We start from the raw sequence: 69,322 nt of genomic DNA on the forward strand, positions 1-69,322 counted from the left end.
TAGCCAACACAGCATGGCGCTGGCACCAAAGCAGACACGCAGGTCAGTGGAACAGAAGGGAGAGCCCAGAGGTAAGGCACACCTTTATAGTCAATTAACATTCGGCAGGGGAAGCAACGACACACGATGGGCTAAGGACGGTTTATTCAAGAAACGGTGCTGGGAAGGTTGGACAGATACCTGCAGAAAATGAACCCAGGCCGCCTTCTCACGCCGCACAAAGAATACACTCAACACGGGCCGGAGCCAAATGTTAGACCCGAGACCGTAAAAACTCTCACAGGAAGAACACACAGGCAGCACAATCTCAGATGCTGCTCATGGCAGTTTTTTATCCGATGTGTGTATCACCTCAGGCAAGGGAAACAGAAGAGAAACACATGAGACTTCGTTTTCTAAGACTAAAAAGTTTTGCACAGCAAAGGAAACCCTCAACAAAATCAGAAGACAACCCACAGAAGGGGAGAACATGTTGGCCAATACATCTGACAAGGGGTTAACAACCACAACTTATAAAGAACTTACAAAACTCAACACCAAGAGAACAACCCGATTAAAAAGTGGGCAAAGGGTAGGAGCAGACCCTTCTCCCAAGGGGACGCTCGGAGGGCCCAGAGACACGTGGAAAGATGCCCAGCGTCACTCATCATCAGAGAGATGCGGACAAACCCACAGTGAGACGCCCCCTCACACCCGTCAGGAGGCCGTAATCAATACATCAGCAAACAACAGGCGCTGGCGAGGCCGTGGGGAAGGGGACCCCCGTGCACCTGCAGGTGGGGATGCAGGCGGGCGTGGCCGTGTGGGGAGCCGCGGGGAGCTCCCTGGAAACACGGACAACGCCCCTGTGGGCGGCTGCACACAGCCAGAGCACACGCAGGAACACGCCGAGGCACGCCCGGCCGGGGTTCCAGCCCGCATGGCTCGGTCTGCCGGGAGGGACCCTCCAGCCTCAGCACGGGCCCCAGGGAGGTCCCCCGGGGCCGGGGGAGGGGCTGCATGCTGGGCGCAGAGGTGCCCGGGGGTCTGGGAGGGCAGCAGGCTTGAAGTGAGAGGGGCACCCCAGGGGGCGGAGGAGCGGGGACTGGGTGCCGGGTGGGGAACGGGGTGGGGGCCACAGGGGCCTGGAGCCGCCCTCCACTGTGCCTCAGGCGGGGCTGGGCAGGGCTCTGGAGGAAAGGGTCAACCCCCAGGGCATCTCCGGTGCCCCCCCCACCCCGCCTCCCCCACAGGCTCCCAGTCTGCTCCTGGCGCACGGAGGCCAAGCCCCGGTGGCTCCTGCTCTCCCCTGACACCCCCACCCCCACCCACCCGTGGCCCCCCCAGGCCCCTCCCTCCCTCTGTGCCTCCACAGGGCCCTGCCCCCACCCCGGGAGGGGCTCTGTCATGGCTTCAGCTGCAGCCAGCACGGAGTGGAGCGGGGCTGCCTGCCTGCTCTCCAGAGAAAGAGCTCCGTTGCCACCCACAGCAAACTGCACTTGGGTGCAAAGCCACCTCCGGGCCAGCGCAGCACGGAGCGTGCCCGCTCTCCCTCCGCCGCTCTCGGCTGCGCGCAGGCTGCCTGGGCCGCCGTGTTCCTCCTGCTCGTGGGCTGCTCCCGGGGGTGAGCCCGGGGGCCCGGGTGTCTGTTCCCCAGGGCCTCGTAACACAGTGCGGGGTGCGGGCCCAGCTGGGAGCCGAGGCAGACATCTCGGGGAAGATACCCCGGGAGTGAGGAACGCGCCCCTCGTTCTCGGCCTGGGCGCCGGGTGGCGGTCAGCGCGGTGCCGGCGGCCCAGCCGCGGTGCCCAGTGAAGGTGCAGATTCGGACTCCGCGGCCGCAGGGCCGGGCCCGAGACTCCGTGCTGCTCCCTGCCTCCCGGACAGACGCCCCTCGCACCCGGGACAGACCCGGGCCCGGCCGGGAGTCCACGGGCCGCTGAGGGCGGCGCCCACGCGTGTCCAGAGACGAACCCACGGCACGCGTGTCCAGAGACGAACCCACGGCGGGGACCGTGTGTGGCCACGAAGCCTGACCCGCTGGCCCTCTTCCCGACCCGTCACGGGTGATGCTGAGCTTCGCCCGTGGGACCACGTTTAGAACGGCAGACTCTGGGGATCGGCCCCAAGCCTCCTCCTCCTCCCCCTCCTCCACCCCCCCCAGACCCAGGAAGCAGCGGCTGGGGAGGGAGACCGAGTGTCGGGAGAGACCGGAGGGTCACGGAGTGCCACGCCGCCCGTCCCTGGGCCTGCTTCTGCGTCACACGTGTTCACAACGCACGCCCACGTCATGGTGCGCTCAGGGTGCACGTGTGGTGTGTCCCCGCACAATCACCAGGGGGGCCGGCAGTGAGGGGCCCCGAGGCAGCCCAGGGCCCGAGGGGCCGAGAGGAGAGGGACGGTTGGGGAGTTCGTGGGGACGTGCACGGAGCGCCCCAGCGGGTGCCCCAGCGTTCCGGACGCAGCTGCTGCCCGCGGCCAGGTTAAGCCCGTCTTCGCCCTGTGAGGTCGGGTGGCTGTGCAGCGCGGCAGTGCCCCCTGGGTCTGTCCCCGCCCCTCGGTCCCTGCGGCCTCCCCGACGGCCCAGCCAGCGGTGGAGGCGGGGGTGGGGGTGGGGAGGACACGGATGCGTGACAGGCAGGACGTCAGCGGCATCACCGCAGGACCGGAAGGAAGCGGTCACTGCCGACACCGTCACTCGGCCCGCCCGGCCTTCCCCTGGTCTGAGACGGCGGCATCAGCAGGAAAGTCGGGGTGCAGTGACCGAGCTCCCCGGGAAGCAGCCGGCGGGAGGAGGGCGCGGCCCCGTGAGGAGCCAAGGACACGTGCCGGGACCAGGCCCTGCAGGCCGGGCCGGGCCGGAGGCCGTCACTGTGCAGAGGACTGAGTGGCAGTCACACCATCACGAAGGGTCATAGGGACCGGGGGGGGGGGGGGGGGGCCAGAGAAGCGACGGCAGTGCCAGGAATTTCACAGGAACCAGCGTCGGAACTGGACGTGGTCTCAAGCCTGCGCCGCGCGCTGTGGCAGGAGCCAGGACGAGCCCGAGGGTGCTGGTGTGAGCGAGGAGGCTGGGCCGTCGTGCACGCTGAGACTCTGACCACAGGGTCCGGGGCTGGGGGGTGGGGAGGGTCCAAGGACCTGCACAGCCTGGTGACGGTCAGAAGGCCCGGCAGGGGGCCACGGCCCGCAGGTGCTCCATTCAGGAAATAGGGGGCCAGCCTCGAGGGAGCCCAGCACCACCCAGGTCGGGGGACGAGGGAGGGGCTCCAGGTGCGGAAGCTCCCACCCCACCCCAAGGTGCTGCTGCTAGAGTTCACGTCGGAATCGGCAGAAAAGGAGGAAGCGGAGGGGGAAGCAGGGACTCGGGGCGGGGGCGTGGGCACCCTCGGGAGCCGCAGGTGAGCGAGCGGGTGTGCCTGTGCCCTGGCCCGGAGTGCCACCTGAGCATCCCCACCTCTCCTCACACGGGACGCGGTGCGGGCCCCCACCCACCGCCCACGCAGGTCCCCACACACAGACGCCCGCGTTTCCTCCCGGCCCGCCCGGCCCTCCCCGGGACGGCAGGCAGACTCGGTGAGAGCTTCCAGGACAGTTCTGCCCATCCGTGGTTTCTCCACGTGATTATTAAAAAGGGAACAGAACATGCACACGTGTGTGTACACACATGTACATACACATGTGCGTGTGAACATATATGCACACACAGGACATTTGGTCTGGGTCAGCCCACTGCTGGGCGGCCCGCACTCCCATGTCCCCTCCCGCCGCTGTCACACGCGTCACGGTTTCCTCTGCCGTCACACTCGGCTGCAGCCGATCCATCCTGCCAGCCAGAGGGACCGTCCTGAAATTAGAATCCACGCGTGCCTTACACAAAAACACGACGGCCACTGAACCACGGAGCCAAACATAAAACCAGGCAACTCTGGTAAGAAAACAGGAGGAAATCTTCGTGGCCAAGGCTTAGTTCCCACGCACGGCACCCCGCGCACAAGCCACAGGGGAGAAACTTCATTAAAGTGTAGAGTGAAAATCAAAACTATTTTCCCTGCAAAGGACGCCCGTTGGCAGATGAAGACACGCTGCAGACCTGAAGGGAACACTGGCGACCCACGAATTCAACACAGGACCTTCCCCCCCCTCCCCCCCCGGCGTGGACAGAGAGCTCCCAGACGCGGTGGGAACAGCCCCGTGAGAGCGACTACCACACAGCCGGCCCAGCGGACGCAACACCTGAGCAGACGCCTCTCCGAGGGGCGGCGGCAGGAGCAGAGGGCCGGCGCCCCCGGCCGCTCCGGCCACGGGAATTAACGCCGCGATGGGCAGCACCTGCCGGAGAGGCGAACACGAGAAGCACCGGAATGACCGAGTCAGAGGGGGGGGGGTGCAGGTGTGCCGGCCCCTCACCCGTCACCGGCGGGCGTGCACGGTGACACGGCCACAGCAGGCACAGCTGGCGATTGCCTTTAACGTCAAATGTGCACGTGCCGTGTGGCCCAGAAAGCCGGCCCCGGGAAGGCAACCCCGAGAAACACACACACACACACACACACACACACACACGGGGGGGGGGGGGGTCGGCGCAGACGTCCGAGACGGGTGCCGTCTCCGCTGCGGCCACAGCGGGTCGCCCAAACCGGGGCTGGAGGCCGCGGCCCTTCCCTCTGCCGGGACAGCCGGGTGGGTCTCGGGTGCCCTTCCGGTGTGGAGCCGACCCCCAGCGCCACGTGGCTCCACGGGTCCCTCGTCCCCACTGCGCCACGTCTGCCGGCCCGCTGGAGGGGGGCGGGGGCGAGGCTGTGAGGGCGAGGCGCGGTGCCTGCCACTCGAACGTGCGCCTGGGGTCAGCCGTCGGCAGGTGGTGGACGTGCACAGAGAGCGGGGGGGCCCCTGACCCCCCACAGCCGTGAGGCGGCCCGTGGCCGGAGCTCGGCGAGGAGCCCACGGCTCTGACAACTTCCAGCGACCCTGGCACCGTGGACACCAAAACGTTTTCCATAAACCCTCACGCGAGCGGCGCTCTGATTCAGCCACTTGGAGAACAGCTCGTCGGCCCCCGCCGGGCGCGGGGACGCCAAGGGCTGACAGCTGGCCCCCAACCTCAGGCCTCTGCACCACTTGGGCCTCCACAGCATCACGGTTCCATCCCGCGGATGGTTCCAGACCCTTCTCTGAAGAAGGGTCTCGGGACTGACCCCCACCCCCGGCTGAATCAGGTGTCCTCTCTGCACTGGCCCGCCCCCCCCCCCCCCCCCCCCGCCGTGTGAGCTGGGCCCCGGCCCCCGGCCGTGCGCTGCGACAGGGGCCGGTGTGCCCTCCGCGTCCAGGCACAGGCAGAGGGACTGTGACTTTCACCTCGCGTTTCCCCGGCACGAAGCGGGTCCCCAGCGAGTGTGCCGGGGACGTGCGTGGCAGGAAGTGCGCTAAGAATGCGCGTTGAACAAATCAGAAAAAAAAAAAAAAAAAAGCTGTGAAACAGACGCACCAGCCAGGGAGGCCGACCCCCCCGGGGGCACAGGCGTGGGCTGGCGAGTCCTAACACGGTCCCTGGGGGCCCTGACCTCCTTCTGTCTCTCCTCCCCTTCAGCCTTTCCCCCAAAATATGCCTTGAATGTCTGAATGTCTGCTCCCTGCCAAGGCCCGCTCCCCCCACGGAGACACCAGCATGACCGGCCACAGACGCTGTGAGGGCCCCCACACAGCCCAGTGGGAGGGGCTCTCAGAGACGGTGGCCACGTCAACACCTACACTGTGACCTGAGACAGACACGCGCCACCGAGGCGGCCCAGGTCCCCCCGGGCCTGGGGCGGCGGGCTGGGCGGGACACGGTCCGAAGGCCCCAGAAGCTGGGAGAGGCCCCCCATGCACCGCCGGCAGCGAACACTCGGGGAGCGCGGCCGTCCGTCCCGCCTGCTCCTCCGGGGGCTGCGCGCCCCCCTCCGCCCGGGGCCCCCGAGGTCCCTCGAGTCCGCGTTTCACGCTGCGGGTTCAGCGGAGTGAATCCCCGGTGCCTCGGACTGAGCACCGGCTGGAAGTCAGCCTCTGGGATCCCTAAGTCCACACACGTGTGTGCGTACATGCATGCTCGTGTACTCACGCGTGTGGCTGTGACTGTCGCTGCCTGTGTCAGTGACGGCTGGTCGGCCGACTTGACCGCTGGAAACACCCAGCGCCCGGTCGCGGGGCCCAGGCCCAGGATTGCAGGTGCATCAGGTCGGCGGGACGGCGGGCAGGTAGGTCCCCCGTCCTGCCGTCCATGCGATGACCACAGGTGAATAACCGCAGCCCGTGTTTACCCCACCCCAGCACGCAGGCGCTCACGCCCGGCCTCGTGGTCTGGAAACGTGGTCGCACGTGTGCCAATCAGGTTTCCAGGCGGTAGCAGAGGCTCCACACAGGAGCGCTGCTCACTGGAAGCCGAGGGGGGCACGTGCCTGGGGGTGGCCAGACCCGCGGTTTCCCTGGGAGGGGACAGGAGGGGGTGGCACTGCCCCTCCCTCCCCCGCCCAGCCCCCCACGCAGCTGTGCAGGCTGCAACCAGAGCACCAGGGGGCAAAGTGTCCCCACGTCCCACACGTGTCCTCCTCTTCCACTCGTCCTTCCACGGGGAGACCCAGAGGGACACGGAGGAGCTGGGGGACACATCCCGCCCCGTGCCACACCCTTCTCGGCTGCACCCTGTAGGAGCCCGTTCTGCGTGGCATGGGCCCAGCTCCCACCGGGAGATAGAGGCACAGGACCCACGCCCACGGATAGGTTCTCCCGGGGGGAATCAGGCCTGCAATGTACCTAGGCCTCTATGAGTCTTGCTTTTTGCTAAAAACTCCCTCACCCTGAACTGAGGACATTTACTGCAAAGCAACTTCCTGAAATCCAGGCTAAACCTTCCAAGGACGAGTGTAACCGGTTCAACCACTTTCGCCTTTTCCTTTGCAAATACCCCTCTTCTGTGATGTGATGAGCAGCATTGGCTCCCTTGTTTTCTGTGAAAGGTGACCCCCTAAAGCGAGCCTGTGCCTAGTAAATGAGGACCATCAGGTAATGGGGGAGGAACCCCATAAAGGCCTGTCATGGCGGGGGCCGCGGCTTCTGCTCCCCTTGGGAGAAAAGCCACGTTGTCCCTTTTCCCCCACCGGACCCGGTCCTCCCTGTGACTGTCTCGTTTCATCCATGATGACACGGACACTGCGGGCCGGTGTTCGCCTCAGCACCCAACATTTTGCCGTCAGGGCCGCTGACGCTAAGCTTCCAGAAGCCTCCGTCTAGGTGCTCGCTGGCCTGCAGGGCGAAGGCCACCCACACCCTTGGCCACGCCCCAGCGGCAGCGGCCCCTTCACCCTCGTGCGTCGCCGGCTGGAACGGGGCGCCCAGCCCGCCTGGCCCACATCCGAGGGCCGGGAACGAGGCCAGGCCCCGGCTGGCACCCTGGACCGCCGCTGCTGCTCCGTGCCGGCTCCTCGGCGCTGGGGGCAGGCGCTGCCTGCGCAGCTGCGGGACCGACCTGGGCGCCGTGCCTCTGCAGAGGGCGCGGCCAGGGGCTCAGAGGGCGGCCCTCCCCTCGGCCCCACCCTCAGCGCAGAGCCACCCCAGCAGCCCCGCTGGGTCCCGGGCCGAGGGCGACAGACAGAGGCTTACAGGAACCGGTCCCAGTCCAGCGGGGGGCGCAGGCGAGCACGGCTGAGAGGGAGCGGTGCCGGACCGGTCTCTTACGGAGAGAAGGACCGGCGTGCATGTGTGTGCATGTGTGTGCTCGCATGTATGCATGTGTGCAAGTGCATTCACACGCACAAAGCAGGAGCTTCCGTGTCACAGAGCGTGAACGGGACCCGGCCCCACCCCTCGCAGCGGCGGGAACGTGAGGGGAGCGGGCGGGTGGCCGCCCCAGCGGTGGGCGTCAGCCAGGACGACAAGGGGGCAGCGCCGGTCACGGGCGAGGCAGCACACAGTTGACACATTTTATTTTTCTGTCTCTTCTTCACTTAAAAAGTCAGCCCACGAAGGGGCCTTTGTATCCTGGCATCGTCCTTGTGCTCCTGACTTAATTTTCAAAGACGCCGAGAGGAGACTTTGTGCCCAAGCACCGGGGGATGGTGCCGTGGGGTCTGCTGCTGGAGGAGGGCGCGGGCCCACCTGCTGGGCCCAGGGCGGGAGGCAGCTGAGCCCCCAATGGCCAGGGCAGGCGCAGGCACTGCTCGAAGCCCCTCTGACCCCGCCAAGCGCTTCCCCCCACCTTCGAGACGGGTCTCTACGCCGGGGGAGTGTTTCCAGCCCCCCCAGGGTCCCGAGGCCGCCTGAGGGGGGCACCTGCGGCGTCTTGGTGCTGGGCCCCCTCTGCCCACAGGCGGGCCTCCTAGAGACACCCACCGGCACCCCCACATCAGCACCCGGTCGCCCCGAGCTGTGGCCACACTCCTTTCGACTGCCACGAACTCTCGCAGTCGGGGAGCCCAGCTCAGCAACGGCCACCGCGGCTCCCCCAGCCGGGGCAGACCCCGGAGAGAGGACCCAGCCAGCCGGGGCACAGCCGGCCACTCCCTTCGAAGCCCCTCCCTCCCGCCAGGACAGGGTGCGAGAGACCACCCTGCGCCTCTTCCCTGCCCAGCATTTCCTGTTCCGAGCGGGGGAGAGGATGCTCGGGAGTGGGGGGCTTGTTTCCGACGGTTTCCTCTGTGGAGGGTCCCGACGGCCTGCCGTCCTGGACGCATCCCCGTGTGGCCAGGGAGTGGGGGCAGGGGGTGGGTTGCCCTGTCAGCGCCCGCTTCCTGTGCAGGCTGCACCCCCATGGGGTGTCCTGACCCCCGTGGGGCGTGGGTAGCAGCTTCCGGCCGAGCTCTCCAGCCGCCCAGGGGACGGGTGGCACCGAGACGCAGCCCTGACGGGGCCTGGCTCCCTGGTGTCCGAAGTGTCCAAGCACAGCTGCCACCCGAGGGTTGGGAGGACACTGGTGGCCGGGCCCTGCTTCTCCTCAGCAGGTGGGGGGCTGGGAGTCCCCATTTCTGGCAAGTTCCCCCGTGCTGGGCGTGTGAGAAGCACCACCTAGGTTCACCCGCCTTCCCCCGAGGACCCTCTTCCCCCCGGGAGGGACTCAGAGCCCCCTGCCCCTCACCGGGGACTGGCACTCTCGTCTCTGACACCGCCCCCTGGGCAGGGCCTCCGGCAGGGCCGCGCCGCCATCACAGAGGGTCCCAGCTGCTCCCGGGGGCTCAGCTGACGGAGGGCGGCTAATTGCCCTCCGTGAGGTCGAGAGGCTCGTTAGGGTTTCTCAAGAGGGGAGCAGAGCTGGGGCCGTGGAGAAAAGGGGACGAGCCACCTGCTCATCCAAACAAGGGCTCACCTGCGCGAGACACACCGGGGGCCGGCGTCCCCCAGGTCTGCCGTGTGTGGGTGACAATGTCACACAGGCTCGTTAACTGTAACACTGCCCCCAGCAGGCCCGAGACCACACGCCCTGGCTTTCTGCGTTTGCCAGGCACCTGCTGCGTTTGGGGCCACATAAATAGGTTGGGGGAGAAAAAATTAAATAAATGAAAAAACAAGGTAATTGGACAGTAAAAGCTGTGTGTGTTCATTTGGGATAAACCAATTTATAAAGCTGGAAGTGACAAGATAAATTAAATGCACTTCCCTTTATTACTGTTTTTCTACGCCCTCATCAGCCAATTGCACTCAAGTCACTTAGCAGAGGGTCCTCTTCACTCCCTTTTAAAGCACATTAGTTCTTCTTAAAACCCCATTTTAACGTCTGATTGACGGCTACGCTGCAGTTGTGTCTATCGTATTTCCTAGGTTTTTGATCTCGAGTCTGCCGTGTGGACGCGCGGTTTAGTGCCGTGGCGCAGACACGCCGGGAAACCACGGAGCATCGAGAGACGCCACTGCCCTGCTTCTGCAGACGCCCCGCCCGTGGGCCGCACCGCCAGTGACGCCGCCGCGCCCACAGACACCGAGAGCAGGCGCCGGCCTTGCGGCGTGTGCGAGCCGGCCGGTCGGGGTCAAGCTGAAGGCGCAGGCCGGCTGCACGTCTGCCCCCCGGCCTGGGCGCTGGCCATGCGGGCAGCTTCGGGTCATGTTGTGGCTCCAACAGTGTTCAAAGACAGCCAGCCACAGGCCTCGTCTGGGCACTGTGACACTGTTCCCGGTGTCCACGTGCCCGAGCAGGTCTCTCTCCACCTCTGGACTGGCTGACACGCTGCCTTCAGTGTTGGGAGACTCCCTCGTGGGGGAGCTACAGTCTCCCAGAGCCCCTGAGCCCTGGAGGCCGAGGGTTGGGGTGCAGGGTGGGCAGCTCTCCGGGTCGTCGGATCTGCCTGACTAGGTCGTGCTCAGAGACTGGGCTGCCGCTCTGCGGGCCGACCAGCAGGCACCCCCCGCCGCACCCACCTAGCACGCTTTCCAGCACCCTCCTCATCCTCAGCCACGAGGGGCCCTGCCTCTGCCCTGATGCGATGGGTGAGCACGTCGATTCATTAAAGCCCCCTCAGCCGCTGTCTCCTCTTGGCTAACATGGGGACCAGGCAACCTATCATGTACATGCAATTACTTAAAATACTAAAAACTACGGAGGGCAAGGGGCATCCGCCCACAGCTGCAGTGACTGAGTCCTTACCAACTCGATTCCTGCTGTCCGCCCTTTCATCCCCTCTGCCGCCGCCCCTGAAACAGGCCCTGCCTGTCCCTCTCCACCTTGCTGTCCCCCGGCCCCTGCTGCTGCCGAGCTCCCGGCCCCCTGATCGAGGAACACGCAGGCATCTGCCCAAGGGCATCGTCTCCGCCCGCCCGTACAGTGCTTCCTGGTGCGGTCTCGGCCACGGCGGGCAGCCCACTCAGGCTGAGTCCGAAGAATTCCAAACCCTTGCCCGGCGCCTGGACGAGTCTGATGGCGAAACACAAGACACAAAAAGTCAAATAAAGGCCCAGGAGTCCCCTAACCCGTTAATGTCACAGAAAGTGTAGGAAAAGCTTTCGTCTTAGGGATCACACAGAACGGGCTGGCGTGGCCGTGCGAGTCCTCCACGGGGGAGGAGCTAAGGCTGCCCGCCGTGATGGGGGAAGGGCAGGGGGGACGTCGCCGCTGCAGGTGAGTGCACCTGTTCGCAGTTAAGAGCAAGAACTCAGGTGTGAGCGATGCTGCAGTTATTGAGACGGCACTGCGGTGCTTAAATGTGCTCCTGCTTGCAGGGTGGACAGAATGCAGGTGAGGAAAATAAAACACTCACGGGCGGTCTCCAGTGGAGGGGGCAAGTAGGGCACCGTATTCGGGGACAGTGAGGAGAACCCTTTGAGGGAATTTGGGACAAGCAAGCTGCCGGGCGCCCCCAGGACAGCAGACACCCTTAAAATGACCCGACCTCAGTCGAGGCTTCCTCCACCTGTGCCTCCGCCTGGCAGTGAAACGGCCGTCTTGTTCCCATGGCGTCTCCAAAGCGACAGAGCTCCACAACAGCGGGGGCGCCCTGGCCCCCAGGCTCGTCTCTGAGGCTGCGGTCCAACAGGACAGGCCTCCCTTCCTTGGAGACCCAGCAGGGAACAGTGCAAGGAACGCCCCGGGGAAGGAGCTCCGGGAAGCAGAATTTCTGGCATTGAACAGCCCCCTGCACTGCACTTCCCTGGGGGTGGAGGGCGTGGCCCGGGGCCGAGGTGGGCGCCGGGGTTTACGGGGTACTCTGGGGATCTGCGAACAGCTGCACCCCACCTCTGAGCCGGCCAGGGCATATCTGCAGCCCAAGGGCATCTGGCGGAGTCCGAGGGGGCCGGCTCCACCGGCGGAGGAACCGCACTCAGCCGCTGACAAGGACGGGAAGGACAAAGCGGCGCAGAGGCCGGGCCCCTGCTGGGCTGGAGGCAGCGGATGGACAGAGGCTGGCGCCAGGCACTGCCCCTCCGCTGTTCAAGGGCGTCCCTTCGCTTTTAAAGAAACACACACCTCATCGGGCGCTGGAAACGCGGGGACGTAAGAATGCATTATCCACCACCTCATCCCAGAGAGAGGACGAATGTGAAAGTCTGGCTGCTGTCCGTCCAGGAAACTTTCCAAGCACAGATAATTTTAATTTTAATAATACTTAACTGGACTTCTGAAATGGGGGGCAAATTCTATTTCTGGGAAAGGCTCTTGCAGAAAGATTCCGCACGTCCACTTAAAGGAATTTGTCCTCATGCTGTTATGGAATGACGATTCCTCCTCCTCCTCCTCCTCGCTCCCGCGGCTCCAGGCTAGGCCGGGTTCTCGGGCGCCGCCTGCGCAGCCTGCTGCCGGGCGCGCGGGCCCAGGAAGGGCCTGGGGTCACACCCGTGCCTCTCGTCGGCCTCTCTGCCCTGTTCCGTGGTCGCTGCACCGCCGGGCGAAGGGGCACCCGCCCGCAGGGTGGCGGGCGGCCCACTGAGCCCGCGCCGTGCAGTGTGCAGTGCACTCCGGGCATCGCCCCCAGGAAACGCGTCACGACCGCCAACGCGGAGAGAAGGCCGTTCGGCTCCGGCTTCTCACAGGCGCTTGCTGGAGGCCGAGGAGCAGCTTTCTGACCGTCCCCGGGCTCAGAAGCCAGCGTCCCCCACCTCCAGCCTCTCTGGGTTCAGCACCATCTGCCTGGGCCCTGGGCTGCCCCCCTGATGCCTATTTCCCTTCTGCTTCTCGCCTCCTTCTTCCCGTGGAAAACCCGGCCGTCCAGGGTGGGTGCACGGTTGCGTGGGTGACCCTCGGCCCCACCCTGGGCGCCAAAGCGCCTGCCCAGGTCTGCATCCTGAGAGCAGGGTGTGCCACCCCCGCTCCGCCTCCCGCTGCGGCGCCCACGCCACTGCGCTCCTGCAAAGACGGCGCCCATGGAAACTACAGGCCCCAGCATGCCCTGCTCCAGGGCCGCCCCTGCCCGCTAGAGGGCCCCGGAACTACACTTCCCGGCATGCAGCGCGCCGCCGGCTGCCCCGGCCGGTGTTTCCCGGATGAGCTCCGGGCTGGGCGGAGGGCGCCGGCGGTGCGGTGGGGCCCCGGGCGGGGAACCGTGTGCCGGCTTCCGAAGGCCCTGTGGGGGCCGCCGACCGACGCGGCCCGCTTCGCTCGCGGTGGGTTCCCCACGTCCGTGTTCTGGAGCTGGAAGCAGGCGGGGCCGCGGGAGGCACGGCCCTCGCGAGCCGCGCTCCATAAAATACGGCTCGGTCACGTGGAGGGCGGCCCACGCGCGGCGGCGGCGGGGGCGGCCGTCTGACCCGACCCGGGCCGGTGGGTACCGGTGCACCGCACAGACCTAGCGCCAGGACTGTACCCTGGACACCCACACGACCCTGTTAGCCAGAGGCAGCCCAGTACCTTTAATAAAAACGATCTTTAAAAAGCAAAACAAAATTTTTTCTTCCCGTAAAAAAAAAAAAAAAGCTACGGCTGCATGCAGCCTGCGGCCGAGCGGAAGCTCTCCTGTGATGTGGCCGTGTGCACAGGGCCACCAGCCCTGGTGAGGGTCGCGGGCTGTGCTCCTCTGGCGTCGGGACAGCGAGCTCGCCCTGGAGCCCTGGAATCGGGAGCGCGCAGGCATTGAAATTCTGTGCATCTGCGTGCAAGCTGGCGAGCCAGGGCTGTGTGTGCCGGTGTGTGCGCTCTCCGCAGACAGCCCTGCAGGCCGCCGACATTATTTACAAGAGAAGATTCTTAGGCTCAGGGCCGCAGAGGCTCCGGCTGCTTCTCCCGGAGGCCTGGCTGTCAAAGGGGCCGCTGAGCCGCAGGCCCTGCCCGCCCCCCCCTGCCGAGGACTCCCTCCCCCACCCACAGCCGCTGGGCGGGGGCTCCGCCTCGCTGTCTCAGCTCCCAGCGCAGCAGCGTAAGAACCCCAAGGCCACGAGCACTCGGAGCCTGTCCTAGATGAGGCACGTGCCTTCAGGGACCCGCTGCCACCCAGAGGCAGCCTTCAGCGCCTTCTGCAGCCCCCGCCTGCGCACAGCCGGGAGTTACCTGGGGCGCCCGCACCGCAGGGGCGAGTTCCACACACAAGGTCGGCCTGCTCTCTCTGGCTGCTGCCTCACCCCCTCCGGCAGGGGCACGTGCTGTGCTTGCTAAGCGGTGTCCCCTGGGCTGCTCCCTGAGGGTTGTGTGCGTGTCCTTGACTCTGTGTGCAAGGACAGGAGGCTGAGAACTGAAAAACTAGAACTAAAAAACAAAGCATGACAGTCGACTCCCTTATTCGGTCAAGAGGCAGGGAGCAAACAATCACAATTCAGTGGCCAGCGGTCCCCGATCCCCGTGGTCAGACCCAGGCTGGTGGTGGCCACACCCAGGCTGGCGGCCAGAGCTGGGCCCCCCAGGCAGCCACCCGGGGCCTTGCACCCAGAAGGGCCTCGAGTCGGGCTCCACGCCCCGCTCTCACCGTCTGGACATTTTTAATGACCTCTGACGAGGGGCCATGCATTCTTATCCTTCACTGGCCGCCGGGGCCCTGAGAGGCACTGGCTCGGCTGCCGCAGCAGGTGTCGCACACGGGCGCCCTGCACAGCAGACACCCGTCTGCTCACAGTCCGCAGGCTGGAAGCCCAAGGTCAAGGTGCCCGTGTGGCTGCGTCCCCTTGCTGGTTTGCAGACAGATGCCCCCCCCACCCCACCGCTGCCTCCTCACTGGGCAGCAGTGGAGAAGGGGGGGCTCTGCAGTCTCTTTTATAGGAACATAAACCTCATTCGTGAGGGCCCCCCTCGAGGGACCTAATGCCCTTCCAGCAGCCCCACCTCCAGGACCATCACGCTGGGTTAGCACCTTAACACATGAATTGGGGGTGGGGGCCCAGACAGTCAGCCCGTAGCAAACACCAGAAACACCACATCTTCCCTCCAGTTTGGCAAAAACAGAGCAAGGACGGCTCTGTGGCCGCCTCAGTGGAACTTCCACACGAGCCCCGAGAGGGCGAACCCGGCCCAAGAGGCGCCCGGGCCGCACGCCGCCACGTTCCTCAGAGGAAGGAGAGCGAGGGCGGCCTCGGAGGTGTGCCGCCCCGGGGTCTGGCCGCCCTCCCCGGCGGGGGGAGGCCACGCATCGTTACGCATATCCAGGAGGAAAATAAGTCAATAAAAACAGACCGAGAAATAACAGATCTGATGAAATGAGCAGACGCAGGCATTAAGCCGGCTATTATAAACATTATAAATATGCTCCAGTATTTAAACGAAAGCATGAACGTAATGAGGGAAGAAATATAAGGCATAACGCATAACCATTGTGCGTCGAAAGACTATCGACGGGGCAGAGAGGCAGCTCACGGGGTGGGAAGGGGTGTGCACAGCTCACACCGGACACAGGACCCACATCGAGAACTCAGCAACGGCGTGACTAAACAACGGGCAAGGGCCCCAGGGAGACCCTTCTCCGAAGAATCAGAGTCCCCCGCCCCAGAACTGCAGGGTGTGCGTTCCAGGACCCCAGCGGATGCCTGAAACCGCAGTATTATCAAACCCTCTCAGCCCCGCCACCCACCTGGGCTGGAAGCGTGGCGGGGGCTCCCTGGTCGGCAGACGCAGCGGCTCCTGCAGTTTCTGCATTTCCCTGTGCACCTGTTCCCGAGCCCGCAAGGCCGCCCCGCACCGGCAGCCCCCGGCCTGGCCTTCGTCGCTGCTCTCACGGGGTCCCTGCGGAGTCCTCTGCACGGGCCCCTGCCTCCTGGCCCGGCACGGTGTCGCCCGCCCAGCACGTTTCCTGTTCTGTCTTCCTCCACGAACTTCGCACGTTTTCCATCGTCACTGAGCACTCGCCACACACGGCGCCCGAAACTGCTGCGCTTGAGCGTGACAGCGAAGCCAGCACGGGTGTCTCTTCGTCCTTCACGGTTTCCCGGCCGGAAGGTCCCCTCTCGCCGGGGGTCTCGGCAGCCTCGGCTCTCGGTGTCCTTCCTCGTCGAGACTCTCCCCTTCCTCGGAAAGGAGGCGCTTTCCGGGTTCTCGTGGGCACGTCCGAACCGCCAGCCTCGCTCCCCTGGGGGCTGGGGCCGTGAGAGACACGAGGGGACATGAACACAGGCCCTGCCCCACGGTGACGGCCGATCTGACAACAGAGGCAGCGGCTGAGTGACCCACAGGGGGAGCCTCCGCAGCCTGGAGACGGCGGACGGGGGGTGGGGGTGGGGGGGCGACTCCTGTCCCAGGCGGGACGGAGCAGGGACGGAGCGAGATTTCATCCCGGGGACGCCAGCCTCGGGCAGGGAGAGCAGGCGGGCACTGGGCACGCCCCGATCTCCAGACCGCAGGCTCCGGGAGAAGGGTCTGCCCAGGACGCCGCCCGTCTTGGGTCAGGCTGCTGCTGCGTCCTAGAGCTCCTTGCACGTTCTGGGTGTTGCGCCTGAGTCGGACGGGGCAGCGGCAGACACTGCGCCCGGGCCGGAGCTGCCTTCCCGCCCCGTCGGCAGGGCCTCTGGGTGCTCAGTGCTCAGTCTCCATGGCCTGAGTTTCCCTCGTTCCATTCAGTCCACGCACGTGGAACTGTGTCGCGGGCCAGTGGCCGACCACAGTTTGCTGATGGCTCAACAGTTTTGAAAAAACGAACAAAAGTACTTTGTGGACACAAAGGTGTGGCCTCTGTTGCGTCGGTACTTTCTGAGTCCATGGCTTGGGTCTGCCTCTCTGCTTTGGCGAATTCTGGGCATCGTCCCTCTAAACCCTCCTCCTTCTCGGCCCTCCCCCCTCCCCGCCACCGACACCGAGATCACTCCCGCCCGGTCTGGTCTGCGTTCTCCTCTCGCCCGAGCCAGATCTCCCCCCCACCCCCGCAGCCGTGGTCCCGCCACCGAGTCCTCCCTTCCGGGCCGCGGGCTCAACGACGGCTTAACCAAGGCTTTGTCTCAGCTGCAGAAATCGTCAGCTGACGCTTCTTTGGGGGTTTGGATTCTGTTTAATCCTCATCTTCGCGTCTGCATAGTAATCAGAGCTGGTTTAAAGTCCGTGTTTTGATATTATGACTCCAATAAGTGGGCTCTTTCCTGGTTTCTTTCTTCCTTTCTTCCTTTCTTCTCCTCCTTCTCCTTCTCCTCCCCCTCCACCCCCACCTCCTTCTCCTTCTTCTCCTCCTCCGCCTCCTCCGCTTCCCCCTCCTCCTCCTCCTCCTCGGCTTTGCCCTTCCTGGTTACCTCTGGGGAACTCTGGTGACCTGTTGTCAAACGCTGGACACTGTGTGTGGAAATGGCAGGGGCTCCGGCTGGCCCCGTCCTCTTTCCCTCCGACGCCCAAACCTCAGCTTCACCGCGGGCTGAGTTCACCCGGTCTGGGACGCAGGCTCACTTGTTTGCTGCTTTGTCGATGTAGTTTTTTTAAAAGATTTTATTTATTCTTAGAGGGGAAGGCAGGCAGAAAGAAAGGGCGAGAAACATCCGTCGGCTGCCTCTCATACGCGCCTTCTCTGGAGACTGGCCCTGCAGCCCGGGCGTGTGCCCCGACAGGGAGTCGAACTGGAGACCTTTCACGTTGCAGGATGACGCCCAACCCGCTGAGCCACGGCGGCCAGGGCCGTTGACAGAGCTCTGAGCTGCTTCATATTCCCCTCCTCTTCCTTTCTTCTGGGATAGCCCCCAAGGTTCAGCTGAAACACTAGGGTATTTCCAAGTGCCCACCCACATCTTCAGCTCCAGTTCAGCCACAATACACCCAACATTTCACTCTTTCAAACCCCAAACTCCTTGGCTTTGTACTTAGCTTCTTCGCCCCTTTCCCTGTTGGCCCTACGAATGCAGCGACCCCCTCGGGGGGGGCCGCCGTTGGTGGCAGAGCGCCCTGCGCTGCCAGTTCCCGGGACCCCACTCCCTCACGCCGCCTGCATCCCAGCAGCCCTGCTGACCTCCGACCCCCCTCCGGGCCTGGGGCCTCCCTCTGGCCGTCCCCCTCGGTCACTCCCTGCGCTGGGGCCTGCACGTCTCGGCCTCGGCTGTGTGCGCAGGCAACACTGCGGCCCGTGACCGGCCTCTGCGCTCGGACCTCCCTGCTCGTTCTCGCAGGAACACGGTCAGGGGCCGGCGTAACCGTCTTCACTGTGACGGGGGTCCTGAGCTTGGGTCTGCGAAGGTGGGGTCCAGGGAGGGCCCGCGGTGGCCACGCTGGGAAGTCTGGGCCCCTCTCCTCCAGCTCCGAGTCCCTTCACGGGGAAGCCCCGAGGCCCCCTCATCCAGCTGCCCCTTCTGGATCGGGGCGGAGCTCCTGGCGACTCTCCCTCCAGTCCTTGAACCCACAACGGGCCTCAGGGCTTCTGAGCCCAGAGCCCAAGGCCCCGGGTGGAATCAGACCCACCTCTGGGTTCCTGGGGGCGACGCAGCCCCGTTGGCCAGGCCCCGCCGACGTCAGCGGCGGCCTGGGCTCCCCGGCGTTTCTCCCCGAGATCCTGGTGTTCCGGGCTGAAGTCGGGCCGACCTTCCGGGCTGCAGCGCTGGCGTCTCCTCCCCCAGCCCTCGGGCACGAGCGAAGAGAGCAACACCCGCGCCTGAGAGAGAGGGTCGGGGAGACGCGGCGCACGTTTGGAAAGCAGCCAAGTCGGAACGCCGGGAAGGAACGCGCGATGTGAGTGATTATCCTTCAGAGTGCCACGTGGAGGAAATGCAATCCAGCTTCTCCTAAGGAAGAAGTGTTTTGACGTCTCATCCCAATTTCCTGATGAATGGCGACTAATGAAATGTTTGTCTGGGACACGGAGGCGACTCGGGGGCCTCGAGCAGGCGGGTGACGTCGCTGGCTCCGGTCCTGCAGCGGGGGCGTCTCACAGGACGGCGGCGAGCGCGCTGGGGTTCGGGTCCCCACACGGTGTCACCCGCAGCGTGGCCTCGGCCCCTGCCTCCCATACCCTGTTTGCGTGTCTCTCCGTGAAAGAAAGAGCCGTTTGGAAAGGCCCGTAAACTCCAGCCCCTGTCTGTTAAAACGGCTGTTCTCCCCCCACCATCTAAACGTGCAAACAGACCCCCTTCCTTAAGCCGTTGTTGGGGACCCAGAAGACAAGCGCACAGCATGGGTGGGGGTGGGGATGAGCCACCCCGGGGAGCCGAGGACGAGCCAAGATGGGGGGACGGGGGGGGGGGGGACTTCTCCACCCTGCGGCCATGAGCAGGCCCTCGGGACCAGGAGGCTGAGCTCCGTGTTGCGAGAGAGGCTCAGAAGTGAACACACCGAAGTCTGGAGAGGAGTCTGGAACCAGCTGCTCACAACAGAGACCCGCCCGGCTGTCTTGGGCGCTGTTGACCGTTGACCCGGTGGGGCTGTAGGAAGACTGGGGGGCACCTGCTTCCCATGAGGTCACCTCCAGGGTCGCTTTGACCTTGCGCTTTTCGGTGGGTGGGGTCCTGACTTGGCCACGGCTTTGCTGCCTGACCTTGGGGAGGACCCCCCGGAGGGTCAGCCTCCTCCCCGGGAGACGGCAGAGGGCAGCTGACTCAGTCGGTCGGGGCTGCCAGCCGCCGGGTCCACTCAGGGAGGTGGTCCGGGGGTGCCCGCTGCCCCTCGCACGGATCCCAGAGTTTTAAAGTTAAGCCCTGGCTGGTGTAGCTCAGTGGATTGAGCGCAGGCTGGGAACCAAAGTGTCCCAGGTTCGATTCCCAGCCAGGGCACATGCCTGGGTTGCAGGCCACAGCACCCAGCAACCGCACATTGATGTTTCTCTCTCTCGCTCTCTATCTCTCTCCCCCTCCCTCCCTTCCCTCTCTAAAAATAAATAAATAAATAATAAAGTCTTTAAAGTTGTGTTTGCTGGCGGGTTTGTTTTTTATCGACTGACCAGGAAGCCCCAAACTTTTGCTTTTAGAGAAGACTTCACTATTCCAAGAAAATGTAAAAACATAAGACTTAAGCAATAAAAATCAATGCTCAAAACCTCAAAGAGATGGTGAGGTGTCAGCCTATCCAAGTACGGTGTTTAAATTCCTCTTTAAGTTTTTTTAATGTATTGGTTTGAAAGAGAGAGACGGAGAAACTCAGTTTGTCGTTCCCCTTATTTAAGCGTCCACGGGCTGATTCTCGGATGGGCCCCGACCGGGCATCAAACCTGCGACCCTGGCACATGGGGACGATGCTCTGACCACCTGACCGCCGCCCTTGAGACTTGGACAGGGTTCAGTGACCTCCGGTGAGTGCCCTGGGTGTGCGGTCTTTGGCCTATTTCTAGAGGGGGGCTAAGAAAGAGCAGGTACTGGTCTATTTCTAACCACGTTTACCCATGAAGTCCAAGTTGCTCAGACTCGGGAGGCTGGGATGATGGAGAATGAATGAAAACCAAAACCTTGTTTAAAAAGCGCACCGGTCACCTAGTGCGAAGTACCCAATCGCCGCACACTGAGCCGCGTGCACATGCGCGGTGGTCCCCGGGCGGAGGGGGTCCTCCGCGTGGCCCCCAGGCGGCTGCGTGGTCCTGACGCTTGCCTTTCTGGTTCTCTCTCGGGGCTGCAGTGCCCCACGGGAGCTTTTGGGGGGGGCACTCTCCCCCCACTGCCCATGGGGACACTGAGCAAACCAGGCTGGGAAGGGGCTCCCCCTGAGGGGGGGCAGGACCGCGGGCGTCCGCCCCTCGGCCTGCGGGTGCAGGGGCCACGAGAGGCGGCCCAGGCCGAGGCTGGTCGGTCATAGAACCATCGATGGGGAGGGGACCTCGGAGATGGCCGCTTCTGTGACAGGGGGCTCTGCCCTGACCGCGGCTGCCCTGTGACAGAGGTTCATGTCCCCTGGCCACCAGCCAGGCCGCCAGCCTGGACAGTAAACCAGCAACAACAGCTCAAAGCCCCTCCCCTGCCTGGCAGCCCGGCCCCTCCGGCCTTGGAGTGTCAGCCACCGGAGCAGCAGGAGGTGGGAGGGATTCCACCGGGTTAGGTGCCCCCCACACACTGTGATCTTGGGGGGGGGGGGCATGGTTTCTCCTGTAAATGAGGGTCCTGCGAGGGGCACGGGTTGAAATTCGGGGAGACAGACCCGTGGCTATTCCTGGAGTTCCAAGGGTCACCCCGGAGGGGCGGGAGTGGACCTGCAGCCCAGTGGGGCTCCCTGGGGGTCCTTCCCCTGCCCTGCCCTCCGCCCCCGCCCCGGCCGCCCCTCCAGCTGCCCGAATTCTCCTGCATGACCTCCAGCCTCAGCCGGGGAGGCTCATTTCCCGGGAGCACGTGGCTGGTGGTTTACGGCTGCTGCTCGGGAGGAACTAAATCAGCGCGCTCTCTGGAGCGCGCGCATGAATAATGGATCGGCAGATGCGGGGAGCCTGCGTGCGGGGTCTCCGGGCGCCTCGAGAGCCTCTCAAGGGTGCTTGCCGAGGTCACAGGCTGCTTGAGCTGTTCCGGGCCAGGAAGCAGAGAGCTCTGCAGGTGGGGACGGGACGCCAGGGGGAACGCTGTGTCTCCCCCGTGCCAGGGCCCCCCTCAACCCCGTACCCCCCCCCCCCCCGAACAGGAACCACCCGAGAGGCCAGGCCCGGATGGAGGGGCTGGGGCAGTATCGGCTGGGCCCCGGGGGGGGTGCCCTCGATCCCCCGGTTCAGCTCAGCACCAGGGCGGTGCCCCCCTTCAGACGTGGGACTGAAACCGGCACAGCCCCCCCCCCGCCCCCCCGCCCCGGCCTCGCACTCCCTCCTTTTTCTCCATCATCACCAGTCGGGGGGGGGGGGGGGCGGGAATACACACCCAGAGGTGAGAGACCTTCGCGCCGCCTCCCTCGGGGGAAGCTGGATCCCCACGCGTTAGGCCCCATGAGCTCCGCATTCCCGGGACACAGAGACCCCCACGTGGCTCTGTGGTCCCGGACGCGATGCCATTCCGAGCCCGACACACACTGAACAGCAAATGGACCGGGGTGTGCGGGGGAGTGCGGGGCTCCAGCTCCCCGTGGGCAAGGGCGGCCCTTCCCACGCGCGTCCCCGCAGAGCAGGGGGGCAGGTGCCGCTGCGGGCCCACGGCCGGCGCGGCTCTCGGCTGGCAGCGCGTGTTCACGGCTGCGTGGGGGGACGCGGGGGCAGGCGCGCGTCCCAGCATGCTCTCCGGGGTCAGCGAGAGTCCACGCGCCTCCAGCCCCGGAGCCGGCACAGGTGAGTCTGCGCACAAGGGCCCTCGGCAGCTGCGGTGACATCACGGATCTCAGGACGAGCGAAGGTCCCGGATGACTGGGCGGCCTGTGCAGCCACAGGGCCCTCAGGGGGGCGGGGGGGGGGGGGGGAAGCAGGAGGGTGGGGTCAGAGGACGTGATGGGACCGGGAGACAGGCTGGAGGAGAGCGGCGCCCCCCACCCCGCCCCGGGGTCTGGCTTTTCCTGACCAGCCCCGCCCGTGCCCCCAGGAGCGCGACTCGCCCCAGCGCTCCCACTCTCTGTTCCCGAGCACACCGCGCGCCACCGCGCGGCATCTGCCCGGCCGGCTCTCCGCCCGCACAGCTGGTCCTTGGGGCCCCAGCTCCAGCGGTTCCTCCCTGGCGGACCTTCCCTTCCGCCCGCAGAGCCGAGGGGGCGGCGCAGGGCAGGGTCACAGCGCCCCGGAGGCCTGCCTGGGGGCGTGGGGGGGGGGGCTCTGCCCAGCCCTGGACAAACGGCCACGTCGCTGGGGGTCCCCAGGGACCGGCGCTGCGTGCCAGACAGACAGGCAGACGGTTCTTCACTGCTCAAGGTGGCCGTGCCCTTGGCTCTTCCTGGCCTAACAGAAAGCTGCCCCCAGTTACTGTGGCACCCAAAGGTGCCCCTACACCTCCGCCTGCCTCCCAAGGGTGGCGCTGCCCCAATCAGAATGGACCCCACCAACAGGCCTCACCGCTCTGATGCAGCGGATGGGTCGCTGGCTGGCTGCGTGGGGGGGGGGGGGGGGCGTGCCCGCCTGGGGAAGGGGCGGCACCCCAGGACGGGGGAGGGAGGGGCCCTCTGGGGAGGGAGGAGCGAGGGGCTCGCGCAGGAAGCGGGGTGGCCCCCTGTCCTGGCACTTTGATGAACCTCCGCCAGGGGGCAGGAGGGAGGAGCCTCGGGGTTTGGAGGGAGCCCTGCCGCATCGCCCCTCCCCCACGGGCGCGTGGCTCAGAGTCGAAGAGCCGCGTCCAGAGACCGGCCACCGTCCAGAAACGCAGCAAGACGGGTCCGGTGAGTTGTTTCAGTGGGGGGGGGGGGGCGGGGAGACTGCCTGTCCATTCCTGATGCGACGTCTGAACAGCGAGGTATGGCTGAGGAGAACCCTAAACCGCAGCGTCCTGCGCAGTGACAGGGGTGAGTGTGAGCGCCGCGTGCGTCCTGCTCACCCTCGTGCTGCTCAGTTTCCGTGCGGTTTCGGCCCGGCCAGCAGCACCGGTCGGTCGGGAGCAGCTTCCTCTGAAGACGCCCTTAACCGCAGATGGTCTCACCCGAGCCTCGGGAAGAAGCAACTTTTGTAACAGTTTTTCATTTGCTCAGATAGAGCGTGATGCACGGTTTTAGGAAAAAACATGAAATAAAAGTACCAGGACTCCGCCCAGACCAGTGCCCAGTCCCCCTCGAGCGGGGCTGACGTGGACGACCGGCCACGGCAGTGCCCACGGCCACAGCACCGTGCAGCTCGCCCCACGTGGCCACCTCGGGGTGGGGAGTCCTGGGAAGGCCATCTCGGTGCCACGTGGCAGGTAGCTCAGGACTCGGCTCCTGCTCCCCCGCCCCGTCCAGCACCTTCACAGACCTCGTGGCCCGACGCCCGCGTGTGTGCACCCCGGTCCCAGCAGGACGCCCCAAGAGCCACCCCCACTGCCATCTCCTCTTCTCCCCTGCACGCTGGCAGCTGCCCGGTGCTCTGAGGGCCGCAGGTGGTGAGAGCCACAGGCAGAAGGGGCCTGGGCCCTGAATGACACAGTCCAGACGCCTGCTGGCCTGCGTTCCCCTGGGACTCGAGGAGCAGGGCTGGGCCCCGGAGACGAGGGCGCAGCGAGAGGGAAGGGCAGGCTGAGCCTTGAGCTCGCAGGCTGGGGGCGGGGTGGGGGGTGGGAAAGTCTGGGAGCTCCATTCTGGGCCCCAGGTTGGAGGTGGCTCCTGGCCGATCAGGCAGGGACATCCAGTAGCTGGCACGGGGTGCCCAGGAGCAGGTCTGAGCTGGAGATGGGTGTGCCCCAGTCCCTGCCCAGAGACGGCACATAAAACCCAGGCAGGGGGCAGGAGGACCAGAGCCACTGGCCACTCCTTGCCCTACAGGTGAGGAAGGGCCCGTGAGGAGGTTGGGAACGGGCAGTGAAGGGGCGGGAAACCGAGGTGGCCTGGTGTCCCACGAGCAGTGACACTGTGTGACGGGGACCCGTGGGCAGGCATTCCAGGGGGACCCGCCCCCCAGTCCTGGTCACATGACCAGTTCCGGGCTGAGGGATCCCAGGAGCTCAGCCTTGAGTCACTGCTGAGCCGGCGGTCAGATGCCTGTGCAGGAGCCGTAGTGGTGGGAGTGCCTTCCTGGGAGCGCCCCGATTCCTGGGAGCGCCCCGATTCCCACCCGCCCCGAGCCTCTCTCTCTGACCCATGAGAGGCGCTGAGTCTTCAGGGGGCCGAGGGGCTCCGTCGAGTCCCAGGGCGGAGCGGGAGCTCTGACGGTGTCTGTGTCCAGACCGCTCAGAGGTGTGGGCCCTCGGCGTCCACTCTGACGCCCGCTGGCCCGCGTGCTGGCTGCCGGGAGGGGCACGGGTCGCCGTGCTGGACCCCGAGGGGCCGGGCACCACCCTGGACTCCGACTGAGACATTCTTTTCTCAAGGCTCTGGGTCGGCCCAAGCCTCCCGTCGCCCAGCAGGTTTCCCTCCTCGCCGCCCAGGGCGACCGAGCTGGCCTGGCCCCTCCCACTGCAGCCTCCGGCCAAGAGGCCCGGAGGAGGCCCGGCGTCCCCCTCCCACGGAAAACGCGAGGACGCCTCGAGCCGCCTTCCCTCTGTCCCCCCTCCCGTGTCTGACTCCCGCAGCTCCCCGCCCCCGCCCCCGGGGGCTTCTGCGGACCGCTCATCCTCTGCAGAATCGATGCCTGGCGACAGCCCAGGTGCGCGGCGGCGGGCCCGAGAAGCATTTCTCAGCGAGAGCCCGGACGCGACCTTAAATAAGCGCGCAGCTTTAGGAAAGGACAAATATCAAGTAAATCTCGTCTCTAATGGCCGTCAAGCAACGCCCGGGAAGATTAGCTGCGGAGCCCGTGAATCTCAGGGCGCATGCATCACCCCGCCGCTGACAGGCAGCTCATGTACGCTTTGTCGAAGGGCCGGGTGTCGGAATTCATCTCTGGAGACCTGCGTGGGGGGGTGCACGCCGCGCACCGCTACCCGGGCGGTCAACTCGGGGGTGTGACTTGCAGACCGAGTCTGAGTTTGCACGTCCTCGGCCTAGAATCCGAGACGGGGACTCGAACCCGGTGCCACGGCCCCTTTCCCGGGAGGAATCCCGTGGCCACGCCCACTCTCCTGGAGCCGGGCTGTGGAACGGGGAGGGGGGCCACCAGGGAGTCAGGCCCGATTCCCGCGGACGGAGGCGTGGACAGCGGAGGGGACGCAGCTTGACCCCGACGGGGACGGCAGCACCAAGGGGCGTCCTGAGCGGTGCCCGCCGGGAGAGGCAGCCACGCCCCATGAGCACGGTCCTGCGAGCGAGGGTCCCGCAACCCTCCGCGCCAGCCAGCAGCAGGCTCGGGCCCTGAGCCGTGCGCATGTGCGTCGCTCCGGCCGACTCCGTTGGCGTTGGCGAGTCCCGGCTTGAATCTAAACCCACAAGAACCAAAATCACTCTCCACCTAAAATTCGGGGTGACTTTTCATTCTCCTTTGTTTTAAGGCTCTGGAGTCTCTAACATCTGCCCCCAAACCTTGACTGCCCCCCTTTCTCGGGGGCGGAAAGATGGAGGGGTCTGCAGAAGGCTTTGGGGGCTCCCCGCCCCCACCCCGCAACAGGCACGCCCGCTTTGCACACAGGCGTGTTTACGTGCGGCCAACACGTGGCTTAAATCACGTGCAAACGTTACAGTACTTGCTGGCTGGCTGGCTACGTGTTCGACTTTCTTGACTTGCTTCCTTTTGTTCACCTTTTTCGGTCTCGAGGAATCTTCGCACACGCGTAACCCTCGCCCACCCAATATTTATTATTCAGCCCGTCTCCCTGCTGCTGCTGCTGCTGATGCCGGCGCAGGTCCTGTCCACAGACGCCCGTGCCCGGCCGGACACCGCCCGGCCCTGCCAGCTCCGCGGGCAAGGAGCTCCAGCCGGCGCCGGGGTCCCGAACGTGGGCCTCACGCTCCCGTTTTCCAGACGAGAAAACCGAGGGTCGGGCCTGCGGGGTGCTGGCCTGTCCCTCCCAGCAACCAGGACACGCGCGCGTGGAGGGGCGAGGAAGGCAGGGGCGTGGCGGGGCGTGGGGATCAGAAGCCCTCAGTTTCCAAAAGGCTGTTCAGGTGGGAGAGACGCGAGCACACTGTGGCCTGCGGGGAGGGGGGGGCGGGAGTGACACCTGGGACGTGCAGAGGTGGCGTCAGACACGGGGAGCGCAGCCGGGGGGCACAGCAGACCGGCCTGAGCCAGCAGGTTCCCGCCGCGTGCGGAGGGGAGGCCCGCCCACTGTCCTGTCACCCGCGTTCCTGATGACTGCTGGAGCATAGCAGTCTGACTGCTCACACCCTGGCCCCGGCCCCCTGCCAGGCCCCGCCCCCCACGCCCACCCCCCCGGCCCCGCCCCGCCCCGCCCCACGGTACCGCAGGGGAGGAGCCCGCGCAGCCCCGCTCCTCCCACGCGGACCTGGGCCCAGCACGCAGGCGCGGGGTCTCTCGCCCGGTTGACCGGGAGGGTCTCGGTGAAAATGTCCTCCCTGCGGGGGAGAGGCCTCTCGGAAGAACTTAGGGAACAGCGGCAACAGCACGAGCAAGGATCGGCTGTTGAGATTAACTAGAAGTTAATCTTCAAAATACACTGCTGCAGCCCAGAACGGCGAGGGACGGGGCAGTGCAGGCTGGGCCCCAGAGCTGCACTTGGTGGGGACGGACGTTGCGTGTGGGGCTGCTGGGCAGCGGGGGGGGAAGCAGCCCCCAGGAACCCGCCCGGGGTTCACGCCCTGCGAAGCCCCGCCCCTCGGGGTGTGGGCGGGGCCACTGTGACCAGTCACCCCGCACAGGTGGGGGCACCGCTCCGACGCGGAGGTCGTACTTGGGAGACTCCTGGCCAGCAGGTGCTCGGGAGGCAGGTGGCGCCAGCGGGGTGGAGGGTGGGGAGCAGCTGAGGACGACCTCCAGGAGCAGCTGGTGACCTCTGGGAGCTGTTAGTGACCTCCCGCTGACAGCCAGGAAGAGTTTTAGCCACCGGTCCTACCACCACAAGGAAGGGAATTCTCCGGACGTGGAGGGAACTGGGGACTGGGAGGTGGGCTCTTCCGCACGCAGCCTGGCCGGATGGACACGGGCACCCCCGGGACCCCAGGCAGCAGGCCCAGTGGACCCCTGCGGCCCAGACTCCTGGGCTGTGGCCCGCGCAAGGCGCTGGGTGTGTGCCGTTTGAAGCTCACCCTGCGGCGACTTGGGACGCAGCCGCAGAGAAACGGGCCGACAGGATGGATCCAGAGGGAGAAGCAGGCCCATTCCAAGGGCCTGACCGCTGAGGCTGCGGAGCCTGGGAGTCCAAGGCCGGCCTGCCGTCCGCGTGCGGGAGAGGCGGGAGAGGCGGGAGAGCCCACTGGGAGGCCGAGCCCAGGTCGGTCTGGAGGCAGGGAAGGCCGGCATCGGCCGCACACCGGACGCAGGGCGGTGAGCTTCTCCCTCCCCCACAGACCTGAGTTTCCGCCCCTGTCACCCCTGCGCGGGCGGGACGAGGCCCCCCATACTGCGGGGGGGGGGGGGGCAGGGGACCAGGAAAGCCCGGAGGGGCCCAGCCTGCGGCCCGGGGTACGTGACACAGCGGGACCCGCTGCCCGGGGCCCCCGGCACCTGCACTCACTGGCGGCACCGCAGCCAGGTGATGGGCACTGGAGTCGGGGGGCCAGAGACACCGCTCCCCGAAACGCCCTGGGCCTGGAGCCCCGAGGCGCTGCCCTCCCACTCTGGGCCCCACCGGTGTTTCTGGGTGACCTTTTGCAGAGCCGCTTCGCACCTGCTGGAGGGCGGTGCTCGGCCAACGTCTGGGGAGAGCGTTGTCACGACAACAGCAGAGCACGCTGCTCCTGGCGACCTTGGAGACCTCCCGGTCTGACCCGGGACCGGAGGGTGCAGGGAGGGGGCGGTGGCTGGGGCCCCGCCTGACACAGCTTCTGCCGCCCGCCCGGGTGCCGGGAGCCCGTCACCTCTGATCCTCCTCCGAGGCTCCAGGCACCTGCTGCCCCATTTCAGCCACGTCGCTGAACTAGCAGTGGGCCCCGAAGCCCGGCTGACCGACTGCTGGAGGCCTGGGGGTCGGAACCCCGCTCGCTCGGACCTTCCTTCCCAAGCGCTGCCCTTCCTTCTAACGAACCGAAGCAGCGACCTTCGCGTCCCAGGCAGGGCCAAGGTGACGAGCAGAGCGGTGTGGACCGGGCTTCTCTGTGTCCCTGGCCCACGGCTGCTGGTGGGGAGGGACGGATGGCTCAGCCAGCCTGGGCTGGACGCACGGCACAGATGCCTCGGTGTCCAGAGCGTCCTCTGATCTGGCACCACGCACGCACGGAGCGGCTGCTGGGCGCAGGCCGCGGCTCTTTGGAGAACGTGCTGCCCTTGGCGCTCCCTCCGCCTTGGCCCTGGTTCCGAAGCAGCAGGGCCCCCCACAAAGCAGCGGGGCTCCCTGCTTGCCTCCCACATGTCTGCCAGGAGGGGGAGGTCGAGCGGGAGGAGAGAGGGGGAGGAGGCAGGGAGCGGGGAGCAGCGGGGGCCGAGGACACGGGGAGGCGTGCCAGAACGTGCCGGTGGAGGTCGGCAGCCGAGTTCCTCTGCGGGGCTGCTCAGGCAAGGTGTCTCCATGGCAACGGGACCCTCGTGTGTCCCCCACCTGGCAGGTCCAGGGAGAGCCCTGATGGCGGCTGCTGTCCAAGTCCTTCCCCCCTCCTCCCCCCGCCGCTCCCCCTCGGACGCCTTCCAAACGCCCGCTGCTCCCGGGCTGCCAGGGCTGGGACCCAGGCGCGATTCCCTCCGAACCCGGCTCCGTCAGCCTGTGCCATGAAGCATGGGGACGGTGACAGCCCCCACGCCGCGCCCATGTGCACACGCGTCCACGCGCACACAGCTGCCTGGCTGAGACAGGGGGCGTGGCGGCGGCGGCGGCTCCGCCGGTTCTCTCCTCCCAGGAACGCAGCGAGCAGGCTCCGCCTGCCCGGGTTCCGGTCGCCCCACACACGGGAGAGCCCCACCGTGGCGGGGAGTCCCCCCGGAGAGAGTCTGCCGAGTTTCCCGCTTCGGAGAAACTGTGCGAAACCGCCGGCTCCCACGCCCTCCCTGCAGGCCCGCGTCGGAGTCTGCGTGCGTCGGGTGCGCTGGGGGAGGCACGGCGCTGCACGTGACGTCCGGCCCGCGCCGGCCCCGGCCCCACCAGCTGCCCCTCCCCCCCCCCACCGTGCTGCCGGCCAGTGCACTGACCTGGTCTCTCTGGGCGTCCTCGGGGACGGCGGGACAGCAGCGCCCCGGCGCCACGCTCTCCCTCGCCGGCAGGTGCGTCGTCACGTGAGGGGAGAACCGCGTTCCCGAGGAAATGCGCCCGCACGTGCGCCTGTCGGCCGGCGGTCAGAGCCTTGCGCAGGCCGGCGGCATGACCACGTGCCCCGCGCGGACGGTGTGCTCGGCTGGGCCCTGGGGGGGCGCTGCTGGGCGAGTGGGGAAGGGACACACGGGGACTTGGCTACACGTGGCCCCTGGACACAGTGTTTCCCTCTGCTGTCCCCTCACAAGCTGTCGACAAGGAAGGACAGAGAAAACTGGGCGAGATGAGGAGGTGAAGGGGCTGGAGGGACTCAACGCGCATCTGAGGGTGGGGAAGGCCCAGGAGAGGAGGGCTCCCCAGACGCCCAGGACGGGACCAGGAACGGCGGCCATCGGGGCACCCTGGGCCGAGAAGCGGAGGGGGAGCGGCTGGGGGGGACCCAGGTTGGCAGCACTGGGTGAGTGAGGACCGGCCCCGGGGGCCCAGCAACCGACCCAGCGGTCAGGGCTGAGGGGCTCTGACCCGAGGATGGGGTCGAGTCTCAGATGGACAGAGGAAGAGCAGGCTGTGCATGGAAACGTGACCAGTTCCGCGTGGACAGAGAAGGACTGGGGAGGCCATGGGCAGGGGTGACTGAACTGCCACACCTGTGGTCACTCCTCGCTCACAGGCTGGGGACAGGCAGGCTGTGGGCAGCGTGATGGGCTGGCGGGTGGCAGCGCCCCCCGGGCCCAGGGTGTGGAAGAAGACGACGGGAGTGTGAGGGGCCGGTGGGCGCTCCGGGAACGAAAGGAGAGACAAGTGTGTCCCCCCCACTGTGGTGGCTGCCGACTCAGGAACCCTCCCCAAGGACAAGCATGAAGGGCCCAGGTCGTCCCCTCCCCACCGTACAAATGGGGGCGGTTACGGAGGGACGGCGCGGCCCAGCTCCGGCTCTGGGGGTGTCACCTGGCTCGGCACCAGCGTGGAGCCTGCTGGCTCCGCCCTAACGCGGGGTCTCCGGGGACAGCGTGGCCTCTCCGTGGGTCCCCTGAGCCTCTGACCCCGGCCCGTGCTTCCAGGCTCCGGGCTGCTCAGGGGCCGCGGGGACAAGACAGAACAGCCGCAGCCACCCGGCCGGGGGTCCAGGCCGTCCCGGCGCCAGTCCCCGGTGACCAGCACACGACGGCCGTCGAGACAGGATTTCCGACGCCGAAGTCCGCGCTCTCTTCCCGCTCGGAACCGACGGACGACAGTTTCCTCCCGTGGACTCTGAGGCCCCGGCACGGAGGGCCGTCTGCGGGGGAGGGGGGGGCAGGGGGAGGGGGGACACTCTGGGAACCAGGGGGCCCGGGTGTCTCCGCGTTGTTTTCCTGGGCCAGCCCCGCCCCCCCGCCCTCCTGCTCTCCCTCTCGTGTCCCGCCTCCGCTGCAGCCGAGAGGACGCTGTCCTCCCGTGTCACCCCCTGCCCTCTAACGACGGCCTGGGTCCACCGGGGCCGCTGTCCGGCCTCCTCTGCCCACCGGGGTCTTGACGAGGCCCTGGGGCTCAGACCCACTTGTCCTGAGGCTGAGCAGCTCCCTGGACAAGAGGTGGGTGCAACAGGGCAGGGCCGGCCGAGCCGGGAGGAGGTGTCCAGCTGGAAGGGGGCCCAGGAGCCCGTGGTGGGGAGGGGGGGACGTGACGAAGCCACAGGAGTCGGGACACTGTCCTGACCAGGGGCAGTGGAGGAGCCGCGGCTGGAGCTCTCGGCCCGGACACCAGGCCCAGAGCGGCCCCGCCCCACAGGCAGCAGGCACTGGGACCCCACAGCCACCCCGCCTGGAGCAGGGGGTCCCCCAGGGGGAGGCACAGGTGGTGGCTCGGGGAACCAGGAGTCCGCCCCAGCACCCGCGCCTCCAGGTGACCGGGGCTGGAAAGGGGGGCTTTGCCTTTACTGGCCGACCAGGTTACAGAGACGCGAGTCCGCAGGCGAGGTGTTCGTCACTGAGGAGAGTGCAGAGACGGAGGCGCGCTCTGGCGTGGCGGCCGGAGCACCTGTCTGACATCACACAGCATCCCCCCCGGGGAACAGTCGGTGTCACGGAGCTTGGGGTCACTCCCCCGGACCTGCGGCTGCCCGCCCCTCCTCACTCAACGTCTGCTCAGCAGTGGGGGTGTGTGGGCCAGCGTGTCAGCCAGCGCGTCGTGTCAGAGGGGGCGGGACACGAGAGTCCCCGTCGGGAAACGGTTGTCAGGGCGGTGCTGCCCCACAGCAGGGCCAGGGGGCTGTGGCCGGGTCCTCCCAGGCAGGCGGACCGTTCCGGGGCCTGAGCCAGCGGCCACGACCCGTGTGCCGCGGACCACACGCGCCCAGAGGAAGTGGAAAACCAGAGGTCGACGCTGTGTGTGCATTTCCATCTCGCCGTCCGCCTGTGTCCTTGGCTGCGCCTGGTGGGCAGAGGGCCCGGGGCTCTGAGCCGCGGGTCTCCTGGGCTTCCCGTGGGCCGCGGCACGCCCACGGCTGCAGGCGGGCGGAGACAGCGGGAGGGACCTAAGTGCTTCCTGCAAACAGGCCTGGGCCCCTCCTGCGTGCCCGGGGACAGGCCTGTGGGGACAAGGACGTCTTTTCGGACCTCGGGGGAGAGCACAGGGCTGGAGGCCCGAGCCCCCTGCAGGGCTCCCTCCAGAGGGCCGAGGGAGGTGACACCCAGGCCTGGTGTGCTCCAGTCCCCAGGTCCTGTCCCTGGGTACACCTGGCGGCAGAACGGGACCCGTTGCAGCAGGGGTCCCCGGGAGCCGTGCTTGCTTCCCACAGACGGCCGGGTCACGCCCGCGGGCGCTGAGGGACGAGCAGGAGACCCCGCACAGGGACCCCAGGGGATTGGGACCCCTGGGCCTGGCAGCTCCAGGGGTCGGGGGAAGGTCCTGAGCAGAAAGTGCTTGTGGGCACGTAGGGGCCAGTCCAGGGTCCCAAGGTGGGGACAGGGCTGGCCCGGATTCCGCAGGGTTGGTGCGGGTGGTGCTCCAGGGGGACAGTTTGTCCTCGGGTGCCACCGCCACCGTCCCCGAGAGGACAGGGACTGAGTCTCCGGAAGCTTCTCCAGGAAAACATGCACACCCTGCGGTGGTGCCGGGGACCCCAGGGCTGTGGCAGCCGACAGGGGCCTGGGGGTGCGTTGCCGGAGCAGGGGCCGGAGACTCCGGACCTGCCCACTCCTCCAGTGGCCCCTCCCTCCTGGACTCGTCCCACCGCCTGCCAGAGCCTCTGGAGAGGAAGGAGGGGGGACCGCCCAGGCAGGCCCTGCTCCTTCAGCCCCCACTGTGGGCTGGCCTGTTCGCAGGCAGGCCAGCAGCTCCCACTCGTGGGGACACCTGGGAGCCTGCCCCACACAGGCCGTGCCCCCCCGTTAGCTCCCCTCCCCAGGGAAGCCTCCGACGAGACCCGAGAGGACACCCCCAGCCCTGGGGGAAGAAAGGACACGGTCGATACTCTTGAGGTAGAAGCACAACCGTCCGTCCTCGTTTCTTTTTCTGTTGTTATTATTATTATTATTATTCGTAACTCCTTCCTGAAGCCGAGGACTCCCTGAGTAAGAGGAGAGCACACAGGCGGAGAGGGCGCTGACTGTCAGGGAGAGGGAGGCCGCCCGCCACCATTAGCCACGGGCCTCCAGGGTCTGCAGGACGCGCTCCGGGCAGTGAGGCCGGGCCCGGGCATCCTTGCCCGGGGAGTGGCCGGCAGGAGGGCGCCTCTGGGAAAGGACGGCAGGGAGGCCGCAGCCCCGAGAACACACGGCCGTCGGCAGGGAGCGTGACCCCCGTGCCGCAGGGGTGTGCTGGGTCTGGGCCCGCCTGGGGCTGAGCTGCACCTCCTCCGGCGAGCAGCCGCGCCAGGTCGGCCCGGACGCAGGGGTCCTTCCGAGGACCCGAGCACCCGCGTCCCCTGCCGGAGCTCCGGGGGCCCTTGGAGACTCCCCTGGCCCTGCGCCCTCAGGGTGGGGGCGCACTCAGGGTAGAAGTCTGCCCCCGCCCCCAGGACAGGCCAGAAGGAGCCCCGGGCCTCTCCTCGCAGGGGGCAGAGGGCGGCAGGGCGGCGTGGCGGCGTCCCCTCCCCTTCCGCTGCCTCGAAGCTATTTCCTCGCCGCCCTCAGAAGTGCGGCGAGGGCCATGAATAATTGATCGGACGACAGCCTCCCGTCTGCATTATTAAATGCCCGAGTGCCGGGTCAGAGCAGCCCGAGCGCAGCCGCACGCGGGGCTCTGGGCGTCTCTGCTCCTTGTCCCCGGACGCCAGGCGGGCCCAGGCGTGGGCCGTGACCCCCGAGAACCTTCGCCCCCACCGCAGGGCGGGCCTCCCCCAGTCGAGGGAGCTGGAGGGTCATGAACACCCCGTCTTCGGGCCTCTGGAGGCCACACCCCGACTCGGGGGCACAGCATGGCACCGGCACCCTCCCCATTCACCAGAGCTCGCCTGGAAGGGCACTGTGCACCCCACTGCGCGCTGCTCACAAGGTGTCTCCTCGGTCCGGCTGCAAGACTTCCTCCCCACAAGCGGCATCGGGCGCGAGCAGGACCGAGAAACAGGCCCCTGAGGGCTCACGGCAGTCTGGGACCCTTCCCTTCCCTTCCTGCTCTGGGCCACACTTACAGGGGAGCAGTCAGCAGGGGGCTCTGCCCTCTGTCCCTCCCCCCAGGCACCGCCTTCGTGCAGCCGCAGCCGCAGCCGCAGCCGCAGCCGCAGCGCCACCGGTCGGGGCCAGGTGGAGCCTGTGGGACGGCAGGGTGGAGAGCCCGGGAGTCACAACACCACCCCCCCCCACCCCCGGCAGGGACGGAAGTGCAGGTCCCTGATGGCCCTGCCCCACCCCCCCGTCACCCCTACCCACATCACCCCCACCCACGAGGGCTGCAGGTGCTGCTGGGTAGAGCTGCTCCCTGAAGGCAGGGACTTGCCTCACCCCCGCCCCCCGCCGTGCCCCTCCCCGGGCCCGAGAGGCTGCCCACAGGCCTGGCCTTACACTTAGGAAAAGAATGCCCTGCGGACAGCTGTCCCCTCCGTCCCCCGCCTCCCCTGTGGCCTCAGCACCCACAGCGTCGTCCTCCGGACACCGCGGCACAAAGGCAGGAGCTCACCGGACGACCCCGCGGCGGCCCTGGCTGGTGTGTGTGGGCTCTGCCGCACCGCCCTGCGGCCCTTCGGCTCGGGAGCAGCCCCATCTGGGTCCTCACGCGCCCCGCCCGCCAGGGCGCAGCGGGCTTGGAGGACACGGCCCACGGCTGCCTGAGGCCGCGCAGAACCGCCTGTTTTCTGCTCGAAGAGGAAGCAGCGGGCACTGGCGGCCGAGCCCACAACCCGAGGGAGGGAGGGAGGGGGAGGCCTCCAGGGGACCGGAGCGGACTGGGCACACGTGGCCATCTAGGCCGGGGCTGCAGCCGGCCTCTGCTGGAGGTGGACACTGCTGGCCCGAGCCGGGGGGACACAGTTCTCCCTGCACAGCGGCCTCTCCGGGGACTCCTGCACAGGTGCCCGCAGAAACCTCTCGGCCCGCAGGCAGGGCCCCTGGGACCAGGGCACACCGCCCACTCCCTGGGGCAGAGCGACAGTGACAACGCCCCCGGCCCTGCCGACTGCAGGAGGCGGCAGTGAGGACAGACCCGGCGGGCGGAGCCCGGGCCTGCGGTGCCCCCCTTGGCGCCCACCGGGGGCCCGGTGAGGAGAGAAGGCAGAGCAAAGGACGGTGCCAGCAGGCTCGGGGACAGGCCCATTGCCCTCCCAGCGGGGCCTCTGCCCAGACTCAGGCTCCGATCGGGGGGAGGGGCAGGGCAGGGGCAGGGGCCAGCAGCACCCGAAGAATGCTCGGGGTGAGGCGGCGTCGGCCTGAGCCCCAGCCTGGGCCCCAGAGGCTGTGTCACGGCACAGCACGGAGCCCTCCTCCCTCAGCCCGGGGCCGGCCGGGCATCGTCCCCGTGCGTGGGAAGTGACTCGCTCTCCTGGGGTGCTGGGCGGAGACCCGAGCGTTCCAGGAACCCCAGCGTGCCTGCCTCTGGCCTCCCGGGCCCGCTGGCGGCCCTCCCACCGAGGGAACAGCGGGGCAGGCCTCTCTGCCCTCCCACAGCACCCAGATGTCTCGGGCAGTTCCGGGAATTGATGGCGGCTTCTTGCAAAGCCATTAGCTCTCAGGGTTGAGAGCCAGGGCCGGCAGAGGCGGGCTGCAGACGGCAAAGACAGCCGCAGGGTCTGCTCCCCCCGGGAGAGAACGCCGGCGCCTCGGCCGCCCCCGGACCCCCAGGGGGGCATCGCCCACCGCCCTGGGAGGGGCGGCTCCCGGGGCGGGGGGCAGAGGAAGGCTCTCTCGGGCACAGTTCCCCATGGGACCCGCACCCTGAGCCCCTCCCTGCCCGCGGTGGGGCCCTGGCCGTCCTCCGCACATCTCTTGCCGCGCCGGGCTTGGCACACCGTCCCCACGGGAGAGCGGGGCCCGCGGTGGGAGCAGACGGGGCTGCCAGCCTGTGGAGCTGGAAAGACAGGCGAGGGTGGGAAGGACAGACAGGCAGCCTCACGCCTGTGCACGCACGCACACCCGCAACGCCCCCGGACCCCGTGCTCTCTCCACCCCTCCTGCCTTCCCTGCCTCGGGCGTGGGCAGCAGTCACTCCCGTTCCCCGACTCGGCCCCCCGAGCTCACCCTCTGTCCCTCTCACAGAGGAAGCAGCTAAGTGACCCAGGCAGCTCGGGAAGACAGGGGGAGGGGCTTTTCAGAGCAAGCTCGTTTGCACGGAGCAGAGCTGGTCCGGGTGTCGTCACACCAGCTACAAGCTGCCCCCACCCACCCATGCACACGTCCCAGCGGGCACCCACTCCGGTCAGGGAGGAGGACAGCCACCCCGGCTCACGCTCGCTCTGTCTCTCTCTGTCTCCCCCCCATCTCTGTCTCTCTCCTTGTGTCTCCATCTCTCCCCCTCCCCCTCCGCCTCTCCCCCCCGTCTCTGTGTCCCCCTCCATCTCTGTCTCTCCCTGTGTCTCTGTCTCTCCCCCCATCTCTCTCTCTCCCCCCAGTCTCTCTCTACCCCTCCATCTCTGTCTCTCCCCTCCCCCTCCATCTCTGTCTCTCTCTCTCCCCCTCCATCTCTGTCTCTCTCTCCCCCTCCATCTCTGTCTCACCCCTCCCCCTCCATCTCTCCACCCCTCCGTCTCTGTCTCTCCCCCCCCCCCCCGTCCCCGTGTCTCCCTCCCTCGGGCCCCGCGACCCTCCAACAACACGACTGAAGCCGGGGGGGGGGGGGCGGGGGAGGGAAGCATGCGGAAGCCCGGCACAGATGTTCCCGTCACAGGCGCCTCAAATAGCTCCGGAGGGCCCCCCGGGAGGCGCCTGTGCCGGATCTCCTGCCTGGCTCGCCGCGCACCAGCGCTGGCAGCCGTCGCCGCGAGCACGGGAGCTGGACGCCTTTCAGTCCCGGGGCAACCAGCCACGGCCGTCGCCGGCTGTCAGCCGCAGGCACGTCACGGCCGACGTCTCCTGCAGGACCGCGGCAGCCAGCCTGTCACTGCCGACAGAGCTGCGGCCCCCTCGCCGCTCAGCTGCCAGCAGGCCCAGCGCCCTCCCTGCGCTGCAAGGGGCCGGCCCAGGCGCCCGGGGGCTCCGGGCTCCTGGCGGGGGGGGGCCCTCGGGAGACCCCAGCTGGCCACGCTGGGCGTCCTCGAGGGGTCGCCGGGCCCTCCGTGGACAGCCCGGGAGGAGAGGTGGCCGTGTGGGAGGCCCGGCCTCGCCAGCTCCGAGACGGTGGCCTCTGGGACGCCCGTGCCCCTCTTGGTCCTGGGGCAGTGGGCGCCCGGGACAGGGAACTCAGGTGCTGGGGCGGGAGAGGGCGCCTCTCCCGGGGCTGGCTCTCACCCTGCGGCAGACACTCAGATGCCGGTTCCTGCACCGGCTTTAGTCACACGGAGAGAACACGGGCGTGGAGACCAGGGAACACTCCGGCGGGGAGCCTGGTGGCCTCCTCCCTCTGACCATCGGAGGAAACGCCCCCGTCTCCCTGCAGAGGGCACCAAAGTCCCGAGCCCCCCCGCCGAGACCCAGCACCCGCTGCCCGGCACTCCTGCTGCGGGAGACGGAGGTGGGGGGGGGGAGTGAGGCCGGACGCCCGCCGGGGCGTGACCAGGGTGAGGAGAGGGCGTCTGTCCCCGGTGTCACCGCTGCCAGGCCTCGCTGGACACCCCCACTCTGGTGGCCTCCCCTGTGGCCCGAGCCTGGCAGCGGCCACCGGCCGCCTCTCCGCGCCCCGGGGTCAGTAGGGCACCGCCACCTCCCGTGTCATCCTAAAGGGACCCGTGTCATCTGTCTGCTGTGCTCTGACAGATGCGGGCGGTGCACGGGCCCGGCGGTCAGGACACACCGGGTGGATGCGCGTCTCAGGAGGTCCTGACCCCCGAGGGCGTCCCACACACCCCGTGCACTGCAGGGGCGCCCCGACGTCAGAGGGCAGACGGAGCGCGGCGGCACACTGTGCGCACCCCCCACCACTGGGTCTCTGCCCCACTGTGCGCACCCCCACCACGCCGCTGGGCTCCTGCCCCACTGTGCGCCCCCCACCACTCCAGCAGGCACATGCCCCACTGTGCGCACCCCACCACTCCAGCAGGCACATGCCCCACTGTGCACCCCCCACCACCCCGGTGGGCTTCTGCCCCACTGTGTGCCCCCCACCACCCCGGTGGGCTTCTGCCCCACTGTGTGCACCCCCCACCACTCCAGCAGGCACATGCCCCACTGTGTGCACCCCTCACCATCCCGCTGGGCTCCTGCCCCACTGTGCGCACCCCCACCGCCCCGGTGGGCTCCTGCCCCACTGTGTGCCCCCCACCACCCCGGTGGGCTCCTGCCCCACTGTGTGCACCCACCACCACTCCAGCAGGCATATGCCCCACTGTGCGCACCCCCACCACGCCGCTGGGCTCCTGCCCCACTGTGCACCCCCCACCGCCCCGGTGGGCTCCTGCCCCACTGTGCGCCCCCCACCGCCCCGGTGGGCTTCTGCCCCACTGTGCGCACCCCCACCGCCCCGGTGGGCTCCTGCCCCACTGTGTGCACCCCCCACCACTCCAGCAGGCACATGCCCCACTGTGTGCACCCCTCACCGCCCCTGCTAGGCTCCTGCCCCACTGTGCGCACCCCACCACCCCAGTGGGCTCCTGCCCCACTGTGCGCACCCCCACCACGCCACTGGGCTCCTGCCCCACTGTGCGCACCCCCACCGCCCCGGTGGGCTCCTGCCCTTCTCTGCTCTGCCTCATCCTCAGAGGCACCCCCGTCTCCGTCCACTGGCCTAGCCCCCCCACGTCCTGTGGGCAGCCCTGGGCTTCCTCAGGCAGCGCAGGCCCCGGCTCGGGCTCCACTGCCGCCCCGCCTCCCCTCGACACAGATGAGCTGACTGCAGGCTCCCTGGACACGGGTCCCGCCCCGTCACTGGGCCCATTCCAAGGGGTTCCGGAAGCCCCTGTCCTGGCGGCCCCTCCCCCGCTTCCTGGGGGCGGGGGAGCAGGGCAGAGCCGGGGCGCCCTCCGCCTCCAGGGGGACCACGGGAAACCGCGCCAGCGTTTCGAATCGGGCGCGAGGCGTGGAGAAGCAAGATTCGCTGTGGATTTCCCCTCTCGGCTGGAAGCAGCCGCGGGCTGCCCAGAGCCGAGCCTGAGACGTCCGGATGGAGCTCGGGAGCAGGAAGGGGAAGGTACTGGACAGAGACTCCCGTGCCGGGACCCCAGGGGACGGACAGCGTCCCGCAGGGCTTGGCCCGGGGTGGCGCTGGGGAGGGCTCACCCACTGGGTGCGACCGCCCAGGTCCCCCCACCCCCCACATCCCTGCTGTGAGTGAATGCACAGCAGCCCTGCAGGGGAGGGTCCCTCTTCGCAAGCAGACCCCTGCCCCTCGGGGCGGGTGGGAAGAAGAGAGCCTCGGTCAGTGAGGATTAAAAAGCCACACTGCAGGCCGACGTCTCCTGCCGTGACCCATCTCTTCGTTCCTGACCCCCCAAGATGGCGAGCCCCCGCCGGCGTTCCCTATCCAACGTCCCAGCTTCTTCTCGGAGGCCGACCTCGGGCCCCTCGACCCACGGCACAGCCCCGGCAGAAGCGTGCGCCCTGCCCAGAAGCCCCAGCTGAGGCGCCGGCACAAGCCCCGTCCTCGCTGTCAGACACCCCCCCCGCCCGTCTCGGGCCCCGTCTGGAGGGGGCTTCCAGGCACTCAGAGCCCAAGCTCCCCATGTCCCCGGGGCACACGGCTCCCTGGGCTGAGCAGGCAGGCAGCTGTGGGCACTTGGTATGACCCCTACCCGGTCCCCAGGGGCCTGCGAGGTGCTTCGAGGGTCGGCGGCTGCGAGCCTGCGAGAAGCAGCCGGTCATTCCAGGTCGGTTGCCGGAGGGGAGGGCCCAGCGGGGGTCCAGAGAAGCCCCCGGAGACAGGTGCTGCCCCCTCTCACAGCTCATCTCGAGGGAGTGACCTCCCCCCGTGAGCCGGGCCTGGAGGGGGTGGGTGTCCCGGACGGACGGTCTCCCTGCAGATCCGAGAGGTGCCCGTGGACTCGCGTCCACCCACAGGCTGACCGTGCAGTGGGTGAGCCACGCGTCTCGACAAAGGAAGTGGCACCCTGGCCCCCCCTCCTGGGTGTGGAGCTGTGGGGGTCCGCAGGACCAGGGATCCACTCCCTGACCCTTCACCCACCACCCCCGAGGTCACCCCCGAGGTGACATCACAGCCACGAAGTCCTTCCCGGACCCCCACGTCCTCACTTCCCCAAAGCCAGTGTGAGCCCCAGCCCTGGGCTGCCCTGGGCCGGGCTGAGCTGAGGAGGCGGAGCCCGTGGCCGTGGGGGGGTGGGGGGGCTGGCCCGAGTCCCTGCCACTCCGCCTGAGGCTGGGGCCTGGCTCTCTCTCCCGCGGCTACTGCTGTCTGCCTGGTGCCCCCCACCCACCCACCCACCCTCGGGAAACAGAACGGGCTCCCGTGGTCCACGCGCAGCCGGCTCCCAAGTGGTCTCACCCCATCTGCGCCCCCTGCACCCCCTGCATCCCCTGCGCCCATGCAGACCCCGTGGGGCCCCCCGGGGCTCGGCCCTGGCCCAGATGTCGGCCCCATCCCCTCGTCAAGGTGCCTCCCCTGGGCACAAGGCTGGAGGGTTGCGTCCCCAGGACCCAGAGAAAGAGAGGGAGGAAGCGAGGGAGGGAGGGAGGGGACAGGGAGGGCAGGGGAGGGCGGCCGGGGCTGAGCCCGCTCACAGGCCCAGGGACCCCACCCCGGGCGCCGGGTGTGAGCACTTGTGGAGTGGGGCCGCTCCTGTCAGGCGGCGAGGCCTCACCCCACCTCTCACCAACAGACCGACCCCCCAGCAGCGACTGCCAGGGACCCACGGGGGTCTGCTGGGTGAAGAGGGGCACACGGCCGTGTTCCCACCACCCTCCTACCTGCAGCCGCCAAGGCTGAGGCAGCCGCTGGGTGCCTGTGCGGCCTCGGGCGGCAGAGGCCCAGGCAGCGGCCCTCGGGTGAGACCAGCACAGGTGAGTCCTGTCCCCTCGCCTCCGTGCTGCCCCCTGCCTGCAGAACAGGGCTCGCAGCCTCGGGCTCCTGCTTCCCGGGACCCTCCCTGTCCTGGCTGCATGGGCTGGGCCAGCCCCTTCCTCTGCCAGCCGCAGCCGCCTGTACGCAAAGCAGGTCCACTCACACGCGCGGCCGGTGTGCACAGGGCACCGCGCTCACCGGGCTGACGTAGTGCAATGTCCACCACCTGCTGTCACTCGGCAGCCGCTCCGGGTCACGGGCCGCCCCAGGACAAGGACACGGACGCCCACACTCAGTGACCTCAGCTCTGAGGGTGCCGCTGAGACTCAGATGTGAGTGAGCAGGGGCTGCGCTCTCAGATGCGCTGGAGCGACACCGTTTGCCGCCCGCCCCCCCCCGCCCCCAGGGCACCTGGTGCTGTATGGCCTCCACACACCTGCACACCCGGTCCTCAGGGACCCTCAACAACGTGACGACTGGCGGCTGGCGGGAGGAGGGCAGCACCCCTGGGGCGCGGCCCGACAGCAGCGCGGTCTGCTGGCACCCGTGTGCCGCGTGAAGGCCCCAGCGAACGGAAACCCAGGTGTACGAACCGCTGAGAGCGCCTCAGTCGGAACCAGCACGGCACCTGGAGCTGGGAGAGGTCGGCGCCGGCAGAGGTCGGCACCGGCGTGGTCTGGGGCAAGGGCTGTGGCTTCCCGGCACCGTGGGCCTGGGGAGACCCAAGTCCCAGGACGAGGGTTTCAGTCCTGGTTTGGCAGACCATCGCTTCCTGGCTGTGGGCAACCTCTGACCTTCCCGAGCCTCAGTTGCCCCGTTTGTGCAGAACACAGGCGGCTCTCCTCTGTCCGCGCGCGCCCAGGTCACCGGCGCGTCAGGGGAGGCGCGCCCCCCGAGGAGTCCGTGCAGGCGCTGCTCTGCGAGGGCAGCAGGTGCTCACGGTGGTGCAGGCCCGTGCAGCTGATGCGTGGGCCGGAGCGCCGAGCGCCGAGGCCGAGCGGACTGCGCACTTCGCCCCACCCACCTGCCTGGCACCCCCCCCCCCCGCGCCACACCAGGACCCCACAAATGCAGCACAATTAACCCGGGACCCTGCCTGCCGTCCCCGTGGGACGCGGGGGCTGCCACGACAGACGGACACTCTGCCGCTCTGAGGGGGCGCGGCGTGCAATCAGCGAGTGCCAGTCTGCGCGGTGCGTGGTGACCTCCATCGGGGAGCACGAAGGTGACCTCCATTGGGGAGCACAAAGGAACATGGAAACGGCGAGAGGAAAACAAGGTCCCCGGTTCCCTCATCACAGGGACAATAGGGAGCTAATTGCAGAACCACGTGTACGGTTCAGAGTCTGGCAAACAGGTTCCTGTGCGCGGGCACCGAGCGTGAAGGTCGGGCGTGCCCCTGCAGGCCGCCCTCCGCCCAGGACCCCACGGGGCCCAGCTGGGAGCCCGGGGCCGGGGCCGCTTGTGTGCAGAGCGAAGCCAGAGCGTGTGAGGGGAAGGGGGTGGAGACTGGGCCCTGGCCGGTGGGGCTCCTCGGGCCGGGCGTCAACCTGCACCACAGAAGGTCCCGGTTCCATTCCCGGTGAGGGTGCACGCCGGGGCTGCAGGTTCGGTCCCCAGTCCGCACACATACGAGCGGCGACTGGTCGTGTTTCTCTCCCACGTGGGCGTCTCCTTCCCCCTCGGCCCCCCCCACCCGGCTCTCAGAGGACGACAGTGACCGTGACCACTGTGCACACGTGTGTCAGGTGCCTGGCTCAGTGCGGCGCCCGCACACTCCCTGTACCCCGAACTGGCAGGGGTGCGTGTGGCCGACCCCGCCGCACGGATGAGGGAACGGTTTGGGGGACCCAAGCCCCGGGCCCGAGGTCACAGACGAGGCGGTGCCGGCGCTGGGACCGGCATCTCGGGACCCGGCTCGGCCTCTTTTTTGAAAACACACGCAAGGCGCGGGGGAGCCGTGAGCTGGGCGTCCCCCCCAGGAGAGGGTTTCTGCAGGGGGCTCTGAGGACGCTCGCCCGGTCGCCACCTCGGCCCGGCTTGCAGGACAGGCGGACCTCAGCGCCTTCGTGGGACTGACCCACCCACTGCCCAGTGGGAAAGCCTACGGCCCCCCAGCCCCCGCTCAGCTCTATGAGTGACCAGTCTGCTGGGCTGTGGGGCTGGCTTCTCCCAGGCCCTCTCCCAGGCCCGCGGTGGCTTTACCAACCCCCGCCACATCTTTCTCAGAGAAGGTCTGGTTTACGACGGCTCCTAACGGGTCGCCGGGTCGCTGTTCGCAGAGCCAGCAGGGAGGCGCGCGAACGGGCGGTGGCGAAGCTCGGTCACGGGCACTTGCGCAGCCCGTGTGCTCCGCACTCCATCCACGGCCGCGTGCAGGCAGGCCCCCGGGCCTCGGGCACAGCCGGGGGACGCCAAGGACGATGAGGAGGGCCAGGACAGACAGTCCCTGGCAGTGAGGCCGCGTCTCAAAGGGCCGGGGGACCAGCCGGCGACGCTGTCGCCAGCAGCTGACGGCGGTTTGCCCCGGTCTCCCAGTAAGAGCTGGTCGGAGGTGCCCTGCGACTCCAGCATGAATATTTAACGAGGAAACATGTCATTAGAGCAAGGCCCCACGGCAAACGATTAATATTAATGGGATGGAGCAGAGCCTCCTTTTGAACCCTGGAGAAGGCAGCGACCGCCGGAGAGCTCGAGGGTCCCCAGAACCGGCCTTGACCTGGGCAGGGCTCCGCGGGGGCCCCGGGGCCGCAATTAGGCGTGCGGCAGCTCGCCACCCCCGCCCCCAGGGTGTGGGGTGTGGGGCTCAGGAGCTCCCAACAGCAGGCGCTGAAGGATGACGGGCCGGAGGCTGACAGGGCTGGTGGGGGGCCCGGGGGTGGGGGGCCTCAGGAAAGAGCAGGGAGCCGAGAGGCCTGCAGGTGACCGGACGCCACCCCAGGGCCCCAAAGACGGGGGAGGACAGAGGGGGCCGTGGCCCCCACTGAGCACCCCCCCCGGCTGCAGGCGAGGGGCCTGAGGCCAGAGAGCTGGTCACCGACACCCCCGTGCCCCAACCGGGAGCGGCGGCCTCACGGCCTCATCACAAGCCCAAATCTGTCAAACCCTGAAATGGTCCCTGCACCCAGTGGGTCCCTGCTCACGGGACATGCGCTTCTTCTCCCAGGGCCCTGCAAAGTGAGGGCAGGCACGGCGGGCGGGTGCCCGAGTCTCGTCCGGCAGCACCGCCCGGGCGTCCGCTTGGGCATCACGGGCTTTGAGGCACCCCACCGGCCGGGGGTTTGGGCCCAGGCCCTCGGCCAGGGTGGCAGGAGGTATCTCCCACAAGCAGAGCCTGCCACACTTGGGTCTGTCGCGCAGTAGGTGCTCAGCCAACGTAACGTCCTTATTCCTGTGTTTGGTCATTCAGTGCACGAACAGTGAACGCACACAGTTACTGATCTGGGATTCGACAGAAGCCAGAATCATTTTTCTCACTGTGTGCGGGTGGGGGCCACAGGGCAGGGGGAGGCATGGAAACTGCTCCAGGGGCTGGGGGAGCTGGGCGCGAGCCGCAGGGTCGGGGGAGGGCCAAGGAGGTTCTGTGAGGGGGGGCGTCGGCCACTCTCTCTCCTCCCGGAGCAAAGCAACCGAGGGGAGGCCGGCCGCACAGGAGCCGGTGCGGAGAGTCCGGGAGAAAGGTCCCCGCGGAGCGGCAGGGGGCGGGGCCTGAAGCACGGAGGCGGGGCTGCCAGGGCCGGCCAGGAGAAGGCCGCGTGTGCAGGCGGAGGGGAGCGCTGGGCCGGCAGGCGGGCGCCGGGAGGGCGGGGTGTGTCGGGCGGATTAACGAAGATCCGTTCGTCTGGGCGGGACCCGGGGCCTCAGTTCCAGCCTGCGGCCCAGAGCACCCTGGGGGCTCGAGCTCTGAGGCCAGGAGGGGCTGACAACACCCAGCTGGCACCCAGCTCAGTGGCCGCCAGAGACAGAGGGGTCGGGCCGGGCTTCCTCCAGGCACACTGGGGGGGGAGGGTTGCGTTTGCAGGGTTACCAACGAGGAGCCTCCCGCCAGCCCACATCCTCCCCCACTGCTCAGGGGGCCGTCCTGGACCCGCGCCCATGTGGCAGCCAGCTCCCCGCACACAGTCCTCGGCCCCTCCCCCCATGCAGGGCACGTCTGTGACAGCCCAAACGTGGCACCTCCTCCCCCAAATGTGGCAGTTAATGACGACGGCTGTTTCCTAGTCTTCACCACGTCTGGGGGTCCGCAGGGCAGGCCTCTCGGGGCCTGGGCTCGGCTGCTGGCCACCGGCGGGTCAGCTGGGGCTGCCGCAGCAGGGCGGGAGGCCTTGGCCGGGGAGCGGGACCTCTGCCTGGCTCCTCCTGGGTGGGGTGGGATCAGACGGGGGGCACGGAGCCTCGAGAGGGACCGAGGGACGCACACAGGCCTCGGGGGCAGGGGGCGCAGGCTCAGTGTCACTGCCACCACATTCTAAGGTCGAGCAAGGTCGAGCAAGGTCAGTCACTCGGGGGGTGGCTGGGGGCCGGGGGCAGACTCCCACTCCCGCTGCGGGAGCTGCCCAGTGAGTGTGAAGCTGTGGACTCAGAAGTGGGGTGTCAAGAGGGGCCCGCCACCAGCCCGGCACCCCACGCCCGGGGCCTCTGCTCTGGAGCGCCCACAAGTCAGCGGTCTGAGACGCGGGAGGGCCGGCCTCACGCCCTCCCCTCCTGCCCCGCTCTGGTCCCACCTCCTCTCTGCGGCTGCCCCCACCCTACCTCACAGAACCCTCGTCCCCCCTCAGGGGTGACAAGCCACAGAAGGACCAGCCCTCCAGCCCCCCCCAGGAATCGCTGCGGCTGCCCCAGCCAGTCGAGCCCCCAGCGACCTCCAGCAGCACGGCCCGGGGCTCCTCTTCGACCTGCCTGCGCTGGGGGTCGGGGAGGACGCGCCCCTGACTCAGACGTGCCTGACGCAGAGCCCGGGCTCCGGGCATGCCCCTCCGGCGACGGCACGGATCCAGGAGGCGAGGTGCCTGGGCGCACACACCCTGGCCTGTGTTCCCACCCGGGTCTGCGGCCCACCTTCCGCCTCTGCCTGTCTCTCCCGCACAGTTCTCCTTGGGGGGACCAAGGAAGCCCTTCGGCACCGTCTCCCCGTGGGGGGCGTCGGGGTTGGCTTGTGCCCGGCCGGCCCTGTCCTCTGGGGCCTGCAGCTGTCATGGGGGGTGGGGGATGGCACGTAGGCCAGGGCGGAGGTGGGGCCAGCCGCCAACCCTGTGACTGCTCCGGGGTGGGGGAGGGGTGGGTCTCGCTGACCCTCAGGTTCCCCTCCAGAGCGGAACCAGGGCGCTCCGTCGAGGGCCCGTGACCGCAGGCACCAGCCCCCCTCGCCGCGCTGCACCCACCCGGGACACCCGACCCGTGTCCTCCACTCACCTGCAGCCCCAAGACCGGCCCTGCCTGTGCCCACGCGGGGGCAGCACGCGGGGGGAGCGGCTTCAGCGGGAACCTCTGAGCGAGGACACGGCCCAGTTAGCTGCAGCGTGTCGGCGCGGGCCTCCTCCGCCGCCGGCAGGGCCTTCTCCTCCGGGGGAGCCGCTCGAGGACAGCAGTGTCCTCGGACTCCCGCCCCTCCCCCACACTCGGCCGGTGCCCCCGAGAGACACGTGGTGGCTGTGGCTCCGGGCTGGGCAGTGGGAGGTGCCCCCAGGACGGGGTGACTCAAGTGCCCGAGTGGAGGGACTCCAGAAACGTGACTCGGGGGCTGGGGGGGCCAGAGCTGACCCCCAGAACGGGGGGACCCAGCACATGGCCTCAGCCCTCGGCTCCGGTCTCAGGCCCTGGCCAGCAGCGCCGCTCCGGAGGGGGTGACCGGGCGTCCCGTCCCAGCGTGGCTGTGAAGCTCTGCTCCCTGGGGTTCCCGGGCTCTACAGTGGGGCTGCGCCCCCTCTGAGGGCTGGGGTTGGCGAGGATGAGACCCCCTGCTCGCTGAGACCCCAGCAGAGCGTCTGCCCAGGACGCCCACAGGCCCTGAGGCTCCAGAGCGAGCTCCGGCCACGCTGACTGCCAGCCGCGTGGCCCCTGTGTGTCACTGTCACGAGAGGCACTCGGGGCCCCAAACTGGACTCGGTCAGAGAGCCCGGGGCGGGAGCCTCTGTCCACTCAGGCCATGGGAGGGTCGGTCTGCCCTCGGGCCTCCGTCCACAGCGCGGAGGTCAGCCAGGACCAACTGGCCGCTGCCTGGCGCTGAGCTCCGCCTGGCTTCCCGAGGTCTGCCTCCCGGAAACTCACTGGGGTTGTGGCTTCGTGGTTCTTCGCCAGTGAGTGAGTGTGTCCATGCACGCACGCAGATGGGTGTACAGGTAGGTGTTTGTGTGGGTTTTGCACGTGTGTGTCACACACGTGTGTGTTTGCATGTTTGTGTGCATGACGTGTGTGAGTGGGCGTGCTTGGAGGGCATCCGGGGTGCACACGGAACGTTCGGCCCCAGGTTCCGCGGCCCCACTGAGCTGCACAGGCCCAGCCCCACTCGACGCTCTGTGCTCGGTGCAGCCGACCGTGCTCCACGGGTGGGGGGCGGGGGGAGAAGGGAGCGGCCCGCCAGCAGCTCGGACCGGACTCTCAGACGTGGTCTCAGGTGAGCACCGCAGGAGCCTGACACGCACGCCCCCTGTCACCTGTTTATACTCCTGACGAGTGACGGGCTCCGAGGCTCCGACTCCCAGCCTGTCAGCCTGTCCCGTCGTGCGCCTGGGGGGGGGGGGGGGGGGGCGAGTCAGGGAGGCAGGTCCCAGGGAGGCGGCGGCTCCGCTCGGGGACACCGCCTCGGAGGGCACGTGCGGGGAGAGAGGGGCCCAGAGACCGCGGCGGCGGGCAGGGCTTATCTGAGAAAAGCACTCGTTCTCCGAGGCCTCCTGCTCACCTGGACGACGTTGCCATAGAAACAGGAAATCGCCTGGATTCTTCTAACATGCACCGCACAGCAGTGCGCCCCCTCGGGAGCCCCTGCCAGCCCCAGGTCGGGGCTGCGGGGGCGGGGGCGGACAGCGGGCGGGCCACGGGGGTGGGAGACGAGCCGGGGCGGGAGGGCAGGGGCCGGGGAGGAGCCCCGCTGGGACTGGTCCCCGTGGGCCGGGCCGGCACAGGGCTGCCAGACCCAGCACTCGGGCGGCCGGCTTCCGGAACACAAGGAGCCAGGAGACACTAATGGAATCACGTGTGGAGAGGAACAGGCGTGGGGAGCCCGGAACGCCGTTTCCCAGGGAAAGGCGCCCGTCTGGGCCAGCTGCACGCGGCGTGGCTCCCGCCCCGCGGCTCCCGCCCCTCGGCGTTCTGTGAGGGCGGCCAGAGCCCCACGGCGCCGGGGCTGGGGGAGGGCGGCGAGCAGGTGGGGCGCGGAGGGTGGGCAGGGCGGCGGCTCCACGCGGCACGGGGCCGGCACGGCGGACCCGAGACACCGCACACGTCTGTCCACACAGCAGAGAGGGCCCCGGTGCGCACCATGGACGGCGTCACACACCGGGCGGCAGCGTCGGCGCCGAGGGCGACAACCTCACCTCGCAGCCGCCACCCCAGGAGGTCAGTGGGGGGGGGGGGGGGGGGGGGGGCATGGGGCGGGGGCGGGGTTCCCTGTACTTCGGACTCAGCTTCCCAGTAAACGTAAGACTGACCCAACACAAAGTCTACTGATTCAAAGTGCGCAGAGCGGATTCAGGGCCTTAAACGGCTCCGCCCTCCCCGGTCAGTGTGACCCCCACCCGCACCCCGTCCAAGGCTGCCTGTCCTCCCACCGGGGCACCCACCCTGCCTCCGCCTCCACCTGGGAGGTTCCTGCGCTCGCACACCGCCCCCGAGGAGGGGGCTCAGAGCAGACAGCCAAGGAGGCGACACCCCGCCCAGGCCCCCCAGCTCAGGGCCGGCGTCTGCCCCCATGGGCGCCCCCAGGCCGCCAGGCCCCACCCGCACCCCAGGTGGGAGGCACCGCGGGCACCAGGCTCTCGCCGGGACCCTGCAGCGTTCCCGCTGTCCTGCGTCCCAGGGCTCTGCCCCTGTTTCCGCCCGGCTCCGGCCACCGCCCTGTCCCTCAGGACACTGGCTTCAGTGGCACCGACCGGGGTGGCCCCGGGTTGTCCCCGCGCCCAGGAAAGCCGCTCCTTGCGGACGAGAAGGGGCAGGTCGGGCGCATGGCTCTCCGCACGTCCTCCTGGCCCCGCTCCTGATACCTGCGGCTGAGGAGACGCCAAGCCAGGTGCCGCGAGTGACAGAGATGAATGAGACTCCGCCGGTCCCCGGCAGCGGCGGCCTTGGCAGACACGCGGGACAGCAGGCGGCAGGTGACAAGGCTGGAAGGAGGCCGGGGGCCCTCGCAGCTCCTGCAGCCGTGCCCACGCGGCCTGCCAGGCCCCCCCACCCCCACCCCCCGGCTGGGCTCCACCGGGTGTTCCAGTTACCTATCGCTGCGTCACAAGTCACCCCAAGACCCGGGGACGTGGAACGCTTCGTTTCATGAGAGCTCCGGGTTCGGCGGGTCAAGAACCGGCGACGACGCAGGCGGGGGCCACGTGTCTGCTGCACCCATGGGCTCCGGGGGCACTCGGCCACCAGCGAGGGGCTGGGCTGCCCCACCCACGTGCGGTGTCATGGCGGGCACCAGGGAAGGGCGGTCCCCGGGCCCTCACCGTGCCCCAGGAGCCCCCCAGCAGGTAGGAGGAACCCCGGGGCCTGCAGAGGCAGGGGGCCAGGGCCAGAGCTCATGCTGCCTGCGAACTGGCCGGGGTGTCACCTCTGCATCCTCTGGACGGACATGCGGGGAAGGTGGTCCAGAGCCAGGAGGGAGACCGGGACCCCACCTCGGAGGGAGGCCGAGCGGAGATCAGCAGCAAAGAGCTGCGGTGGCCTCCTGGGGAGTGGGGCACACGCTGTGACCATCTCCCTCCATCCGTCACCTGGGCCCGGGCTCCCGGCCGCCTCTGCCACCTCCCCCAGGTCAGCTCCTCGGACCCCGGGGGGAAACAGAACGTCCTGACACTCCCTGTCCATGGACCCCAGAGGAGACTTCTCACCGGCCCTGTTATGTCACCCTCAGTGTCTTTGTCACCTGGCAGACACGCCTTAAATGAGCATCTCTGGGGCCAGGAGGGCACCTGCTACCTAAAGAGTAACCTGCTCAGTGGACTCCAAACCCTGAACAGAACACGGGTGGCTCCGAGGGGGCTTGGTGACTGCGTGTGGGTGGGCTGCAGCATCCTGGGGGGCCTCCAGGCATCTCCCGGGGACCCACCCACACTCAGCCCCTGAGATCGCCGACCCCCCACCGAAGTGCACCCCCAGCAGGGCGCTGCCTCAGGCAGAGTGGGAGCAGGGGCGGGGGTAACCAGGAGCGGGGGGCGTGCGGGTCGGTGCCGGCAGCGGCGGGCTCTGCTCAAGACCTTTTTAACCAGGTGTCCGAGCCCGCAGCCAACGCTGCGCACCTCCGAAGCCGGAGGAACACTGCACATCCCCGGCATGGTCTCCCAAATCACCAGACGAGCGGTGGGCTGGGAGCATCCCTGCTCTGAGGTACAAACGGACAAGACACAGTCCAGCTCGTGTGACCGCCCACCCTCCTCCGCACGCAGCACAGAAGCCGGTTTTCAAGGGTCACATTTGTCAAATGTCCACGGGCGGACCTGCCCGCGGTTCCTGGTGAACAACACCCGGCCCGGGAGGCCGCCCGCCCCCCGTGGGTCCCGGACCCCAGCTCGGACCTCGTCACAGTTATCAGACACACACTCGCACATCCGTGCTCCATCCTGCAGTCTGCACTATTTTTAGCACACGGCTCATGGTGGTGTTTGCAATGTGTGCACAGGCTCGCTTGTTGCAGAATACGGTATCAGGTTTCGCCAAGTGCAGGGTGTGGATGTTTGGTTGTGAAAGAGAGGAGCGATGTGTAGGGACTTCACGTCCTTGCCCTGCATGGATGCCCACTCTGGTGCTCGGGCCTGAGCTGCCTCCCCCCGGCGGAGCCCCAGGCACCCACCCTCATTCTGGTGCTCGGGTCTGAGCTGCCTCCCCCAGGCGGAGCCCCGGGCACCCACCCTCATTCTGGTGCTTGGGTCTGAGCTGCCTCCCCCAGGCGGAGCCCCGGGCACCCACCCTCCGGGGGTCACGGCGACGGCCTGGCCCGCAGCTGGGCACCTGGGCCTCCTGGAGGACCCCCCCGACCCCTTCCAGGAGACACTCACCCAGAAGACCCCCTGCCCCCATCCGGAGGTGTGGCGGGCCTTCCGGGAAGGGGGCGGGGGGGCCGCCTTCCAGGATGGGGGGCTTCCTGGGCCGGCCGGAGCCAGAGGCCCCTCGGAGAGACACTTCCTGCATCTCCGTCTTCCATCCACTGCCCGCTCTGCCACAAGCATGCCAATAGCCAGCGAGATGATGCATGGACCTATTTCTGGCCGCGGCACGGCCATCCATCAGGCCCTCTCTCCTGCCGGCAGGACAGCCGGCCGCCAGGCGCAGCTGCCCCACAAGGGGCCGACCCGGGGCTGCGGGCGGCCGTGTTCTGGGCCAGCCCGGGTTCCCCCTCCCCCCACCCCGAGCCTCAGGCTGCGGCTTTTCAAAGGGGGGTGGACCCCGAGAGCTGCCAGCCCTGTGCGTCCCAGGAACTCTGTAATTTCCGGAAGGGTCTGCAGGTGTTTCCTGTCCTGAGACTGGTCCCACTGGGGTTTCGTGTCTGATGCAAAATGAACCCCGGTCTGGCTGGCAGGAGGGCCGGCCTTTCGGTGGGCGGTTCCACCTGAGACTCCGGTCGGCCACCCCAGCCCTTCCCTGGACTCAGACTCGCTGGGTGATCGAAGGTGGGGTGCCCGCCACCCCATCAAGACTCCTGAGGGTGTAAGCCAGGGCAGCGACAGCCCGAAGGTGGGGGTGGGGGCCAAGGGGCAGAGGGTGCAGCATGGCCCACGATCACTGGGGGGCCTGGGCCACGCCCCTGAGGGGAGCTGGCTGCCCCAGGGGCTGACAGTGCAGGCCGCTGGCTCCCCGTGGTCCCTCCTGCCCAGCAGCGCCCCTCGCCCACCTGCTGGCCAGCCCAGGCTCGGCCCTGCTCATTGGTGGGCCCCACGTGCCGGGGCCTCTGTGTCTGATGGGCTCCTCCCACTTCACCCACGAGGACCCGGAGCCTCCGGTGGCCGCCTCTCCTCGCCTGAATCTCAGCATTCAGCCACCCCCCCCCACACACACACACAGGGCACCCCCACGCAGGCACCTGCCCCGGGGACCGTGCACGGCCTGCCCCCACACCCCGCCTTCCGCCCCCACAGGCTCTCTGGGCCTCACTGTCCTGGCGGGGGCTCTGCTGTCAGTGCAGCTGCCCGGCACGGACAGGGGCCGCCCCTCCCCTCGGTCCCTCCCCCACAGCCGTCCTCCGGGGCTGCGTGTGCTGGAGCGTGCGAGTCCACCACACGCGGGGACCCTGCTCCGTCACAGGGTCGATGGGCCCAGCGGGAGGCGCCGTGAGGAAGGCAGGAAGGAAGGGGCCCTTGGCGGTGGCAGGCGGGCGGGGACAGGGAAGGAACGAACGAAGGGGGAGACCCAGCAGTTTCTGCCGAGTGGGCAGCACGGACCGGGCCTCCCGGCAGCCCCCCGGCCCCGCACTCTCCCCTCCCTCCTGCGCATGTGGGCTCCAGGGCTGCGTGAGGAAGGCAACCCCCCGAGAGCAAGGTGAGGGAGACGCGGGGGCCGAGGTACCCCACTGCCAGCTGAGGTGGGGACGGGGGGGGGGGGACCTCCGCGGGCCCTGGCGCCCTCCCCAGCCGTGGGACGCAGCAGGCAGCCGCTCCGCGTGTGAACGGCGGGGGCTCTGACAGTTCACAGCCTGCTGGCCTCGGGCTTATCGGCCGGCGCGGCTCACCGTCCCCAGCCCCTGCCGTGTGACAGCTCGGCGGCTCCCGGCTCTATCTGCGATAAACCCGCAGCCCCCGCAGAGCGGCCGGCCCCGTGGCGGAGATAAGCCGCCACTGCCGTCACCCGAAGGTCTGAACGTGGCTTAAGCCACTTATCAAAGCTCCTGGAGTGGTCGCCCCGGAGCCCCCCTCCACCGAGTCCCCACCGGCGGCAGGTGCTCCCCGGCTCCCCCGGGACCCCGAGGAGGGGGCGCCAACGACACCCAAGACCCCCACGGGAAGGCAGTGAGCGGGCGTGTCTTCCTGCCGGGACCCTCGCCGCGGCGCCTGCACGTTTGGTGCTCCTCTCCGGCAGCGGAGCGGCACCGCCCTGTCACGCCTGTCACGCCTGTCATGCCTGTCACATGGCAAGCAGGAGGCTCTAACCTGACCTGTGGGGACCTGCCAGGGGACGGGCTGCCGGCACAGAGCCCGAGCCACGCAGGCAGGTGGCGCAGGGCGGGGTTGGCCTTGAGGAGTGCGCACACCATCCTGCACTTGCTGTGGGCCCCGCCCCCACCCCGGTTCCGCCGACAGAAACCCGTCCTGGGCATCCAGGGTGTTTCTGGGGGCCGAGCCCTGCAAAGCAGAACCACTCGTGCCGGGAGAGGGGCGCACACGTCCCGCCGGCAGGCACACCCACCGGGAGGCGGCCGGTGCTGTCCCCACAGACGTCCCTGCCTGGGGCACTGAGTCCCGTGACCGCCCCACTTCGGGCAGCTCCTGGCACGGCTCTGGCAGCTCCAGGGTCCTCAGCTGCCTCAGGGCCCCCAGAGCCCGAGCCCCGGAATCTCCCCCCCCAGCTCCCCCAGCCCCAGTCACTGGCATGGAGTCCCACAGCCTCGGCGTCCTGACCCGCGGCGGCCGGGGGCGGGGGGGCAGAGTCGTCGTCTCTCCGACATGGACCAGAGTGGACGTCAGTGGCGCCCAGGAGCTGGCTGGGGTCCCCGAGCCCCGGCGTCCAGGCCCCCTGCTCCGGGAACGGCCACAGGGCCTCTTCCCTGCGTCGCCAGGCCGCTCCTGGGATGGGCTCCCTCCTGCCCCCTGGCCTGGCCTGGCCTCCCCAGACTGGAGGGGCGGCCCAGGGCTCGAGGCGCCGTGAACGGGGGCTGTTCCTCTCTGCCCGGTGTCGGGGGCATCGCTGGGACCCTTGGGTGGACGGCTGACTCCTGGTTCATGGCTTAGCTGCAGGTGTGAGCTGAGGCAGGTTATCAGCTCCCTGGGCCTCAGTTTCCCCAGCAGCACCCGCTGTGCGGACTGTGTGAGGACCGACCGAAGGACTTGGGAGACGCACGTGACACTACGCCTGCCTTCACCGCTGCCCCGAGGGTCCTCCTGGATGCCCAGGTCAGGCCCTGCGCCACCTGGGCCTCCGTCCCACGTCCGGGGCACAGCCGCCCTGCAGGGAGGGCACGTGCCGTGCACGGTGCCAGCCTCGCACACACCACACGCGGCTCCGCCCGGCTCCGGCCCTCCCCCCACACTCACCTGTGCCCTCCCTGGCAGCCCTCCCAGCGGCCTCCTGCGCACCCGCCCTGCGCGTCCAGCCCGTCTCTGGCCGGTCCTGCTCCTCTGGGCGGGGCTGGAGGGCTGGTGCACGCCGCGGCCCAGGCTGGGCCCCGACAACATCTCCTGAGAGGCTCAGCCGTCCTCCCCCGGGTCCCCGGCACACCACCCCCTTCACGGCCAGCCCCACCCTCTGCCACAAGACCACCCGTGTGGGGAGGTCACGGGCTGGTGCCCTGTCCCCTCCCCTCATCTGCTGGGCCCTGAGTCATCCACTTCAGGTGCCCAGCCTCTCTCTCAGCCCGTGTCCGATGGCCTGTGATGAACAGACGGCTGTGGAACGAACAAATGAATGTGTGAATGAATGAGTGAATGAAATTACCGTACTGGTGGAGATTTCCAGGCAGGGTGACGGGGTCATATCGTGAGCCCTTGGAATCTCAGCAGATGGGGGCCCTGGAGGGGGAGGCGGGGCTGGTCCCTGAGGCTCCCTCCTTTCCCACCAGGTGTCCAGGGACAGATGCAGGCCACCAGGCAGCGGATCTCGGCTCTGGCCTCGCTCTGTCATCAGCTTTGTAATCCCCGTCCAGGCTCTGGGCTCCCCCCAGGGACCCTGAGCCGCCCGGACCTGGTGCAGCCTGCATCATGGGGGGCAGGGGGGCTGCGTGGGAGCTCTCTGGAGGGTCCTGACAAGCAGCCACGGTGGAGACCCAGCCTGGGGCCCACTCGCTGCACACTCTTGCCCTCAGGGGCTGGGACAACCACCCTGTGTCCCTGGGGAGGTCTGGGTCCCCTACAGGCCCCGCCCCCCTCCTGCCCGGTGTCTATGCCAGGAAGACACGCACCCTCGTTTCCACGCGGAGAAGGGGTGGGGCGATGGCGACCTGGGCGGAGTGGGTGCCCGTGCGGCTGGGGTGGGAGGGGCGGGAGCTGGCAGACGGCCTCCTCTGGAGGTGGGCCCCACGCCCTCCCCTCGGGCCGGCCCAGGCTCCCCCCCAGGCTCCCCCCCAGATCGGACGAGAATCCTCGTCTTCTGAGCTTGGCTTCCAGCCACATCCAGACGCCGGGAATACGGCGCTCTAATTAGCGGCTCTCATTAATCAGGCCTCCAAGTGGGCAGAACTGGAGAGCCCAGGCCGGCTGGGAGAGGGGCGCGCGACACCGGGGCCGCCCACCACCCGAGGCCACCGTGAGCACCGCACCAGGCGCTGGGCGGGACGACGAGACCGGCTGGGGGCGGGAGTCACGGACAGACGACGGCCTCCAGAGGAGCCACGGAAACGTCGCCGTGGGGGGCGGCGGCCTCGGAACATGATTGTGTCTGTCTGCTTCATCGCCCAAACCCTCTCAGCGGCCGCCCACGGCCGGCACAAAGAGCCGGGGCCCTCGGCTCAAGGCGGCGTGCCCTGGGATCCGGCCCCCGCGACCCAGTTTCCCGGCTCCACCGCCGCCCCCGACAGGCACAGATTAACCCCCGGCTCAGGCGCAGCGGGCCTGGCCCTCCCTCCTCTGCCCGCCCGGCTGGCGGTGGGGGGCTCCGGAGGCTCAGCAGAGCGGCAGCGGAGAGGCCCCTCCTCCTCTCTTGTCGCACACGCGTGTGCACACACGCGCACACACACACACTGATACACACACACACTGATACAGAGACACACACACACACTGATACACACTGATACAGACACACACTGATACAGAGACACACACACACACTGACACACACACACACACACTGACACACACACACACACTGATACAGACACACTGATACAGACACACACACTGATACACACACACACTGATACACACACACACTGATACAGAGACACACACACACAGGCCTGCCCTGTGGGCCTCTCTCCCTGGCCTCCCTCTGGCCCTCATCTGGTCAGCTGTCCGTAGACGCCCCCCTGCGCCCGGCTGCCACCTCCAGGAAGCTCTCCCTGCATCCCCCACGGAGGCCAGGGCCCGCTGAGCTCCCCCAGACCCTGTGGCTGTGCCCAGCTCAGCATCCACCGAGCCCGCCTGTTGCTGGGGAGCGCGTCACTGTCCTCCGGGATGCACTCGGTCTCCAACAACGGTGCCCTCCGCACCAGAGACCAGGGGCCGAGTGTCCGACACAGGTAGGTTTGCTGAGCTCAGCCAGGAGCCAGAGTCTTGGCCAGATTCCGGTCACCGCAGCCCACCCGCCGGCACTCCCTCCCTCACCGCCCGCTCCCGAGCGACGCCCCCGCCCCTGCAAAGCCCTTCTGGACCGTCGTGGGCTCCGGGAGCTGAGAACTGAGAGCCCCCAGGACCCAGGACGGGAGGCCGCCGTCCCCACCACATCTCCCGGAAGAGGGCGTGGCACCCGCCCGGCGTGGCCACCTGCACGCGGGTGCACTGCGGTGTGCACCCTTCCTCTCTGCGTCCCCGTGGAGACCACGGGGCACGCTGGCCCCTCACCAGTGGCTGGACAGGGAGCTGGCCCGGCTGTGGGCAGGACACCGCCCGGCCTGCACAGAGCCCCACAGGGGTGCGGGGTTGCCTCGGAGGCTGGGCCTCCTCTCCGCACCGCAGCCGCCCTGTGACGGCGCAAGGAACTCGCTAACCCAGCGAGTGCACGCACCCTGGGGTGCACAGCCCCTCTGGCCCCTGACGGGGCCCCTGCCGCCTGGTCCCCGTGGGATTCGCCGGGTTCGCCTGTTCACGGAGTCTACTTCATTCCCAGCCGTGCCCTGTCCTGTCAAAGAAATTATTATCTGCAACAATTACACAGTTCGCTTGTTTAATGGGAAACAGATTCGTCCTAATCTCTGGCTAAAAACGGCTTTCCCTCCGGCGAGCGCTCCCAGCCTCCTTGGGGCGGCCCCGGGGTGGGACTCGGGAGGGTCCCCGTGCACCGCCCCTCCAGCCCAGGTGCCGGCCCCACTGGGACAGCCGTCTCCGAACCCGCCTGCGGGGGCGTTTCAGGGACACGCGGCTTTCGATGGCCCTGACCAGCGACCCTGCCGATGGGCCCCGTGGTGTCTGAGGTCTCGTGTGCCCCGTCCCTCGCTGGCCGCAGTCCTGTCTCCACGTGACAGCGTCACTTGCTGCCTGCACCTGGGTCTTCCCGACCTCCCAGAGACCGCCGGGCACCTGGCCGAGCCTCGGGGGGCGGGGAGGGGGGGAACAGTAGGGAGGGGAGCTTTCGGTCACGACACTAAGGAAGTGCCCCCTCCATGTCCCTGGCGTCCGAGGGGCAGGCGCGAGTGCAGGGAACCGTGTGAGACCGGGGAGGCCCCCGGCCCGACGAGGCAGTGGCCGGTCTCTCGCTGCCGACACCCCCGGCCCAGCACGGCCGCCCACGCCGCCAGTGGGGGTGTGGGGTAAGCCTTTGATCCTGATGATTATCCATTTATTTTAAGGTTTATTTTTTAAGAATCTCACTAGCAGATCAAACTCCGGTAGGTGGGATTGCTTTAGACGAGGACCAGCTTTTACAGATCAGTGCCAAGGAACACGTCAGGTGACACGCAGGACAGGTGACATGTGACAGGTGTCAGCCAGCGGCAAGACGACGCCCGGACCACAGCGCAGGCTGGGCCTGACCCCGGAGACGGGGCAGCTGGCGCCCGGGCCACGGGCGATGTGCCTGCCGTGAGTCGTGCTCTGAGCCCACCCCTCCTGAGAGTAGGGGCACGCACGGACCCCTCGGGGCGCCGTCCGCCGGCCCGGGTCCCCAGGAGACAGGCCGCCCACCCGCAGGAGGTGGGCGAGGATGCTGGGTGCGGAGGGGGCCCCCGAGCTGGCGGCCTCCACCCCCTGCCGCTCCCGGGGGGCCTCACTCGGAGGCTGCTGCTGCTCTGCAGACACTCAGCCCCGGGGCAATACCGCCGATCCCTCCGCCCCAGCCTGCGGGGGCCGGGTCCCGGTTCCACGGACCCTGACCAGCCGCCCACGGAGCCACAGATGCGTCTCACACAGGGACGTGGCCGCCCCTCTCCGCTCTCACGCTCCCTCGGGTCCCTCTGTCCACGCCGTCGTCAGCGTCCGGTCTCAGGGTGGCTGCGCGCCCGTCCTGAACCCTCGGGCGTGAGTGCACACGCCTCCTCCGCCCTTGTCCTGGGGGGGCGGTGGGGGGCGGTGGGGGGCGGGGCACGCAGACCTGCCCGCCCTGCAGCACGGGGTTCTAGGTAACACGGGCCTCTGCCTGCGCACGGCCGGGCCCCGGGGCTGCTGCGGGCGGGCCGCAGGCAGCGGGACTTGGGGAGGCCCCTGAGCTCCGCGGGGCTCAGTCACTGACCGGTCACATCAAATGTCATCGCAGCGTCCTCCTCCGCTGTGTTTCGTCGCATCACATGCTGATCCGACTCCAAACAGCCGCTGATTCTGGGTGAAAACACTCTCGTGTTGTCGGATGAAACAACATTAATCTGGACAGTGAGCGTCTGATCAGAATTCCTTGTAAATATTTGGGTCAAGTGCCCGGGGGAGGGAGAGACCCAGCTAATTGTAGTTAATCAGGGATGATTCCTTACTCGCAGCCGACTTCCCGGCTGGAGCCCGTCGGGGCCGGAACCCTGAGCGGCCCCCGGCCCCCGGGCCGAGTGTGACCTGGAGGGGGCAGCGACTCCTCGGGGCCCTGACGGCGACAGGTCGGGAGGCCGGGGCAGGCTGGCTCCGGCGGCCCCGCCGGCAGGCGAGGGAGAGCCGCAGTCGCCAGGGGCTGTGATGGGTCCGGAAACGGAGCAGTGCAGCTCCCGGCTCGGAGGCGGAGAAGCGGCCGGGCCGTGCTGCCAGGAAGTCCGCTCAGCCCTCCCCCCTGCCCTCGCTGGGCCTCCCGAAGGCCTGGAACCTCACCCGCCTCTGGCCTGGCCACCGTGGCCACCGCTCCTCCTCGGGGCCGTGACGACTGGGCGGCACCTCCTTGGTGCCGCGGAATCCCATTCACCAGCGGCTGGAGCGATGGGTCTGGACAGATTGTCCCCGGGGCCTGCAGGGGGGAGGCCCTGGAGAGACAGCACCCCCGTGAGGACGGCCGAGGGGGACCTGCGGCCACTCGGGTGGGGGTGCGGGAGCCCAGGGGCCCCCCAGAGAAGCTCGCAGGGGGCGGGGAGCGAGGCCAGGGCCCCAGGTGTGAAAGGAGGCGGGAAGAAGGGCTGCGGAGGGGGAGGTTCTGGAACCCGGAGCCAGGGGGACCTCGGGCCCTCTCTCCCACCTCGAAGCATGGGCGGGGGGCCATGCCCTCACAGAGGGCTCGACCAGACCAGCCGAGGTCGCTCTGGCAGCCGGCCTGGCAGGCAGGGTGATGGGTGTGTCCGGGTGCACTCGGTGCCTGCACCCCTCCCCCACAGCAGGTGCACTGAGCCCCTGTGGAAACTGAGTCTCCGACCTCGGGCTGCAGGGGAGAGAAGCGTCTCCTGACCTCCGGCCGGTGGGCCCTCCACAGAGCTCCGGGGAGCAGGGGGAGGACGCCAGGCCAGCACCCCCCCGCCTCCCCCGTCACCCCATAAACGAAGTTCCACTGGGACGCAGCTGCGCCTCCTTGCGCTGTGCCGCCCGGCGCGGCCGGGCTCCTGCAGCAGGAGAGCAGGCGACCAGGACACCGGCCTGCACACGGGGCTCGGTGTGGTCTGGCCCTTCACCGAAAACCGGGCCGGTCCCTCAGGGTGGCTAGTCCTGGGTGTCCGCTGGACGGGCCGAGGGCGTCCAGATGTCTGGCCAGACTTTCCCGCATGTGGTTCCGCAGGGAGTCTGGGGGCTCGAGCAACGGTCCCACCGACAGGCCGGAACGGCGGAGGCCTCAGTGGGACCAAGGCCGGTGTCCCCGCGGGAGAGAGATCCCCCCGCACCCCCCGGCAGACGCTGTGGGTGGGGCTCCGCCTGCTGCACCGGCCCCCGGGGGGCGGCCCACCCTCCACACACACTCACTGGACTCCCGGCCCCCAGCCGGGTGAGCCAGGTCCTCACAGAGACACAGGACCCTGTTCTCTCTCTGTCCGTCCGTCCGTCACACCTGCGGTCCCCGGCTCCACAGGTCAGGGCGCCGTCACGCAGCCCGGGGAGCACACCGCAGAGAACCGGTCATCCCTTTAGGGCCCTGGCCACAGGCGGCCTAGGACACAGCAGGCTCAGCCGACACCGTCTCGAGGGACAGGACCCCCGACGGCTGCACCGTGACAGTGGGGGGGGGGGGGACCCTGGCGGTCCCCCCACGTGACCTGGACGACAGGGACATCAGGCCCACAGCTCCCGCCCACCTCTCCTCCGGTCTCAGGGACGAGGACTCACCCTCTGAGGCCCCACGGAGTATTAATTAGTCGGTCTAATTATCACGCTAACACCACATTTTAGAAGAGGGTCTTCGTTCTCATCCCTTTTGTGCTGCCGTTCCAGTCAGCGGTGAGAGCACGCCCAGCCTGCTTCAGAGGAGGGGCGCCCGGGGCGGGGCGCCTCGGCTCCAGCGTCCGGGGGTGGGGGGGGGATCCCGTGTGTCACGGGCAGGCGCAGCTCTGCGTGGTCCGGGCCGGTGGGCGATGTCGCACGCCGCTCCGCCTCATTTCCAAGTGCCCGTTGCCACGGAGTTCCGTGTTTCTGTCCCCTCTTCACTGGCCCCCAGGCACCCCCTGTTGTCACTTCTCCGTAACACACATCCTGGGGCTCGGGTCCCACTGGGTCTCCTGCAGCGACCCCGCACCGTCGTGGGGTCGGAGCCCCAGCAGAAGCGTGAGGACCCCCGCACGGCGCACGCTCACTCCCACCTCGCAGCAGAGCGTGGGGGGCCGGCCGGCCAGCAGACTGTCCACTCGGGGTCGCAGCTGAGAGGACTCAGCTGTCCCCGACAGCGGCCCCAAGGGAGTGGGAGGATGGGGACCCTCGAGGGGGCCACATGTGGTGCTCCCCCCGGGCCCGCAGCACCTGGCTCACGTTCCATGAACGAGCGTTAGGTCCCATCGTCACGCCTCAGCGAGGGGGGGTGGGGGGGGCTGGGGGGGCTGGGAGAGCTCGAGGGTGGGGCACCAGCCTGCGGAGCTCAGGAAGCCTGGGCGGCAGCCGGAGACCCCCACCCCCGCACCAGGCTCGGCCAGAGCGGGGGGACGGCGGTCACCCCTCGGCCCACGCACAGGCGGGGCCGACGCTTTCAGAGGAGAACCCACTGCACAGGCGGCGGCCTCCCCAGACGGGCACGCGGCACGGAGTCGCGCTGCTGGCGAGGTGGAGACCCCGTGAAGGAGCTGGGCGGCTCTGGGGTGTCCCTGCAAGAGGTACAGCCCCGAAGCCCCCCACAAACATGTCCCGTGCTCACACAAAGGCCGCGCCTGGCCCTGTGCTCACTGTCAGCCCTTCCCGGGCAGCAGGGACGGGCAGGCCGCTAGCAGCGTGCTCACCAACGCCGGGGTGCGCCCGGGGCCTCGAGACCCTGCAAGCTCAGAGCGGGGGGCGCCGGGGTGACTCCCACACAGGGAACTGAGGTGCGTGGAGAGGGGAAGGGGAATGCCGGGGGGTCGGAGGGCTGGCTCCGAATCCCACTCCCTCTGCGCGTTTCTCCCGTCACGCATCCCTCCGCCAGGCTCCCGTCGGCCACCACACCCCGGAATTCCTTCAGAACTGAAGTCAGCCCCCAGTTCCTCGGAGCGCCTGTCCCCTCGGGGGGCCGGAGGGCGGAAGCAGACAAGCGAGCGAAGGGGAAGGGCCGGCCCAGCTCCCAGTGCCGGGCTCCTCGTGGACCCTTCAGAGACGACCCCGGGCTGTAGACAGGGCGCTGGGCGGCGGGGCACACGACCCAGAACCGACCAATCAGAGCCCAGCAGCCTTCCCTCCCGGGAGCCCCACCCCGGGGTGAGCCAGGGTGAGCCAGGGTGAGCCCCGGCTGGCAGCCGGATGGGATTCCTCCAGGAAAGGTCCCTGCAGCTCCGGGAGCAGCGAGGCTTTCCAACCAGCTGTGACGGGGCAGGGACAGTTCTGGTCCCCGGCACGTGGTGGGCACGGGGCCGGGCGGCTCCCCACACGGCTGGGCCCTGGGCACCCCGCGGGCTGGGGAACCCACGGAGGACCTCCTCCCACTGGGCCGCAGGGGAAGGGCCGCCGGCTCTGAGGCCCTGCACTGACCCCGGGGGCCATTTCCCCCCAAGCTGCGGATGGGGGTCTCCCCGCGCGCCCTTCGCGCCTGACCCAGCACCCACCCGCCGCCACCGCCCTCGCCGGTGAGCCCGTCCCAGCATCGAGTGGGGACTCTTCCGATTCCCGGGGCCACGCCCGGGGAGCCCGAGGGAGTTTTCCGAGTGTCGGTGTTTTCAATAAACAGCACTTTCGCCTGAGTGCTCTCAGGAACATGATCAACATAATTTCTCGAAATTCACGTTCTCAGAATTCGACGTTTGCAAGGCTGTTTCGGCAGGAGCACGCCGCAGGCTGCCTGGGACCCGGCGCCGAAACACTGCGTCTCCATGCTCTCCGTGTCGGCACTGCCGCCTGCCGTGAGCTGTGCCTCTCCGTCCCGACCCCCACATCGCCGCTGGGGAGAAACCTAAGGCGACCCCCAGAGGGAACGGAGCCCCCCCAGCGCTGGTGCCACCAGCTGAGCCAGAGCTGAACACGGCCTGCTCACAGCACCCTCTGTTCATGTTCCACCTCCTCCAGGAAGTCCCCCTGCCTTCTCTCTCTCTCTCCCCTGTATCAGCACAGCTGAGTCCTTCTCTCCCCGAGCTGCCATTATACCTTTTACAGCGTTTGTATTGTTTCGCTCACACCATACGAAGGTATGGTACTATTTCTGTCCCTGCTTCTTTATGAAATTACAATGTCCTGGAGGCAGGAACCAAACCTCACTCTTTGGACCCCCCCCCCCCCCCTGCCCCAGTGCCCAGCAGGAGTCTGTGGCTGGCGGTCCCCCAACTGACTCTAATGCCCCCTAGTGCCCACACGCCACGGGTGGGACCTGGAGACTGTCTTCAGGTCAGTGGAGCGGCCAGGGGTTGGAGGCCCTTCTGGGGTCCGGCCTTTCTCAGGAGCTCCCGGCGGCCCCCAGAGCCAGGCCCCCAGGAAGCGGCTCTGGCCTCCGAGCGGCTGCGAGAGGCTGACGGGCAGGGACTCAGGACCCTGGCGGAGGGTCCTCCCTCTGCCCCGCCCGAGATGCCTGCACCCTGGGACCCCCCGCGGCGACCCCCCCAGACCCCGGAGAGGACCGCTGGGCCGCAGAGACCAGGAGGGGGGGGGCTGCGGACTGACTTGTCACCCGCGGCCACGACGGCCACACACCGGGTTGTCCCCGTGAGTGGAACCGAAGGGAAGGCAGCCCCTGCCCGTCTGAGGACCAGGCAGCCGCAGCATGGGAGGGACTCACCGCCTCCAAGCCCCAGACTCCGGGCACGACAGCGTCGTCTGAAACCCAGGCGGAGTGCTTCGGACGAGCAAGATCAGGCCGCGGTCACGGGCCGGCGGGGCGATGCAGTGGAAAAGAGCGTGACCGGGGCGGGCACAGACCCCGGGGCTGCCGAGCGGTCACGTGGTGACCGAGGAACGGGCGCACTCAGCTGGCCCCGGGGCCCTGGCAGCACCCCACACCACTCCGGCCCCCGGTGGAGGAACACCCACAGACACCCCCCGAGGCCGGGCGCTCCGCGAGGAGCCGGGCGCGTGGGGACCGGCACACGCCACCTCTGTGTCCCGGACTCTGACACGCGGGACAGCCAGCACCCCGGCGGTGTGGGGCCCGAAGGCACCCACGGCCGGGTCCCCCCGTGCCCCCCCCCTTCAGCACACGACGCCCCTGAGAGGTTCCGTGGGACAAACAATGTTTGTTCTAGTAAAATAAACGGCTTGCCGTGGCTTTTGATGAGTCAGAGGGTGAGAGGCCTCGGCCACGTTGTCGCGCACCCAGCCTTTGGGGACACACAAAGGAGGGGACGCACTCCCCTGGGGGCCGCCCCGCGGCCAGAGGCGGGCTGGGTGGGCGGTTTCAAACAGGCTCCGAGGGGAACCGTTTTCATTAACGTCAGGGTCAGCAGGGCACTGGGACGCCGGAGACCACCGAGCCATGCCCCCCCCACCCAGGTGTCCTGGCTGCGGGGGCGCTGCTGGGGGCAGCCCCCGGCCTCGGGGGGCAGGGGGTAGGACGCAGCCAGGCAGCTGGCCCGGGTCTGCCCCCTCGGTGCGGCCAGGCCACCGTGGTGACAGGAGAGGTTGGTCCGACCTTGGTCTCCAGGGGAAGGAAGCCCCGGCCGGCGGGCTGGCCCAGCGCCACATCCTCTGACTCCGCCGCCACCGGCAGGAACCGTGGGAGTCGCCTCCGCCGTTGCTTTCCCGCCTGTGCAGCTTTTCCACGACACCGTCGTCAGAGAGACCGTGGAGCCGCGCTGCAGCGAGGAGACAAACCGGTCGCGTCACGCGGCTCGCGGCCGACAGCAGCTGTTCCGACGCCTCACTTGTCCTCCGCCCGGAGCCGGGCGGAGGGCCGGAAGCCGCCACGCAGACAGCCGGCCGGTCACGGCGACACCGTCTGTGCGGAGACGGGGAAGCACACGCCGAGGGAGACCGGCGGGGCGGGGGGGGGGGGGCGGGTTCAAAGAAGGGGGGAGCGACGTGCCGGAAGAGGACCGGGATCGTCACACTGGGAGGGAGGCAGGGACTGGGACGGCGGGGGTCCGAAGAGGCAGCCGGGGCCGCGGGTGAGCGTCTCCCACCGAGTCACGGCCCAGAGCGGTCACCAGGGCAAACACACACCCCTCCACTGGGTCAGAATGCCGTCCACAATAAAACCACCGAGAACCCGGTGGAAAGTGGGCAAAGGGTTCGAACGGACGTTTTCCCAAAGAGCGCACACGTCAACAGCAGCCGCCACCGGGGAACTCACATCAAACCCCGGAGAGACGTCACCTTCACCACCACGCTGGGCGGGCTCCGTCGGGACTCGGGGGGCGGCCCCCATGGGAGGGAGTGGGGCTGTGGGGCCCCCACAGAGCTGGGTGTGGGAAAGGGCGCGGCCGCTGAGGAAGACCGTCCCTCCCCCACACACACACAGCGCGGAAGGCAGAGTGACCAGGCGACCCGGCCGTCCCACACCGAGGAACACACCCAGCAGAAAACAGCCCACCTGGAAATCAGAAAGGAGATGCCCCTTGTCCTCCCCCAACCAGCTCTGACCTCAGGCAGATGGTCAGACCCACCACACCCCGAAACCCGGCCCAGGCTGTGGGCTCAGGTCGCTGCAAACCAAGGTGCGCCTCACGAAGCAGGGACGCCCCCAAACGTGCGTGAGCTGGGGCGAAACTTCCTTTAAAATAAGGAGGCACACGGCATGGCCCCAGGCCCAGTGCGCACGGCACTCGGTGCACGGGTTTCCACGCTCTGGGCTGCACCGGTTTCTCCACCACCTTGCCGGCTGCGCCCAGACGTGAGCCCAGGCCCCAGGAGAAGCCTCCGCTCCAGGGAGCCTGGGGGGCAAGGTGGGGGCCCTCGGCCGTGTCGGCACAGCCCCCCAGGGCGGCTCACCGGGGTGCTGCACTGGCAAGCCCATTTGGCTGCCTATGAAACGTGACTCTCCAAGTAAAGCTGTCCTGCACGGGAGGTGCCTCGGAGCCACCACAGAGCCACTCCCACTGTGAGGACAAAGGGGAGGCAGTCAGAGCCAGCAGGGTGACACCCAGCTGACCGGGACAGAGGCAGGACTCGGGCCTTCCACAGCGGGGCCCAGGCCTCCGCAGCCTCAGACCCCGGGGTTCTCCTGTGCGGTGACCTCTCCCAGCCCGGGCTCCTTGAGGAAGTGTGACTCGGGCAGGAACGGCTCCCAGGGAGCTCAGGTGGCCCCAGCTCCTGAGGCGCCCAGGGATCCTTGCTGTCCCGTGGAGCCCCCATGAGCAGAGGAGGACTCGGGGTGGAAAGGGCAAGGACGGACGTCCAGGGAGGACGCGTCAGCATCTGCGGCGTGCCGGCTGCCTGGTCACCGCTGCCCCCGGGGCCACCAGTTGGGAGGGAACGGTCCAGCAGGAGGACTGGACCTGCCACCGGGGAGGCTCTGCAGCCTAGACTGTCCATGCTCCTTCCTCCTCGTCCACCCTCCTCCTGGCAACCGCTCCGCACAAGTGCCCTCCGACTGACCGACAGGGCACTTCCGCAGCACAGGTGGTGGGCACCCTCCGAAGGCCAGGTCCTCTAAGTGTGTGTGGGTCCCCCCGCTTTCTCAGGGTCCGACGGAGGCTGGGCTCAGCCCTTAGTTCAGTGAGGCCCCTCGTGGCGGCGACCTGCACACAAACCCGGGCTCGGGGCAGTCCAGGGGCCGCCAAGGGCCGGGCGCCCGCCGGTCAGGAGCCCCCACCAGCCCCGAATCTGCTCGCTAGCAGGTGCCTGTGGGCGAGGCCCTCGGGCTCTGCCTCTGGTCCTCTCTGTGACACGGGCGACGGCACCACCCTCGGGGACTGGAGGACCCAGCCTCCGCATCGGGCTGGGCCGGGATCGGGGGGCCGCTCTGGAGTGCTTCCCGCAACAACAGCGCCCACACTTCCCGCAGAGGCCGCCACGTCCCATCCCCTGTCCCTGGTGGCCATGGAACAACAAGCACAGGACACCGGGCTCAGCAGCTCCACTCCCCGGGGCTCGCCGTGGGCTCTGACGGCCAAGGTGCTCCCACGGGGGCAGCATCCCCACGCAGCCCCCAGACCCCCAGCCCCTCGCCCCTGACACACACACACACACAGTCTCCCGCGTCCTGGGTCCGAGTGCGGGTTCCAAGCAGGACCGACGCTGTCCCTGGCTATCTCTCCTGTGCTCCCAGCACAGGTCGGGCGGGCACAGCCATCCCGGTGGGGCAGTTTGGTTCTCCTCAGGCGGAAGGGCCGGCCTGGGCCCCCAGCTGGCGGCAGCCCTCGGCGAAGCCACAGGACGCAGGCTCTGCTTGCCAGGCCACCACCCGGCATCCCTTCTCCCACCACCGGTTGTCCATGGCCCTCGTCCCCCTTCCCAAAAGCCACATGGAACACACCGCCGTGCGCCCAGGGGAAATCCTTGGCCTGTGTGCACTGCGCTGGTTTTATTAAACACGCGCCCCCGTCCTCTGAAAATGCAGTCTCTTCCCCAGACAGAGCAGCAGCCGGTCCCTGTTTCAGGTCTGGGAGCACATGGCAGAGTCACATGCCCGCGTCTGAGCACACGGCCAGGGGCAGCTGGTCTCCGCAGCGTGCGGCCAGCAGGCTGGACTTGGGACAGATGTGCCCCGGCCCCCACGCAGGGCCTGTCAGATTGTCCGCAGAGCCGGGATTCACGGAGCTGCAGCTCTGCTCCAGGGCGGGGCAGCCACGTGGGACAGGCCCCCTCCACCCCCCCCCCCCCCCCTGCTTGGCCGGCCACTCCCTAACCATGTGGCCTCCCCCCAGGGGCCAGAATCAGTCCGTTTCCTAGAATCGCCAACGCCGTTGTTTGGAGGAAGCCGCTATTGCCGGCCAAAATCACAGAGGTCATTCTTAACGCATCTGTTCAAAGCTCTAAAATCATCTGCCACGTTCAGACACGGTTCTGACGCGCTCCTAATTTCTCCGGCACCCGGGCGCCCGTCTGTGGCAGGAGCCCTCTCCGCGGAGAGGATGCCCAGGGGCACGTACAGGTCAGCCACCGGACAACGGTGTTCCGGGAGGGTCAGTCACCCCACGATGGTGCTCAGGCGTCTCCCTGAAACCAGACTGGACGGCGCTGCCCGCCGTGGCAGGGGGAGCGGTCTCTTGGCTCGGGGGGCTGGGGGCTGAGCAGCCCTGACGCTGCCACACGTGGACCCGGGGCCCTGGAGGGGTCACGGAAGGCTGACCTGCGGGGCCGGCTCTGGCGCCCCACCCCCACCCCCGGCAGCACACCCGGGGCCTCTGCTGGGCACGCTCCTCTCTCGCTCCCAGGTCAGCTGACCCACCACCGCCCCTTGGCCCTCAGGTCCAATGTCCCTGCCCTGGGGGAGGACAGGAGGGAGGGAGGCAGGGGAGGAGGGTGACGGCCACAGACAGGGGCGGAGCGGTCCCTGCATCATGGCCAGAGGTGTCCCTCGAGGGCAGGGAGCCAAGGGGGACAGTGGGAACAGTCCAGGTGGCTCCCTGCCACCATGCTTGCTGGTCAGAAACAGGCTCCCAGGCCCCACCCGAGCTGCACCAGGATGGGTCGGCATGCCCAGGGCCTCGCCTGAACTTCTAGGTGTAAGTGCCCAAACCCGGGTGGGTCGAGTCAGGACGGAGGTCAGGCGCCACACCTGCGGTGGTCGAGGGGACCCTGAGCCCCAGGAGGGGCCAGGCGGGCTCCTGGCTGCCATCTCTGCGCGGCGGGATGTCAAGAGGGGAGACCCCAAAGGGCTGTCCAGTAGGGGGGGTGGGGGACTTGCACCCCCCAGGCCAGGGGCAGGGGGACAGGCCTCAGGCCGGGCAGAGAGAGGCTCCAGCAGTCAGAGCCAGCCCCTCGCAGAGGGAGCCGCGCTGGGGGGTGTCACCAGAGCCCTGAGCTGAGTGTCGGGGACTCAGTGAGGGCATGGCATGGCCTCCAATCACAAGGCAAGGATAGGGAGGGCGTGGTCATCTCCTAGGGCAGGGAGGGCGTGGTCATCTCCTCCAATCCCAGTGCATGGTCATCTCCAATCACAGGGCAGGGGCTGGGAGGGCGTGGTCATCTCCTCCAATCGCAGGGCAGGGATAGGGAGGGCGTGGTCATCCCCTTCAATGACAGGGCAGGGGCAGGGGGCATGGTCACCCCCTCCAATCGCAGGGCAGGGGCAGGGGGCGTGGTCATTGCCCCATTTCCAAAACGCTGGGCTCTCCGGATAGGAGTGTCCAAGGCAAACCCAATGGGCTGTCCCTGGGGAGCTCAGAACCAGGCGGGTGAGTGAGGAGACGGCACCGGAGACAGCGGCCAGTCCCCATGCAGGGAAGCAGCAGGCACGCCTGGCCTGGGCTGCGGGATGGAGGGAGACGGCAGAACGGGCCTGCACTGTGGGA

The sequence above is a fragment of the Phyllostomus discolor genome, chromosome 6, assembly GCF_004126475.2.
Source record: "Phyllostomus discolor isolate MPI-MPIP mPhyDis1 chromosome 6, mPhyDis1.pri.v3, whole genome shotgun sequence".
NCBI classification, from domain to species: Eukaryota; Metazoa; Chordata; class Mammalia; order Chiroptera; family Phyllostomidae; genus Phyllostomus; species Phyllostomus discolor.